Genomic DNA, 71,497 nt, shown 5'->3' with positions numbered 1-71,497 from the left:
TCTTCAACAATCTGGAGAGGACATGTCTACCTGATGTGTTGGAAAGAGTGCGAAAAGGTCAAGGTCTTCAACACTCTGGAGAGGACATACCTATCTGAAGTGTTGGAAAGACTGGTGAAAAGGTCAAGGTCTTCTAAACTCTGTAGAGGACATACCTACCTGATGTGTTGGAAAGAGTGGCTAAAAGGTCAAGGTCTTAGCACTCTGGAGAGGACATACCTATCTGAAGTTTTAGAAAGAGTGGCTAAAAGGTCAAGGTATTCAACACTCTGGAAAGGACATACGTATATGAAGTCTTGGAAAGCGTTGCTAAAAGGTCAAGGACTTCAACAGTCTGGAGAGGACATACCTACCTGAAGTGTTGGAAAGAGTGGCTAAAAGGTCAAGGTCTTTAACAAGCTGGAGAGGACATATCTACCTGAAGTGTTGGAAAGAGTGTGGAAAAGGTCAAGGTCTTCAACACTCTGGAGAGGACATACCTATCCGAAGTGGTCAAAAGACTGGGGAAAAGGTCAAGGTCTAATACACTCTGGAGGGGACATAACTACCTGACATGTTGGAAAGGGTGGCTAAAAGGTCAAGGTCTTCAAAACTCTGGAGAGGATATACCATTCTGAAGTCTTAGAAAGAGTGGCTAAAAGGTCAAGGTCTACAACACTCTGGAGAGGACATACCTATCCGAAGTGGTGAAAAGACTGGGGAAAAGGTCAAGGTCTAATACACTCTGGAGAGGACATACCTACCTGACATGTTGGAAAGGGTGGCTAAAAGGTCAAGGTCTTCAAAACTCTGGAGAGGATATACCATTCTGAAGTCTTAGAAAGAGTGGCTAAAAGGTCAAGGTCTTCAACACTCTGGAGAGGACATATCTTTATGAAGTGTTGGAACGAGTGGCTAAAGGATCAAGGTTTTCAACACTCTGGAGAGGGCATACCTAGCAGAAGTGTTGGAAAGAGTGGCTAAAGGATCAAGGTTTTCAACACTCTGGAGAGGGCATACCTACCTGAAGTGTTGGAAAGAGTGGCTAAAAGGTCAACGTCTTTAACAATGTGGAGAGGACATATCTACCTGAAGTGTTGGAAAGAGTGTGGAAAAGGTCAAGGTCTTCAACACTCTGGAGAGGACATACATATCTGAAGTGTTGGAAAGACTGGGGATAAGGTCAAGGTCTTCTACACTCTAGAGAGGACTTACCTACCTGACGTGTTGGAAAGGGTGGCTAAAAAGTCACGGTTTTCAAAACTCAGGAGAGGATATACCTATCTGAAGTCTTAGAAAGAGTGGCTAAAAGGTCAAGGTCTTCAACACTCTGGAGAGGACATACTTATCCGAAGTCTTAGAAAGAGTGTGGAAAAGGTCAAGGACTCCTACACTCTTTTGTGGACATACCTACCTGACGTGTTGGAAAGGGTAGCTAAAAGGTCAAGGTCTTCAAAACTCTGGAGAGGACATACCTATCTGAAGTCTTAGAAAGAGTGGCTAAAAGTTCACGGTCTTAACACTCTGGAGAGGACATACCTTTCTGAAGTGTTGGAAAGAGTGGCTAAAGGATCAAGGTTTTCAACACTCTGGAGATGACATACCTACCTGAAGTGTTGGAAAGAGTGGCTAAAAGGTCAAGGTCTTCAAAACTCTGGAGATGACATACCTACCTGAAGTGTTGGAAAGAGTGGCTAATAGGTCATGGTCTTCAACAATCTGGAGAGGACATATCTATCTGAAGTGTTGGAAAGAGTGTGGAAAAGGTCAAGGTCTTCTACACTCTGGAGAGGACATACCTACCTGACGTGTTGGAAAGGGTGTCTAAAAGGTCAAGGTCTTCAAAACTCTAGAGAGGATATACCTATCTGAAGTCTTAGAAAGAGTGTGGAAAGGGTCAAGTTCTTCTACACTCTGGAGAGGACATACCTACCTGACGTGTTGGAAAGGGTGGCTAAAAGGTCAAGGTCTTTAAACTCTGGAGAGGATATACCTATCTGAAGTCTTAGAAAGAGTGGCTAATAGGTCAAGATCTTCAACAATCTGAAGGGGACATATCTACCTGACGTGTTGGAAAGAGTGTGGAAAAGGTCAAGGTCTTCTACACTCTGGAGAGGACATACATATCTGTAGTGTTGGAAAGACTGGGGATAAGGTCAAGGTCTTCTACACTCTAGAGAGGACTTACCTACCTGACGTGTTGGAAAGGGTGGCTAAAAAGTCACGGTTTTCAAAACTCAGGAGAGGATATACCTATCTGAAGTCTTAGAAAGAGTGGCTAAAAGGTCAAGGTCTTCAACACTCTGGAGAGGACATACTTATCCGAAGTCTTAGAAAGAGTGTGGAAAAGGTCAAGGACTCCTACACTCTTTTGTGGACATACCTACCTGACGTGTTGGAAAGGGTAGCTAAAAGGTCAAGGTCTTAAAAACTCTGGAGAGGACATACCTATCTGAAGTCTTAGAAAGAGTGGCTAAAAGTTCAAGGTCTTAACACTCTGGAGAGGACATACCTTTCTGAAGTGTTGGAAAGAGTGGCTAAAGGATCAAGGTTTTCAACACTCTGGAGATGACATACCTACCTGAAGTGTTGGAAAGAGTGGCTAAAAGGTCATGGTCTTCAAAACTCTGGAGAGGACATACCTACCTGAGTGTTGGAAAGAGTGGCTAATAGGTCATGGTCTTCAACAATCGGGAGAGGACATATCTATCTGAAGTGTTGGAAAGAGTGTGGAAAAGGTCAAGGTCTTCTACACTCTGGAGAGGACATACCTACCTGACGTGTTGGAAAGGGTGTCTAAAAGGTCAAGGTCTTTAAACTCTGGAGAGGATATACCTATCTGAAGTCTTAGAAAGAGTGGCTAATAGGTCAAGATCTTCAACAATCTGAAGAGGACATATCTATCTGACGTGTTGGAAAGAGTGTGGAAAAGGTCAAGGTCTTCTACACTCTGGAGAGGACATACCTACCTTACGTGTTGGAATGGGTGGCTAAAAGGTCAAGGTCTTCAACACTCTGGATCAATCAATCAATCAATCAGGACATTTGTAAAGCGCACTACCTACCCGTGAGGGTCTCAAGGCACTGAGGGGGGGGGGGGAGAGGGAAGCTGAAACAGCTCGAATAGCGAGGTCTTGAGAAGTCTTCTAAAGGTTAGCAGGCCTGGGTCTGCCGCAGGAGGGTGGGGAGGGTTTTGCAGGTCTTGGCTGCGAGCTGGGAGAACAATCTGCCACCGGAGGTCGCTCTCCAAATGCAGGGGACAGTGGCAAGGGCGAGGACGGCATAGCGAAGCTGGCGGTTGGAGGTGTAGAAGCTTAGTCGTCTGTTGAGGTATGCTAGTCCGGTGTTGTGGAGTGCGCTGTGTGCGTGGGTGAGGAGATTGAAGGAGATCCTTTTGTTGACGGGGAGCCAGTGCAAGTCTCTCAGGTGGGGTGTGATGTGGCTGTGCGAGGGATGTCAAAGATCAGGAGAACAGAGGTGTTTTGAATGTGCTGGAGTCATTTCATGAGTTTGGCCGAGGCTCCTGCGTAGAGGGCGTTTCTGTAGTCCAACCTGCTGCTGACGAGGACATGGGTGACCATTCTTCTAGTTTCTGGTGGGATCCACCTGTAGATCCGGCGGAGCATGTGGAGGGTGTTGAAGCAGGAGGATGAGATGGCGTTGACCTGCTTTGTCATGGAGTGAGTAGAGTTGAGGATGAAGCCTAGGTTGCGTGCGTGGTCGGTAGGTGTTGGGGCTGTTCCCAGTGTGGTCGGCCTCCAGTAGTCATTCCAGGTCGAGAGGGTGGAGCCGAGGATGAGGACATCCGTCTTGTCCGAGGTTAGCTTCAGTCAGCGCTCTTTCATGCACTCAGCGAGTGGATAAAGAGGACATACCTACCTGAAGTGTTTAGAAAGAGTTGGTAAAAGGTCATGGGCTTCAACACTCTGGAGAGGACACACCGCTCTGAAGTGTTGGAAAGAGTGGCTAAAAGGTCAAGGGTTTCAACTCTCTGGAGAGGACATACGTATCTGAAGTCTTGGAAAGCATGACTAAAAGGACAAGGTCTTCAACAGTCTGGAGAGGACATACCTACCTGAAGTGCTGAAAAGAGTGGCTAAAAGGTCAAGGTTTTCAACTCTCTGGAGAGGACATACGTATCTGAAGTCTTGGAAAGCATGACTAAAAGGTCAAGGTCTTCTGGAGAGGACATACCTACCTGACGTATTGGAAAGGGTGGCTAAAAGGTCAAGGTCTTCAAAACTCTGAAGAGGACATACCTATCCGAAGCCTTAGAAAGAGTGGCTAAAAAGTCAAGGTCTTCAACACTCTGGAGAAGACATACCTATCTGAAGTATTGGAAAAAGTGGCTAAAAGGTTAAGTTCTTCTACACTCTGGAGAGGACATACCTATCTGAAGTCTTAGAAAGAGTGGCTAAAATGTCAAGGTCTTCAATACTCTGGAGAGGACATACCTATCTGAAGTTTTAGAAAGATTGTGGAAAAGGTCAAGGTCTCCTACACTCTGGAGAGGATATACCTATCTGAAGTCTTAGAAAAAGTGTGGAAAGGGTCAAGTTCTTCTACACTCTGGAGAGGACATACCTACCTGATGTGTTGGAAAGATTGGCTAAAAGGTCAAGGTCTTCAACACTCTGAAGAGGACATACCTATCTGAAGTCTTAGAAAGAGTGGCTAAAAGTTCAAGGTCTTAGCACTCTGGAGAGGACATACCTACCTGAAGTGTTGGAAAGAGTGGCTAAAAGGTCAAGGTCTTCAACACTCTGGAGAGGACATACCTACCTGAAGTGTTGGAAAGAGTGTGGAAAAGGTCAAGCTCTTCAACACTCTGGAGAGGACATACCTATCTGAAGTGTTGGAAAGACTGGTGAAAAGGTCAAGGTCTTCTACACTCTGGAGAGGACATACCTATCTGAAGTTTTAGAAAGAGTGGCTAAAAGGTCAAGGCATTCAATACTTTGGAAAGGACATACCTATCTGAAGTATTGGAAAGAGTGGTTAAAAGGTCAAGGTTTTCAACTCTCTGGAGAGGACATACGTATCTGAAGTCTTGGCAAGAGTGGCTAAAAGGTCAAGGTCTTTAACAAGCTGGAGAGGACATACCTACCTAAAGTGTTGGAAAGAGTGTGGAAAAGGTCAAGGTCTTCAAAACTCTGGAGAGGACATACCTATCCTAAGTGGTGAAAAGACTGGGAAAAAGGTCAAGGTCTAATACACTCTGGAGAGGACATACCTACCTGACATGTTGGAAAGGGTAGCTAAAAGGTCAAGGTCATTAAAACTCTGGCGAGGATATACCATTATGAAGTCTTAGAAAGAGTGGCTAAAAGGTCAAGGTCTTCAACACTCTGGAGAGGACATATCTTTATGAAGTGTTGGAACAGGTGGCTAAAGGATCAAGGTTTTCAACACTCTGGAGAGGGCATACCTAGCAGAAGTGTTGGAAAGAGTGGATAAAAGGTCAAGGTCTTCAACACTCTGGAGACGACATACCTACCTGAAGTGTTGGAAAGAGTGTGGAAAAGGTCAAGGTCTTCAACACTCTGGAGAGGACATACATATCTGAAGTGTTGGAAAGACTGGGGATAAGGTCAAGGTCTTCTACACTCTAGAGAGGACTTACCTAACTGACGTATTGGAAAGGGTGGCTAAAAAGTCAAGGTTTTCAAAACTCAGGAACGGATATACCTATCTGAAGTCTTAGAAAGAGTGGCCAAAAGGTCAAGGTCTTCAACACTCTGGAGAGGACATACTTATCCGAAGTCTTAGAAAGAGTGTGGAAAAGGTCAAGGACTCCTACACTCTTTTGTGGACATACCTACCTGACGTGTTGGAAAGGGTGGCTAAAAGGTCAAGGTCTTCAATACTCTGGAGAGGACATACCTATCTGAAGTCTTAGAAAGAGTGGCTAAAAGTTCAAGGTCTTAACACGCTAGAGAGGACATACCTTTCTGAAGTGTTGGAAAGAGTGGCTAAAGGATCAACGTTTTCAACACTCTGGAGATGACATACCTACCTGAAGTGTTGGAAAGAGTGGGGAAAAGGCTAAGGTCTTCAACACTCTGGAGAGGACATATCTTTATGAAGTGTTGGAACGAGTGGCTAAAGGATCAAGGTTTTCAACACTCTGGAGAGGACATACCTACCTGAAGTGTTGGAAAGAGTGGCTAATAGGTCAAGCTCTTCAACAATCAGGAGAGGACATATATACCTGAAGTGTTGGAAAGAGTGTGGAAAAGGTAATGGTCTTCAACACTCTGGAGAGGATATACCTATCTAAAGTCTTAGAAAAAGTGTAGAAAGGGGCAAGTTCTTCTACACTCTGGAGAGGACATACCTACCTGACGTGTTGGAAAGGGTGGCTAAAAGGTCAAGGTCTTCAATACTCTGGAGAGGACATACCTATCTGAAGTCTTAGAAAGAGTGGCTAAAAGTTCAAGGTCTTAACACGCTAGAGAGGACATACCTTTATGAAGTGTTGGAAAGAGTGGCTAAAGGATCAAGGTTTTCAACACTCTGGAGATGACATACCTACCTGAAGTGTTGGAAAGAGTGGGGAAAAGGTTAAGGTCTTCAACACTCTGGAGAGGACATATCTTTATGAAGTGTTGGAACGAGTGGCTAAAGGATCAAGGTTTTCAACACTCTGGAGAGGACATACCTACCTGAAGTGTTGGAAAGAGTGGCTAATAGGTCAAGCTCTTCAACAATCAGGAGAGGACATATATACATGAAGTGTTGGAAAGAGTGTGGAAAAGGTCAAGGTCTTCAACACTCTGAAGAGGACATACCTACCTGAAGTGTTGGAAAGAGTGGCTAATAGGTCAAGATCTTCAACAATCTGGAGAGGACATATCTACCTGACGTGTTGGAAAGAGTGCGAAAAGGTCAAGGTCTTCAACACTCTGGAGAGGACATACCTATCTGAAGTGTTGGAAAGACTGGTGAAAAGGTCAAGGTCTTCTAAACTCTGTAGAGGACATACCTACCTGATGTGTTGGAAAGAGTGGCTAAAAGGTCAAGGTCTTAGCACTCTGGAGAGGACATACCTATCTGAAGTTTTAGAAAGAGTGGCTAAAAGGTCAAGGTATTCAACACTCTGGAAAGGACATACGTATATGAAGTCTTGGAAAGCGTTGCTAAAAGGTCAAGGACTTCAACAGTCTGGAGAGGACATACCTACCTGAAGTGTTGGAAAGAGTGGCTAAAAGGTCAAGGTCTTTAACAAGCTGGAGAGGACATATCTACCTGAAGTGTTGGAAAGAGTGTGGAAAAGGTCAAGGTCTTCAACACTCTGGAGAGGACATACCTATCCGAAGTGGTCAAAAGACTGGGGAAAAGGTCAAGGTCTAATACACTCTGGAGGGGACATAACTACCTGACATGTTGGAAAGGGTGGCTAAAAGGTCAAGGTCTTCAAAACTCTGGAGAGGATATACCATTCTGAAGTCTTAGAAAGAGTGGCTAAAAGGTCAAGGTCTACAACACTCTGGAGAGGACATACCTATCCGAAGTGGTGAAAAGACTGGGGAAAAGGTCAAGGTCTAATACACTCTGGAGAGGACATACCTACCTGACATGTTGGAAAGGGTGGCTAAAAGGTCAAGGTCTTCAAAACTCTGGAGAGGATATACCATTCTGAAGTCTTAGAAAGAGTGGCTAAAAGGTCAAGGTCTTCAACACTCTGGAGAGGACATATCTTTATGAAGTGTTGGAACGAGTGGCTAAAGGATCAAGGTTTTCAACACTCTGGAGAGGGCATACCTAGCAGAAGTGTTGGAAAGAGTGGCTAAAGGATCAAGGTTTTCAACACTCTGGAGAGGGCATACCTACCTGAAGTGTTGGAAAGAGTGGCTAAAAGGTCAACGTCTTTAACAATGTGGAGAGGACATATCTACCTGAAGTGTTGGAAAGAGTGTGGAAAAGGTCAAGGTCTTCAACACTCTGGAGAGGACATACATATCTGAAGTGTTGGAAAGACTGGGGATAAGGTCAAGGTCTTCTACACTCTAGAGAGGACTTACCTACCTGACGTGTTGGAAAGGGTGGCTAAAAAGTCACGGTTTTCAAAACTCAGGAGAGGATATACCTATCTGAAGTCTTAGAAAGAGTGGCTAAAAGGTCAAGGTCTTCAACACTTTGGAGAGGACATACTTATCCGAAGTCTTAGAAAGAGTGTGGAAAAGGTCAAGGACTCCTACACTCTTTTGTGGACATACCTACCTGACGTGTTGGAAAGGGTAGCTAAAAGGTCAAGGTCTTCAAAACTCTGGAGAGGACATACCTATCTGAAGTCTTAGAAAGAGTGGCTAAAAGTTCACGGTCTTAACACTCTGGAGAGGACATACCTTTCTGAAGTGTTGGAAAGAGTGGCTAAAGGATCAAGGTTTTCAACACTCTGGAGATGACATACCTACCTGAAGTGTTGGAAAGAGTGGCTAAAAGGTCAAGGTCTTCAAAACTCTGGAGATGACATACCTACCTGAAGTGTTGGAAAGAGTGGCTAATAGGTCATGGTCTTCAACAATCTGGAGAGGACATATCTATCTGAAGTGTTGGAAAGAGTGTGGAAAAGGTCAAGGTCTTCTACACTCTGGAGAGGACATACCTACCTGACGTGTTGGAAAGGGTGTCTAAAAGGTCAAGGTCTTCAAAACTCTAGAGAGGATATACCTATCTGAAGTCTTAGAAAGAGTGTGGAAAGGGTCAAGTTCTTCTACACTCTGGAGAGGACATACCTACCTGACGTGTTGGAAAGGGTGGCTAAAAGGTCAAGGTCTTTAAACTCTGGAGAGGATATACCTATCTGAAGTCTTAGAAAGAGTGGCTAATAGGTCAAGATCTTCAACAATCTGAAGAGGACATATCTACCTGACGTGTTGGAAAGAGTGTGGAAAAGGTCAAGGTCTTCTACACTCTGGAGAGGACATACATATCTGTAGTGTTGGAAAGACTGGGGATAAGGTCAAGGTCTTCTACACTCTAGAGAGGACTTACCTACCTGACGTGTTGGAAAGGGTGGCTAAAAAGTCACGGTTTTCAAAACTCAGGAGAGGATATACCTATCTGAAGTCTTAGAAAGAGTGGCTAAAAGGTCAAGGTCTTCAACACTCTGGAGAGGACATACTTATCCGAAGTCTTAGAAAGAGTGTGGAAAAGGTCAAGGACTCCTACACTCTTTCGTGGACATACCTACCTGACGTGTTGGAAAGGGTAGCTAAAAGGTCAAGGTCTTAAAAACTCTGGAGAGTACATACCTATCTGAAGTCTTAGAAAGAGTGGCTAAAAGTTCAAGGTCTTAACACTCTGGAGAGGACATACCTTTCTGAAGTGTTGGAAAGAGTGGCTAAAGGATCAAGGTTTTCAACACTCTGGAGATGACATCCTACCTGAAGTGTTGGAAAGAGTGGCTAAAAGGTCATGGTCTTCAACACTCTGGAGAGGACATGCCTACCTGAAGTGTTGGAAAGAGTGGCTAAAAGGTCATGGTCTTCAAAACTCTGGAGAGGACATACCTACCTGAGTGTTGGAAAGAGTGGCTAATAGGTCATGGTCTTCAACAATCGGGAGAGGACATATCTATCTGAAGTGTTGGAAAGAGTGTGGAAAAGGTCAAGGTCTTCTACACTCTGGAGAGGACATACCTACCTGACGTGTTGGAAAGGGTGTCTAAAAGGTCAAGGTCTTTAAACTCTGGAGAGGATATACCTATCTGAAGTCTTAGAAAGAGTGGCTAATAGGTCAAGATCTTCAACAATCTGAAGAGGACATATCTACCTGACGTGTTGGAAAGAGTGTGGAAAAGGTCAAGGTCTTCTACACTCTGGAGAGGACATACCTACCTTACGTGTTGGAATGGGTGGCTAAAAGGTCAAGGTCTTCAACACTCTGGATCAATCAAACAATCAATCAGGACATTTGTAAAGCGCACTACCTACCCGTGAGGGTCTCAAGGCACTGAGGGGGGGGGGGAGAGGGAAGCTGAAACAGCTCGAATAGCGAGGTCTTGAGAAGTCTTCTAAAGGTTAGCAGGCCTGGGTCTGCCGCAGGAGGGTGGGGAGGGTTTTGCAGGTCTTGGCTGCGAGCTGGGAGAACAATCTGCCACCGGAGGTCGCTCTCCAAATGCAGGGGACAGTGGCAAGGGCGAGGACGGCATAGCGGAGCTGGCGGTTGGAGGTGTAGAAGCTTAGTCGTCTGTTGAGGTATGCTAGTCCGGTGTTGTGGAGTGCGCTGTGTGCGTGGGTGAGGAGATTGAAGGAGATCCTTTTGTTGACGGGGAGCCAGTGCAAGTCTCTCAGGTGGGGTGTGATGTGGCTGTGCGAGGGATGTCAAAGATCAGGAGAACAGAGGTGTTTTGAATGTGCTGGAGTCATTTCATGAGTTTGGCCGAGGCTCCTGCGTAGAGGGCGTTTCTGTAGTCCAACCTGCTGCTGACGAGGACATGGGTGACCATTCTTCTAGTTTCTGGTGGGAGCCACCTGTAGATCCGGCGGAGCATGTGGAGGGTGTTGAAGCAGGAGGATGAGATGGCGTTGACCTGCTTTGTCATGGAGTGAGTAGAGTTGAGGATGAAGCCTAGGTTGCGTGCGTGGTCGGTAGGTGTTGGGGCTGTTCCCAGTGTGGTCGGCCTCCAGTAGTCATTCCAGGTCGAGAGGGTGGAGCCGAGGATGAGGACATCCGTCTTGTCCGAGGTTAGCTTCAGTCAGCGCTCTTTCATGCACTCAGCGAGTGGATAAAGAGGACATACCTACCTGAAGTGTTTAGAAAGAGTTGGTAAAAGGTCATGGGCTTCAACACTCTGGAGAGGACACACCGCTCTGAAGTGTTGGAAAGAGTGGCTAAAAGGTCAAGGGTTTCAACTCTCTGGAGAGGACATACGTATCTGAAGTCTTGGAAAGCATGACTAAAAGGACAAGGTCTTCAACAGTCTGGAGAGGACATACCTACCTGAAGTGCTGAAAAGAGTGGCTAAAAGGTCAAGGTTTTCAACTCTCTGGAGAGGACATACGTATCTGAAGTCTTGGAAAGCATGACTAAAAGGTCAAGGTCTTCTGGAGAGGACATACCTACCTGACGTATTGGAAAGGGTGGCTAAAAGGTCAAGGTCTTCAAAACTCTGAAGAGGACATACCTATCCGAAGCCTTAGAAAGAGTGGCTAAAAAGTCAAGGTCTTCAACACTCTGGAGAAGACATACCTATCTGAAGTATTGGAAAAAGTGGCTAAAAGGTTAAGTTCTTCTACACTCTGGAGAGGACATACCTATCTGAAGTCTTAGAAAGAGTGGCTAAAATGTCAAGGTCTTCAATACTCTGGAGAGGACATACCTATCTGAAGTTTTAGAAAGATTGTGGAAAAGGTCAAGGTCTCCTACACTCTGGAGAGGATATACCTATCTGAAGTCTTAGAAAAAGTGTGGAAAGGGTCAAGTTCTTCTACACTCTGGAGAGGACATACCTACCTGATGTGTTGGAAAGATTGGCTAAAAGGTCAAGGTCTTCAACACTCTGAAGAGGACATACCTATCTGAAGTCTTAGAAAGAGTGGCTAAAAGTTCAAGGTCTTAGCACTCTGGAGAGGACATACCTACCTGAAGTGTTGGAAAGAGTGGCTAAAAGGTCAAGGTCTTCAACACTCTGGAGAGGACATACCTACCTGAAGTGTTGGAAAGAGTGTGGAAAAGGTCAAGCTCTTCAACACTCTGGAGAGGACATACCTATCTGAAGTGTTGGAAAGACTGGTGAAAAGGTCAAGGTCTTCTACACTCTGGAGAGGACATACCTATCTGAAGTTTTAGAAAGAGTGGCTAAAAGGTCAAGGCATTCAATACTTTGGAAAGGACATACCTATCTGAAGTATTGGAAAGAGTGGTTAAAAGGTCAAGGTTTTCAACTCTCTGGAGAGGACATACGTATCTGAAGTCTTGGCAAGAGTGGCTAAAAGGTCAAGGTCTTTAACAAGCTGGAGAGGACATACCTACCTAAAGTGTTGGAAAGAGTGTGGAAAAGGTCAAGGTCTTCAAAACTCTGGAGAGGACATACCTATCCTAAGTGGTGAAAAGACTGGGAAAAAGGTCAAGGTCTAATACACTCTGGAGAGGACATACCTACCTGACATGTTGGAAAGGGTAGCTAAAAGGTCAAGGTCATTAAAACTCTGGCGAGGATATACCATTATGAAGTCTTAGAAAGAGTGGCTAAAAGGTCAAGGTCTTCAACACTCTGGAGAGGACATACCTTTATGAAGTGTTGGAACGAGTGGCTAAAGGATCAAGGTTTTCAACACTCTGGAGAGGACATACCTAGCAGAAGTGTTGGAAAGAGTGGATAAAAGGTCAAGGTCTTCAACACTCTGGAGACGACATACCTACCTGAAGTGTTGGAAAGAGTGTGGAAAAGGTCAAGGTCTTCAACACTCTGGAGAGGACATACATATCTGAAGTGTTGGAAAGACTGGGGATAAGGTCAAGGTCTTCTACACTCTAGAGAGGACTTACCTAACTGACGTATTGGAAAGGGTGGCTAAAAAGTCAAGGTTTTCAAAACTCAGGAACGGATATACCTATCTGAAGTCTTAGAAAGAGTGGCCAAAAGGTCAAGGTCTTCAACACTCTGGAGAGGACATACTTATCCGAAGTCTTAGAAAGAGTGTGGAAAAGGTCAAGGACTCCTACACTCTTTTGTGGACATACCTACCTGACGTGTTGGAAAGGGTGGCTAAAAGGTCAAGGTCTTCAATACTCTGGAGAGGACATACCTATCTGAAGTCTTAGAAAGAGTGGCTAAAAGTTCAAGGTCTTAACACGCTAGAGAGGACATACCTTTCTGAAGTGTTGGAAAGAGTGGCTAAAGGATCAACGTTTTCAACACTCTGGAGATGACATACCTACCTGAAGTGTTGGAAAGAGTGGGGAAAAGGCTAAGGTCTTCAACACTCTGGAGAGGACATATCTTTATGAAGTGTTGGAACGAGTGGCTAAAGGATCAAGGTTTTCAACACTCTGGAGAGGACATACCTACCTGAAGTGTTGGAAAGAGTGGCTAATAGGTCAAGCTCTTCAACAATCAGGAGAGGACATATATACCTGAAGTGTTGGAAAGAGTGTGGAAAAGGTAATGGTCTTCAACACTCTGGAGAGGATATACCTATCTAAAGTCTTAGAAAAAGTGTAGAAAGGGTCAAGTTCTTCTACACTCTGGAGAGGACATACCTACCTGACGTGTTGGAAAGGGTGGCTAAAAGGTCAAGGTCTTCAACACTCTGAAGAGGACATACCTACCTGAAGTGTTGGAAAAAGTGGCTAAAAGGACAAGATCTTCAACAATCTGGAGAGGACATATCTACCTGACGTGTTGGAAAGAGTGCGGAAAAGGTCAAGGTCTTCAACACTCTGGAGAGGACATACCTATCCGAAGTGGTCAAAAGACTGGGGAAAAGGTCAAGGTCTAATACACTCTGGAGGGGACATACCAACCTGACATGTTGGAAAGGGTGGCTAAAAGGTCAAGGTCTTCAAAACTCTGGAGAGGATATACCATTCTGAAGTCTTAGAAAGAGTGGCTAAAAGGTCAAGGTCTTCAACACTCTGGAGAGGACATATCTTTATGAAGTGTTGGAACGAGTGGCTAAAGGATCAAGGTTTTCAACACTCTGGAGAGGGCATACCTAGCAGAAGTGTTGGAAAGAGTGGCTAAAAGGTCAAGGTCTTCAACACTCTGGAGACGACATACCTACCAGAAGTGTTGGAAAGAGTGGCTAAAAGGTCAACGTCTTTAACAATGTGGAGAGGACATATCTACCTGAAGTGTTGGAAAGAGTGTGGAAAAGGTCAAGGTCTTCAACACTCTGGAGAGGACATACATATCTGAAGTGTTGGAAAGAGTGGCTAAAAAGTCACGGTTTTCAAAACTCAGGAGAGGATATACCTATCTGAAGTCTTAGAAAGAGTGGCTAAAAGGTCAAGGTCTTCAACACTCTGGAGAGGACATACTTATCCGAAGTCTTAGAAAGAGTGTGGAAAAGGTCAAGGACTCCTACACTCTTTTGTGGACATACCTACCTGACGTGTTGGAAAGGGTAGCTAAAAGGTCAAGGTCTTCAAAACTCTGGAGATGACATACCTTTCTGAAGTGTTGGAAAGAGTGGCTAAAGGATCAAGGTTTTCAACACTCTGGAGATGACATACCTACCTGAAGTGTTGGAAAGAGTGGCTAAAAGGTCAAGGTCTTCAAAACTCTGGAGAGGACATACCTACCTGAAGTGTTGGAAAGAGTGGCTAATAGGTCATGGTCTTCAACAATCGGGAGAGGACATATCTATCTGAAGTGTTGGAAAGAGTGTGGAAAAGGTCAAGGTCTTCTACACTCTGGAGAGGACATACCTACCTGACGTGTTGGAAAGGGTGTCTAAAAGGTCAAGGTCTTCAAAACTCTAGAGAGGATATACCTAGCTGAAGTCTTAGAAAGAGTGTGGAAAGGGTCAAGTTCTTCTACACTCTGGAGAGGACATACCTACCTGACGTGTTGGAAAGGGTGGCTAAAAGGTCAAGGTCTTTAAACTCTGGAGAGGATATACCTATCTGAAGTCTTAGAAAGAGTGGCTAATAGGTCAAGATCTTCAACAATCTGAAGAGGACATATCTACCTGACGTGTTGGAAAGAGTGTGGAAAAGGTCAAGGTCTTCTACACTCTGGAGAGGACATACCTATCTTACGTGTTGGAATGGGTGGCTAAAAGGTCAAGGTCTTCAACACTCTGGATCAATCAATCAAGCAATCAGGACATTTGTAAAGCGCACTACCTACCCGTGAGGGTCTCAAGGCACTGGGGGGGGGGGGAGAGGGAAGCTGAAACAGCTCGAATAGCGAGGTCTTGAGAAGTCTTCTAAAGGTTAGCAGGCCTGGGTCTGCCGCAGGAGGGTGGGGAGGGTTTTGCAGGTCTTGGCTGCGAGCTGGGAGAACAATCTGCCACCGGAGGTCGCTCTCCAAATGCAGGGGACAGTGGCAAGGGCGAGGACGGCATAGCGGAGCTGGCGGTTGGAGGTGTAGAAGCTTAGTCGTCTGTTGAGGTATGCTAGTCCGGTGTTGTGGAGTGCGCTGTGTGCCTGGGTGAGGAGATTGAAGGAGATCCTTTTGTTGACGGGGAGCCAGTGCAATTCTCTCAGGTGGGGTGTGATGTGGCTGTGCGTGGGATGTCAAAGATCAGGCGAGCAGAGGTGTTTTGAATGTGCTGGAGTCATTTCATGAGTTTGGCCGAGGCTCCTGCGTAGAGGGCGTTTCTGTAGTCCAACCTGCTGCTGACGAGGACATGGGTGACCATTCTTCTAGTTTCTGGTGGGATCCACCTGTAGATCCGGCGGAGCATGTGGAGGGTGTTGAAGCAGGAAGATGAGATGGCGTTGACCTGCTTTGTCATGGAGTGAGTAGAGTTGAGGATGAAGCCTAGGTTGCGTGCGTGGTCGGTGGGTGTTGGGGCTGTTCCCAGTATGGTCGGCCTCAAGTAGTCATTCCAGGTCGAGAGGGTGGAGCCGAGGATGAGGACATCCGTCTTGTCCGAGGTTAGCTTCAGTCAGCGCTTTTTCATGCACTCAGCGAGTGGATAAAGAGGACATACCTACCTGAAGTGTTTAGAAAGAGTTGGTAAAAGGTCATGAGCTTCAACACTCTGGAGAGGACACACCGCTCTGAAGTGTTGGAAAGAGTGGCTAAAAGGTCAAGGGTTTCAACTCTCTGGAGAGGACATACCTATCTGAAGTCTTGGAAAGCATGACTAAAAGGTCAAGGTCTTCAATAGTCTGGAGAGGACATACCTACCTGAAGTGCTGAAAAGAGTGGCTAAAACGTCAAGGTTTTCAACTCTCTGGAGAGGACATACGTATCTGAAGTCTTGGAAAAAGTGGCTAAAAGGTCAAGGTCTTCTGGAAAGGACATACCTACCTGACGTGTTAGAAAGAGTGGCTAAAAAGTCAAGGTCTTCAACACTCTGGAGAAGACATACCTATCTGAAGTATTGGAAAAAGTGGCTAAAAGGTTAAGTTCTTCTACACTCTGGAGAGGACATACCTATCTGAAGTCTTAGAAAGAGTGGCTAAAATGTCAAGGTCTTCAATACTCTGGAGAGGACATACCTACCTGAAGTGTTGGAAAGAGTGTGGAAAAGGTCAAGCTCTTCAACACTCTGGAGAGGACATACCTATCTGAAGTGTTGGAAAGACTGGTAAAAAGGTCAAGGTCTTCTACACTCTGGAGAGGACATACCTATCTGAAGTTTTAGAAAGAGTGGCTAAAAGGTCAAGGCATTCAATACTTTGGAAAGGACATACCTATCTGAAGTATTGGAAAGAGTGGTTAAAAGGTCAAGGTTTTCAACTCTCTGGAGAGGACATACGTATCTGAAGTCTTGGCAAGAGTGGCTAAAAGGTCAAGGTCTTTAACAAGCTGGAGAGGACATACCTACCTAAAGTGTTGGAAAGAGTGTAGAAAAGGTCACGGTCTTCAACACTCTGGAGAGGACATACCTATCCTAAGTGGTGAAAAGACTGGGAAAAAGGTCAAGGTCTAATACACTCTGGAGAGGACATACCTACCTGACATGTTGGAAAGGGTAGCTAAAAGGTCAAGGTCTTTAAAACTCTGGCGAGGATATACCATTATGAAGTCTTAGAAAGAGTGGCTAAAAGGTCAAGGTCTTCAACACTCTGGAGAGGACATATCTTTATGAAGTGTTGGAACGAGTGGCTAAAGGATCAAGGTTTTCAACACTCTGGAGAGGGCATACCTAGCAGAAGTGTTGGAAAGAGTGGATAAAAGGTCAAGGTCTTCAACACTCTGGAGACGACATACCTACCTGAAATGTTGGAAAGAGTGGCTAAAAGGTCAAGGTCTTTAACAATGTGGAGAGGACATATCTACCTGAAGTGTTGGAAAGAGTGTGGAAAAGGTCAAGGTCTTCAACACTCTGGAGAGGACATACATATCTGAAGTGTTGGAAAGACTGGGGATAATGTCAAGGTCTTCTACACTCTAGAGAGGACTTACCTAACTGACGTATTGGAAAGGGTGGCTAAAAAGTCAAGGTTTTCAAAACTCAGGAACGGATATACCTATCTGAAGTCTTAGAAAGAGTGGCTAAAAGGTCAAGGTTTTCAACACTCTGGAGAGGACATACTTATCCGAAGTCTTAGAAAGAGTGTGGAAAAGGTCAAGGACTTTAACAAGCTGGAGAGGACATACCTACCTAAAGTGTTGGAAAGAGTGTGGAAAAGGTCAAGATCTTCAACACTCTGGAGAGGACATACCTACCTGACATGTTGGAAAGGGTGGCTAAAAGGTCAAGGTCTTTAAAACTCTGGAGAGGATATAACATTATGAAGTCTTTGAAAGAGTGGCTAAAAGGTCAAGGTCTTCAACACTCTGGAGAGGACATATCTTTATGAAGTGTTGGAACGAGTGGCTAAAGGATCAAGGTTTTCAACACTCTGGAGAGGGCATACCTAGCAGAAGTGTTGGAAAGAGTGGATAAAAGGTCAAGGTCTTCAACACTCTGGAGACAACATACCTACCTGAAATGTTGGAAAGAGTGGCTAAAAGGTCAAGGTCTTTAACAATGTGGAGAGGACATATCTACCTGAAGTGTTGGAAAGAGTGAGGAAAAGGTCAAGGTCTTCAACACTCTGGAGAGGACATAAATATCTGAAGTGTTGGAAAGACTGGGGATAAGGTCAAGGTCTTCTACACTCTAGAGAGGACTTACCTACCTGACGTATTGGAAAGGGTGGCTAAAAGGTCAAGGTCTTCAATACTCTGGAGAGGACATACCTATCTGAAGTCTTAGAAAGAGTGGCTAAAAAGTCAAGGTCTTCAACACTCTGGAGAGGATATACTTATCCGAAGTCTTAGAAAGAGTGTGGAAAAGGTCAAGGATTCCTACACTCTTTATACCTACCTGACGTGTTGGAAAGGGTGGCTAAAAGGTCAAGGTCTTCAATACTCTGGAGAGGACATACCTACCTGAAGTGTTGGAAAGAGTGGGGAAAAGGTTAAGGTCTTCAACACTCTGGAGAGGACATATCTTTATGAAGTGTTGGAACGAGTGGCTAAAGGATCAAGGTTTTCAACACTCTGGAGAGGACATATATACCTGAAGTGTTGGAAAGAGTGGCTAAAAGGTCAAGATCTTCAACCATCTGGAGAGGACATATCTACCTGACGTGTTGGAAAGGGTGGCTAAAAGGTCAAGATCTTCAACAATCTGGAGAGGACATATCTACCTGACGTGTTGGAAAGACTGGTGAAAAGGTCAAGGTCTTCTAACCTCTGGAGAGGACATACCTACCTGATGTGTTGGAAAGAGTGGCTAAAAGGTCAAGGTCTTAGCACTCTGGAGAGGACATACCTATCTGAAGTTTTAGAAAGAGTGGCTAAAAGGTCAAGGTATTCAACACTCTGGAAAGGACATATGTATATGAAGTCTTGGAAAGCGTTGCTAAAAGGTTAAGGACTTCAACAGTCTGGAGAGGACATACCTACCTGAAGTGTTGGAAAGAGTGGCTAAAAGGTCAAGGTCTTTAACAAGCTGGAGAGGACATATCTACCTGAAGTGTTGGAAAGAGTGTGGAAAAGGTCAAGGTCTTCAAAACTCTGGAGAGGATATACCATTCTGAAGTCTTAGAAAGAGTGGCTAAAAGGTCAAGGTCTACAACACTCTGGAGAGGACATACCTATCCGAAGTAGTGAAAAGACTGGGGAAAAGGTCAAGGTCTAATACACTCTGGAGAGGACATACCTACCTGACATGTTGGAAAGGGTGGCTAAAAGGTCAAGGTCTTCAAAACTCTGGAGAGGATATACCATTCTGAAGTCTTAGAAAGAGTGGCTAAAAGGTCAAGGTCTTCAACACTCTGGAGAGGACATATCTTTATGAAGTGTTGGAACGAGTGGCTAAAAGGTCAAGGTCTTCAACACTCTGGAGACGACATACCTACCTGAAGTGTTGGAAAGAGTGGCTAAAAGGTCAAAGTCTTCACCACTCTGGAGAGGACATACCTATCTGAAGTGTTGGAAAGAGTGGCTAAAAGGTCAAGGTTTTCAACTCTCTGGGGAGGACATACGTATATGAAGTCTTGGAAAGCGTTGCTAAAAGGTCAAAGACTTCAACAGTCTGGAGAGGACATATCTACCTGAAGTGTTGGAAAGAGTGTGGAAAAGGTTAAGGTCTTCAACACTCTGGAGAGGACATACCTATCCGAAGTGGTCAAAATACTGGGGAAAAGGTCAAGGTCTAATACACTCGGGAGGGGACAAACCTACCTGACATGTTGGAAAGGGTGGCTAAAAGGTCAAGGTCTTCAAAATTCTGGAGAGGATATACCATTCTGAAGTCTTAGAAAGAGTGGCTAAAAGGTCAAGGTCTACAACACTCTGGAGAGGACATACCTATCCGAAGTGGTGAAAAGACTGGGGAAAAGGTCAAGGTCTAATACACTCTGGAGAGGACATTAATACCTGACATGTTGGAAAGGGTGGCTAAAAGGTCAAGATCTTCAAAACTCTGGAGAGGATATACCATTCTGAAGTCTTAGAAAGAGTGGCTAAAAGGTCAAGGTCTTCAACACTCTGGAGAGGACATATCTTTCTGAAGTTTTGGAAAGAGTGGATAAAAGGTCAAGGTCTTCAACACTCTGGAGACGACATACCTACCTGAAATGTTGGAAAGAGTGGCTTAAAGGTCAAGGTCTTTAACAATGTGGAGAGGACATATCTACCTGAAGTGTTGGAAAGAGTGTGGAAAAGGTCAAGGTCTTCAACACTCTGGAGAGGACATACATATCTGAAGTGTTGGAAAGACTGGGGATAAGGTCAAGGTCTTCTACACTCTAGAGAGGACTTACCTACCTGACATATTGGAAAGGGTGGCTAAAAAGTCAAGGTTTTCAAAACTCAGGAACGGATATACCTATCTGAAGTCTTAGAAAGAGTGGCTAAAAGGTCAAGGTCTTCAACACTCTGGAGAGGACATACTTATCCGAAGTCTTAGAAAGAATGTGGAAAAGGTCAAGGACTCCTACACTCTTTTGTGGACATACCTACCTGACGTGTTGGAAAGGGTGGCTAAAAGGTCAAGGTCTTCAATACTCTGGAGAGGACATACCTATCTGAAGTCTTAGAAAGAGTGGCTAAAAGTTCAAGGTCTTAACACGCTAGAGAGGACATACCTTTATGAAGTGTTGGAAAGAGTGGCTAAAGGATCAAGGTTTTCAACACTCTGGAGATGACATACCTACCTGAAGTGTTGGAAAGAGTGGGGAAAAGGTTAAGGTCTTCAACACTCTGGAGAGGACATATCTTTATGAAGTGTTGGAACGAGTGGCTAAAGGATCAAGGTTTTCAACACTCTGGAGAGGACATACCTACCTGAAGTGTTGGAAAGAGTGGCTAATAGGTCAAGCTCTTCAACAATCAGGAGAGGACATATATACCTGAAGTGTTGGAAAGAGTGTGGAAAAGGTCAAGGTCTTCAACACTCTGAAGAGGACATACCTACCTGAAGTGTTGGAAAGAGTGGCTAATAGGTCAAGATCTTCAACAATCTGGAGAGGACATATCTACCTGACGTGTTGGAAAGAGTCCGAAAAGGTCAAGGTCTTCAACACTCTGGAGAGGACATACCTATCTGAAGTGTTGGAAAGACTGGTGAAACGGTCAAGGTCTTCTAAACTCTGTAGAGGACATACCTACCTGATGTGTTGGAAAGAGTGGCTAAAGGATCAAGGTTTTCAACACTCTGGAGAGGACATACCTACCTGAAGTGTTGGAAAGAGTGGCTAAAAGGTCAAGGTCTTCAAAACTCTGGAGAGGACATACCTACCTGAAGTGTTGGAAAGAGTGGCTAATAGGTCATGGTCTTCAACAATCTGGAGAGGACATATCTATATGAAGTGTTGGAAAGAGTGTGGAAAAGGTCAAGGTCTTCTACACTCTGGAGAGGACATACCTACCTGACGTGTTGGAAAGGGTGTCTAAAAGGTCAAGGTCTTCAAAACTCTAGAGAGGATATACCTATCTGAAGTCTTAGAAAGAGTGTGGAAAGGGTCAAGTTCTTCTACACTCTGGAGAGGACATACCTACCTGACGTGTTGGAAAGGGTGGCTAAAAGGTCAAGGTCTTTAAACTCTGGAGAGGATATACCTATCTGAAGTCTTAGAAAGAGTGGCTAATAGGTCAAGATCTTCAACAATCTGAAGAGGACATATCTACCTGACGTGTTGGAAAGAGTGTGGAAAAGGTCAAGGTCTTCTACACTCTGGAGAGGACATACCTACCTTACGTGTTGGAATGGGTGGCTAAAAGGTCAAGGTCTTCAACACTCTGGAGAGGACATACATATCTGTAGTGTTGGAAAGACTGGGGATAAGGTCAAGGTCTTCTACACTCTAGAGAGGACTTACCTACCTGACGTGTTGGAAAGGGTGGCTAAAAAGTCACGGTTTTCAAAACTCAGGAGAGGATATACCTATCTGAAGTCTTAGAAAGAGTGGCTAAAAGGTCAAGGTCTTCAACACTCTGGAGAGGACATACTTATCCGAAGTCTTAGAAAGAGTGTGGAAAAGGTCAAGGACTCCTAAACTCTTTTGTGGACATACCTACCTGACGTGTTGGAAAGGGTAGCTAAAAGGTCAAGGTCTTCAAAACTCTGGAGAGGACATACCTATCTGAAGTCTTAGAAAGAGTGGCTAAAAGTTCAAGGTCTTAACACTCTGGAGAGGAAATACCTTTCTGAAGTGTTGGAAAGAGTGGCTAAAGGATCAAGGTTTTCAACACTCTGGAGATGACATACCTACCTGAAGTGTTGGAAAGAGTGGCTAAAAGGTCAAGGTCTTCAAAACTCTGGAGAGGACATACCTACCTGAGTGTTGGAAAGAGTGGCTAATAGGTCATGGTCTTCAACAATCGGGAGAGGACATATCTATCTGAAGTGTTGGAAAGAGTGTGGAAAAGGTCAAGGTCTTCTACACTCTGGAGAGGACATACCTATCCGAAGTGGTCAAAAGGATGGGGAAAAGGTCAAGGTCTAATACACTCTGGAGGGGACATAACTACCTGACATGTTGGAAAGGGTGGCTAAAAGGTCAAGGTCTTCAAAACTCTGGAGAGGATATACCATTCTGAAGTCTTAGAAAGAGTGGCTAAAAGGTCAAGGTCTACAACACTCTGGAGAGGACATACCTATCCGAAGTGGTGAAAAGACTGGGGAAAAGGTCAAGGTCTAATACACTCTGGAGAGGACATACCTACCTGACATGTTGGAAAGGGTGGCTAAAAGGTCAAGGTCTTCAAAACTCTGGAGAGGATATACCATTCTGAAGTCTTAGAAAGAGTGGCTAAAAGGTAAAGGTCTTCAACACTCTGGAGAGGACATATCTTTATGAAGTGTTGGAACGAGTGGCTAAAGGATCAAGGTTTTCAACACTCTGGAGAGGGCATACCTAGCAGAAGTGTTGGAAAGAGTGGCTAAAGGATCAAGGTTTTCAACACTCTGGAGAGGGCATACCTACCTGAAGTGTTGGAAAGAGTGGCTAAAAGGTCAACGTCTTTAACAATCTGGAGAGGACATATCTACCTGAAGTGTTGGAAAGAGTGTGGAAAAGGTCAAGGTCTTCAACACTCTGGAGAGGACATACATATCTGAAGTGTTGGAAAGACTGGGGATAAAGTCAGGGTCTTCTACACTCTAGAGAGGACTTACCTACCTGACGTGTTGGAAAGGGTGGCTAAAAAGTCACGGTTTTCAAAACTCAGGAGAGGATATACCTATCTGAAGTCTTAGAAAGAGTGGCTAAAAGGTCAAGGTCTTCAACACTCTGGAGAGGACATACTTATCCGAAGTCTTAGAAAGAGTGTGGAAAAGGTCAAGGACTCCTACACTCTTTTGTGGACATACCTACCTGACGTGTTGGAAAGGGTAGCTAAAAGGTCAAGGTCTTCAAAACTCTGGAGAGGACATACCTATCTGAAGTCTTAGAAAGAGTGGCTAAAAGTTCACGGTCTTAACACTCTGGAGAGGACATACCTTTCTGAAGTGTTGGAAAGAGTGGCTAAAGGATCAAGGTTTTCAACACTCTGGAGATGACATACCTACCTGAAGTGTTGGAAAGAGTGGCTAAAAGGTCAAGGTCTTCAAAACTCTGGAGAGGACATACCTACCTGAAGTGTTGGAAAGAGTGGCTAATAGGTCATGGTCTTCAACAATCTGGAGAGGACATATCTATCTGAAGTGTTGGAAAGAGTGTGGAAAAGGTCAAGGTCTTCTACACTCTGGAGAGGACATACCTACCTGACGTGTTGGAAAGGGTGTCTAAAAGGTCAAGGTCTTCAAAACTCTAGGGAGGATATACCTATCTGAAGTCTTAGAAAGAGTGTGGAAAGGGTCAAGTTCTTCTACACTCTGGAGAGGACATACCTACCTGACGTGTTGGAAAGGGTGGCTAAAAGGTCAAGGTCTTTAAACTCTGGAGAGGATATACCTATCTGAAGTCTTAGAAAGAGTGGCTAATAGGTCAAGATCTTCAACAATCTGAAGAGGACATATCTACCTGACGTGTTGGAAAGAGTGTGGAAAAGGTCAAGGTCTTCTACACTCTGGAGAGGACATACCTACCTTACGTGTTGGAATGGGTGGCTAAAAGGTCAAGGTCTTAAACACTCTGGAGAGGACATACATATCTGTAGTGTTGGAAAGACTGGGGATAAGGTCAAGGTCTTCTACACTCTAGAGAGGACTTACCTACCTGACGTGTTGGAAAGGGTGGCTAAAAAGTCACGGTTTTCAAAACTCAGGAGAGGATATACCTATCTGAAGTCTTAGAAAGAGTGGCTAAAAGGTCAAGGTCTTCAACACTCTGGAGAGGACATACTTATCCGAAGTCTTAGAAAGAGTGTGGAAAAGGTCAAGGACTCCTACACTCTTTTGTGGACATACCTACCTGACGTGTTGGAAAGGGTAGCTAAAAGGTCAAGGTCTTCAAAACTCTGGAGAGGACATACCTATCTGAAGTCTTAGAAAGAGTGGCTAAAAGTTCAAGGTCTTAACACTCTGGAGAGGACATACCTTTCTGAAGTGTTGGAAAGAGTGGCTAAAGGATCAAGGTTTTCAACACTCTGGAGATGACATACCTACCTGAAGTGTTGGAAAGAGTGGCTAAAAGGTCAAGGTCTTCAAAACTCTGGAGAGGACATACCTACCTGAGTGTTGGAAAGAGTGGCTAATAGGTCATGGTCTTCAACAATCGGGAGAGGACATATCTATCTGAAGTGTTGGAAAGAGTGTGGAAAAGGTCAAGGTCTTCTACACTCTGGAGAGGACATACCTACCTGACGTGTTGGAAAGGGTGTCTAAAAGGTCAAGGTCTTCAAAACTCTAGAGAGGATATACCTAGCTGAAGTCTTAGAAAGAGTGTGGAAAGGGTCAAGTTCTTCTACACTCTGGAGAGGACATACCTACCTGACGTGTTGGAAAGGGTGGCTAAAAGGTCAAGGTCTTTAAACTCTGGAGAGGATATACCTATCTGAAGTCTTAGAAAGAGTGGCTAATAGGTCAAGATCTTCAACAATCTGAAGAGGACATATCTACCTGACGTGTTGGAAAGAGTGTGGAAAAGGTCAAGGTCTTCTACACTCTGGAGAGGACATACCTACCTTACGTGTTGGAATGGGTGGCTAAAAGGTCAAGGTCTTCAACACTCTGGATCAATCAATCAATCAATCAGGACATTTGTAAAGCGCACTACCTACCCGTGAGGGTCTCAAGGCACTGAGGGGGGGGGGGGAGGGAAGCTGAAACAGCTCGAATAGCGAGGTCTTGAGAAGTCTTCTAAAGGTTAGCAGGCCTGGGTCTGCCGCAGGAGGGTGGGGAGGGTTTTGCAGGTCTTGGCTGCGAGCTGGGAGAACAATCTGCCACCAGAGGTCGCTCTCCAAATGCAGGGGACAGTGGCAAGGGCGAGGACGGCATAGCGGAGCTGGCGGTTGGAGGTGTAGAAGCGTAGTCGTCTGTTGAGGTATGCTAGTCCGGTGTTGTGGAGTGCGCTGTGTGCGTGGGTGAGGAGATTGAAGGAGATCCTTTTGTTGACGGGGAGCCAGTGCAATTCTCTCAGGTGGGGTGTGATGTGGCTGTGCGAGGGATGTCAAAGATCAGGCGAACAGAGGTGTTTTGAATGTGCTGGAGTCATTTCATGAGTTTGGCGGAGGCTCCTGCGTAGAGGGCGTTTCTGTAGTCCAACCTGCTGCTGACGAGGACATGGGTGACCATTCTTCTAGTTTCTGGTGGGATCCACCTGTAGATCCGGCGGAGCATGTGGAGGGTGTTGAAGCAGGAGGATGAGATGACGTTGACCTGCTTTGTCATGGAGTGAGTAGAGTTGAGGATGAAGCCTAGGTTGCGTGCGTGGTCGGTAGGTGTTGGGGCTGTACCCAGTGTGGTCGGCCTCCAGTAGTCATTCCAGGTCGAGAGGGTGGAGCCGAGGATGAGGACATCCGTCTTGTCCGAGGTTAGCTTCAGTCACCGCTTTTTCATGCATTCAGCGAGTGGATAAAGAGGACATACCTACCTGAAGTGTTTAGAAAGAGTTGGTAAAAGGTCATGGGCTTCAACACTCTGGAGAGGACACACCGCTCTGAAGTGTTGGAAAGAGTGGCTAAAAGGTCAAGGGTTTCAACTCTCTGGAGAGGACATACGTATCTGAAGTCTTGGAAAGCATGACTAAAAGGACAAGGTCTTCAACAGTCTGGAGAGGACATACCTACCTGAAGTGCTGAAAAGAGTGGCTAAAAGGTCAAGGTTTTCAACTCTCTGGAGAGGACATACGTATCTGAAGTCTTGGAAAGCATGACTAAAAGGTCAAGGTCTTCTGGAGAGGACATACCTACCTGACGTATTGGAAAGGGTGGCTAAAAGGTCAAGGTCTTCAAAACTCTGAAGAGGACATACCTATCGGAAGCCTTAGAAAGAGTGGCTAAAAAGTCAAGGTCTTCAACACTCTGGAGAAGACATACCTATCTGAAGTATTGGAAAAAGTGGCTAAAAGGTTAAGTTCTTCTACACTCTGGAGAGGACATACCTATCTGAAGTCTTAGAAAGAGTGGCTAAAATGTCAAGGTCTTCAATACTCTGGAGAGGACATACCTATCTGAAGTTTTAGAAAGATTGTGGAAAAGGTCAAGGTCTCCTACACTCTGGAGAGGATATACCTATCTGAAGTCTTAGAAAAAGTGTGGAAAGGGTCAAGTTCTTCTACACTCTGGAGAGGACATACCTACCTGATGTGTTGGAAAGATTGGCTAAAAGGTCAAGGTCTTCAACACTCTGAAGAGGACATACCTATCTGAAGTCTTAGAAAGAGTGGCTAAAAGTTCAAGGTCTTAGCACTCTGGAGAGGACATACCTACCTGAAGTGTTGGAAATAGTGGCTAAAAGGTCAAGGTCTTCAACACCCTGGAGAGGACATACCTACCTGAAGTGTTGGAAAGAGTGTGGAAAAGGTCAAGCTCTTCAACACTCTGGAGAGGACATACCTATCTGAAGTGTTGGAAAGACTGGTGAAAAGGTCAAGGTCTTCTACACTCCGGAGAGGACATACCTATCTGAAGTTTTAGAAAGAGTGGCTAAAAGGTCAAGGCATTCAATACTTTGGAAAGGACATACCTATCTGAAGTATTGGAAAGAGTGGTTAAAAGGTCAAGGTTTTCAACTCTCTGGAGAGGACATACGTATCTGAAGTCTTGGCAAGAGTGGCTAAAAGGTCAAGGTCTTTAACAAGCTGGAGAGGACATACCTACCTAAAGTGTTGGAAAGAGTGTGGAAAAGGTCAAGGTCTTCAAAACTCTGGAGAGGACATACCTATCCTAAGTGGTCAAAAGACTGGGAAAAAGGTCAAGGTCTAATACACTCTGGAGAGGACATACCTACCTGACATGTTGGAAAGGGTAGCTAAAAGGTCAAGGTCATTAAAACTCTGGCGAGGATATACCATTATGAAGTCTTAGAAAGAGTGGCTAAAAGGTCAAGGTCTTCAACACTCTGGAGAGGACATATCTTTATGAAGTGTTGGAACGAGTGGCTAAAGGATCAAGGTTTTCAACACTCTGGAGAGGGCATACCTAGCAGAAGTGTTGGAAAGAGTGGATAAAAGGTCAAGGTCTTCAACACTCTGGAGACGACATACCTACCTGAAGTGTTGGAAAGAGTGTGGAAAAGGTCAAGGTCTTCAACACTCTGGAGAGGACATACATATCTGAAGTGTTGGAAAGACTGGGGATAAGGTCAAGGTCTTTTACACTCTAGAGAGGACTTACCTAACTGACGTATTGGAAAGGGTGGCTAAAAAGTCAAGGTTTTCAAAACTCAGGAACGGATATACCTATCTGAAGTCTTAGAAAGAGTGGCCAAAAGGTCAAGGTCTTCAACACTCTGGAGAGGACATACTTATCCGAAGTCTTAGAAAGAGTGTGGAAAAGGTCAAGGACTCCTACACTCTTTTGTGGACATACCTACCTGACGTGTTGGAAAGGGTGGCTAAAAGGTCAAGGTCTTCAATACTCTGGAGAGGACATACCTATCTGAAGTCTTAGAAAGAGTGGCTAAAAGTTCAAGGTCTTAACACGCTAGAGAGGACATACCTTTCTGAAGTGTTGGAAAGAGTGGCTAAAGGATCAAGGTTTTCAACACTCTGTAGATGACATACCTACCTGAAGTGTTGGAAAGAGTGGGGAAAAGGTTAAGGTCTTCAACACTCTGGAGAGGACATATCTTTATGAAGTGTTGGAACGAGTGGCTAAAGGATCAAGGTTTTCAACACTCTGGAGAGGACATACCTACCTGAAGTGTTGGAAAGAGTGGCTAATAGGTCAAGCTCTTCAACAATCAGGAGAGGACATATATACCTGAAGTGTTGGAAAGAGTGTGGAAAAGGTAATGGTCTTCAACACTCTGGAGAGGATATACCTATCTAAAGTCTTAGAAAAAGTGTAGAAAGGGTCAAGTTCTTCTACACTCTGGAGAGGACATACCTACCTGACGTGTTGGAAAGGGTGGCTAAAAGGTCAAGGTCTTCAACACTCTGGAGAGGACATACCTATCCGAAGTGGTCAAAAGACTGGGGAAAAGGTCAAGGTCTAATACACTCTGGAGGGGACATACCTACCTGACATGTTGGAAAGGGTGGCTAAAAGGTCAAGGTCTTCAAAACTCTGGAGAGGATATACCATTCTGAAGTCTTAGAAAGAGTGGCTAAAAGGTCAAGGTCTACAACACTCTGGAGAGGACATACCTATCCGAAGTGGTGAAAAGACTGGGGAAAAGGTCAAGGTCTAATACTCTCTGGAGAGGACATACCTACCTGACATGTTGGAAAGGGTGGCTAAAAGGTCAAGGCCTTCAAAACTCTGGAGAGTATATACCATTCTGAAGTCTTAGAAAGAGTGGCTAAAAGGTCAAGGTCTTCAACACTCTGGAGAGGACATATCTTTATGAAGTGTTGGAACGAGTGGCTAAAGGATCAAGGTTTTCAACACTCTGGAGAGGGCATACCTAGCAGAAGTGTTGGAAAGAGTGGCTAAAAGGTCAAGGTCTTCAACACTCTGGAGACGACATACCTACCTGAAGTGTTGGAAAGAGTGGCTTAAAGGTCAACGTCTTTAACAATGTGGAGAGGACATATCTACCTGAAGTGTTGGAAAGAGTGTGGAAAAGGTCAAGGTCTTCAACACTCTGGAGAGGACATACATATCTGAAGTGTTGGAAAGACTGGGGATAAGGTCAAGGTCTTCTACACTCTAGAGAGGACTTACCTACCTGACGTGTTGGAAAGGGTGGCTAAAAAGTCACGGTTTTCAAAACTCAGGAGAGGATATACCTATCTGAAGTCTTAGAAAGAGTGGCTAAAAGGTCAAGGTCTTCAACACTCTGGAGAGGACATACTTATCCGAAGTCTTAGAAAGAGTGTGGAAAAGGTCAAGGACTCCTACACTCTTTTGTGGACATACCTACCTGACGTGTTGGAAAGGGTAGCTAAAAGGTCAAGGTCTTCAAAACTCTGGAGAGGACATACCTATCTGAAGTCTTAGAAAGAGTGGCTAAAAGTTCAAGGTCTTAACACTCTGGAGAGGACATACCTTTCTGAAGTGTTGGAAAGAGTGGCTAAAGGATCAAGGTTTTCAACACTCTGGAGATGACATACCTACCTGAAGTGTTGGAAAGAGTGGCTAAAAGGTCAAGGTCTTCAAAACTCTGGAGAGGACATACCTACCTGAAGTGTTGGAAAGAGTGGCTAATAGGTCATGGTCTTCAACAATCGGGAGAGGACATATCTATCTGAAGTGTTGGAAAGAGTGTGGAAAAGGTCAAGGTCTTCTACACTCTGGAGAGGACATACCTACCTGACGTGTTGGAAAGGGTGTCTAAAAGGTCAAGGTCTTCAAAACTCTAGAGAGGATATACCTAGCTGAAGTCTTAGAAAGAGTGTGGAAAGGGTCAAGTTCTTCTACACTCTGGAGTGGACATACCTACCTGACGTGTTGGAAAGGGTGGCTAAAACGTCAAGGTCTTTAAACTCTGGAGAGGATATACCTATCTGAAGTCTTAGAAAGAGTGGCTAATAGGTCAAGATCTTCAACAATCTGAAGAGGACATATCTACCTGACGTGTTGGAAAGAGTGTGGAAAAGGTCAAGGTCTTCTACACTCTGGAGAGGACATACCTACCTTACGTGTTGGAATGGGTGGCTAAAAGGTCAAGGTCTTCAACACTCTGGATCAATCAATCAAGCAATCAGGACATTTGTAAAGCGCACTACCTACCCATGAGGGTCTCAAGGCACTGGGGGGGGGGGAGAGGGAAGCTGAAACAGCTCGAATAGCGAGGTCTTGAGAAGTCTTCTAAAGGTTAGCAGGCCTGGGTCTGCCGCAGGAGGGTGGGGAGGGTTTTGCAGGTCTTGGCTGCGAGCTGGGAGAACAATCTGCCACCGGAGGTCGCTCTCCAAATGCAGGGGACAGTGGCAAGGGCGAGGACGGCATAGCGGAGCTGGCGGTTGGAGGTGTAGAAGCTTAGTCGTCTGTTGAGGTATGCTAGTCCGGTGTTGTGGAGTGCGCTGTGTGCCTGGGTGAGGAGATTGAAGGAGATCCTTTTGTTGACGGGGAGCCAGTGCAATTCTCTCAGGTGGGGTGTGATGTGGCTGTGCGAGGGATGTCAAAGATCAGGCGAGCAGAGGTGTTTTGAATGTGCTGGAGTCATTTCATGAGTTTGGCCGAGGCTCCTGCGTAGAGGGCGTTTCTGTAGTCCAACCTGCTGCTGACGAGGACATGGGTGACCATTCTTCTAGTTACTGGTGGGATCCACCTGTAGATCCGGCGGAGCATGTGGAGGGTGTTGAAGCAGGAGGATGAGATGGCGTTGACCTGCTTTGTCATGGAGTGAGTAGAGTTGAGGATGAAGCCTAGGTTGCGTGCGTGGTCGGTGGGTGTTGGGGCTGTTCCCAGTGTGGTCGGCCTCAAGTAGTCATTCCAGGTCGAGAGGGTGGAGCCGAGGATGAGGACATCCGTCTTGTCCGAGGTTAGCTTCAGTCAGCGCTTTTTCATGCACTCAGCGAGTGGATAAAGAGGACATACCTACCTGAAGTGTTTAGAAAGAGTTGGTAAAAGGTCATGGGCTTCAACACTCTGGAGAGGACACACCGCTCTGAAGTGTTGGAAAGAGTGGCTAAAAGGTCAAGGGTTTCAACTCTCTGGAGAGGACATACCTATCTGAAGTCTTGGAAAGCATGACTAAAAGGTCAAGGTCTTCAACAGTCTGGAGAGGACATACCTACCTGAAGTGCTGAAAAGAGTGGCTAAAAGGTCAAGGTTTTCAACTCTCTGGAGAGGACATACGTATCTGAAGTCTTGGAAAAAGTGGCTAAAAGGTCAAGGTCTTCTGAAGAGGACATACCTACCTGACGTGTTAGAAAGAGTGGCTAAAAAGTCAAGGTCTTCAACACTCTGGAGAAGACATACCTATCTGAAGTATTGGAAAAAGTGGCTAAAAGGTTAAGTTCTTCTACACTCTGGAGAGGACATACCTATCTGAAGTCTTAGAAAGAGTGGCTAAAATGTCAAGGTCTTCAATACTCTGGAGAGGACATACCTACCTGAAGTGTTGGAAAGAGTGTGGAAAAGGTCAAGCTCTTCAACACTCTGAAGAGGACACACCTATCTGAAGTGTTGGAAAGACTGGTGAAAAGGTCAAGGTCTTCTACACTCCGGAGAGGACATACCTATCTGAAGTTTTAGAAAGAGTGGCTAAAAGGTCAAGGCATTCAATACTTTGGAAAGGACATACCTATCTGAAGTATTGGAAAGAGTGGTTAAAAGGTCAAGGTTTTCAACTCTCTGGAGAGGACATACGTATCTGAAGTCTTGGCAAGAGTGGCTAAAAGGTCAAGGTCTTTAACAAGCTGGAGAGGACATACCTACCTAAAGTGTTGGAAAGAGTGTAGAAAAGGTCACGGTCTTCAACACTCTGGAGAGGACATACCTATCCTAAGTGGTGAAAAGACTGGGAAAAAGGTCAAGGTCTAATACACTCTGGAGAGGACATACCTACCTGACATGTTGGAAAGGGTAGCTAAAAGGTCAAGGTCTTTAAAACTCTGGCGAGGATATACCATTATGAAGTCTTAGAAAGAGTGGCTAAAAGGTCAAGGTCTTCAACACTCTGGAGAGGACATATCTTTATGAAGTGTTGGAACGAGTGGCTAAAGGATCAAGGTTTTCAACACTCTGGAGAGGGCATACCTAGCAGAAGTGTTGGAAAGAGTGGATAAAAGGTCAAGGTCTTCAACACTCTGGAGACGACATACCTACCTGAAATGTTGGAAAGAGTGGCTAAAAGGTCAAGGTCTTTAACAATGTGGAGAGGACATATCTACCTGAAGTGTTGGAAAGAGTGTGGAAAAGGTCAAGGTCTTCAACACTCTGGAGAGGACATACATATCTGAAGTGTTGGAAAGACTGGGGATAAGGTCAAGGTCTTCTACACTCTAGAGAGGACTTACCTAACTGACGTATTGGAAAGGGTGGCTAAAAAGTCAAGGTTTTCAAAACTCAGGAACGGATATACCTATCTGAAGTCTTAGAAAGAGTGGCTAAAAGGTCAAGGTTTTCAACACTCTGGAGAGGACATACTTAGCAGAAGTCTTAGAAAGAGTGTGGAAAAGGTCAAGGACTTTAACAAGCTGGAGAGGACATACCTACCTAAAGTGTTGGAAAGAGTGTGGAAAAGGTCAAGATCTTCAACACTCTGGAGAGGACATACCTACCTGACATGTTGGAAAGGGTGGCTAAAAGGTCAAGGTCTTTAAAACTCTGGAGAGGATATAACATTATGACATCTTTGAAAGAGTGGCTAAAAGGTCAAGGTCTTCAACACTCTGGAGAGGACATATCTTTATGAAGTGTTGGAACGAGTGGCTAAAGGATCAAGGTTTTCAACACTCTGGAGAGGGCATACCTAGCAGAAGTGTTGGAAAGAGTGGATAAAAGGTCAAGGTCTTCAACACTCTGGAGACGACATACCTACCTGAAATGTTGGAAAGAGTGGCTAAAAGGTCAAGGTCTTTAACAATGTGGAGAGGACATATCTACCTGAAGTGTTGGAAAGAGTGAGGAAAAGGTCAAGGTCTTCAACACTCTGGAGAGGACATACATATCTGAAGTGTTGGAAAGACTGGGGATAAGGTCAAGGTCTTCTACACTCTAGAGAGGACTTACCTACCTGACGTATTGGAAAGGGTGGCTAAAAGGTCAAGGTCTTCAATACTCTGGAGAGGACATACCTATCTGAAGTCTTAGAAAGAGTGGCTAAAAAGTCAAGGTCTTCAACAGTCTGGAGAGGATATACTTATCCGAAGTCTTAGAAAGAGTGTGGAAAAGGTCAAGGATTCCTACACTCTTTTGTGGACATACCTACCTGACGTGTTGGAAAGGGTGGCTAAAAGGTCAAGGTCTTCAATACTCTGGAGAGGACATACCTATCTGAAGTCTTAGAAAGAGTGGCTAAAAGTTCAAGGTCTTAACACGCTAGAGAGGACATACCTTTCTGAAGTGTTGGAAAGAGTGGCTAAAGGATCAAGGTTTTTAACACTATGGAGATGACATACCTACCTGAAGTGTTGGAAAGAGTGGGGAAAAGGTTAAGGTCTTCAACACTCTGGAGAGGACATATCTTTATGAAGTGTTGGAACGAGTGGCTAAAGGATCAAGGTTTTCAACACTCTGGAGAGGACATATATACCTGAAGTGTTGGAAAGAGTGGCTAAAAGGTCAAGATCTTCAACCATCTGGAGAGGACATATCTACCTGACGTGTTGGAAAGGGTGGCTAAAAGGTCAAGGTCTTCAACAATCTGGAGAGGACATATCTACCTGACGTGTTGGAAAGAGTGCGGAAAAGGTCAAGGTCTTCAACACTCTGGAGAGGACATACCTATCTGAGGTGTTGGAAAGACTGGTGAAAAGGTCAAGGTCTTCTAACCTCTGGAGAGGACATACCTACCTGATGTGTTGGAAAGAGTGGCTAAAAGGTCAAGGTCTTAGCACTCTGGAGAGGACATACCTATCTGAAGTTTTAGAAAGAGTGGCTAAAAGGTCAAGGTATTCAACACTCTGGAAAGGACATACGTATATGAAGTCTTGGAAAGCGTTGCTAAAAGGTTAAGGACTTCAACAGTCTGGAGAGGACATACCTACCTGAAGTGTTGGAAAGAGTGGCTAAAAGGTCAAGGTCTTTAACAAGCTGGAGAGGACATATCTACCTGAAGTGTTGGAAAGAGTGTGGAAAAGGTCAAGGTCTTCAACACTCTGGAGAGGACATACCTATCCGAAGTGGTCAAAAGACTGGGGAAAAGGTCAAGGTCTAATACATTCTGGAGGGGACATACCTACCTGACATGTTGGAAAGGGTGGCTAAAAGGTCAAGGTCTTCAAAACTCTGGAGAGGATATACCATTCTGAAGTCTTAGAAAGAGTGGCTAAAAGGTCAAGGTCTACAACACTCTGGAGAGGACATACCTATCCGAAGTGGTGAAAAGACTGGGGAAAAGGTCAAGGTCTAATACATTCTGGAGGGGACATACCTACCTGACATGTTGGAAAGGGTGGCTAAAAGGTCAAGGTCTTCAAAACTCTGGAGAGGATATACCATTCTGAAGTCTTAGAAAGAGTGGCTAAAATGTCAAGGTCTTCAACACTCTGGAGAGGACATATCTTTATGAAGTGTTGGAACGAGTGGCTAAAGGATCAAGGTTTTCCACACTCTGGAGAGGGCATACCTAGCAGAAGTGTTGGAAAGAGTGGCTAAAAGGTCAAGGTCTTCAACACTCTGGAGACGACATACCTACCTGAAGTGTTGGAAAGAGTGGCTAAAAGGTCAAAGTCTTCACCACTCTGGAGAGGACATACCTATCTGAAGTGTTGGAAAGAGTGGCTAAAAGGTCAAGGTTTTCAACTCTCTGGAGAGGACATACGTATATGAAGTCTTGGAAAGCGTTGCTAAAAGGTCAAAGACTTCAACAGTCTGGAGAGGACATATCTACCTGAAGTGTTGGAAAGAGTGTGGAAAAGGTCAAGGTCTTCAACACTCTGGAGAGGACATACCTATCCGAAGTGGTCAAAATACTGGGGAAAAGGTCAAGGTCTAATACACTCTGGAGAGGACATACCTACCTGACATGTTGGAAAGGGTGGCTAAAAGGTCAAGATCTTCAAAACTCTGGAGAGGATATACCATTCTGAAGTCTTAGAAAGAGTGGCTAAAAGGTCAAGGTCTTCAACACTCTGGAGAGGACATATCTTTATGAAGTGTTGGAACGAGTGGCTAAAGGATCAAGGTTTTCAACACTCTGGAGAGGGCATACCTAGCATAAGTGTTGGAAAGAGTGGCTAAAAGGTCAAGGTCTTCAACACTCTGGAGACGACATACCTACCTGAAGTGTTGGAAAGAGTGGCTAAAAGGTCAAGGTCTTTAACAATGTGGAGAGGACATATCTACCTGAAGTGTTGGAAAGAGTGTGGAAAAGGTCAAGGTCTTCAACACTCTGGAGAGGACATACATATCTGAAGTGTTGGAAAGACTGGGGATAAGTTCATGGTCTACTACACTCTAGAGAGGACTCACCTACTTGACGTGTTGGAAAGGGTGGCTAAAAAGTCACGGTTTTCAAAACTCAGGAGAGGATATACCTATCTGAAGTCTTAGAAAGAGTGGCTAAAAGGTCAAGGTCTTCAACACTCTGGAGAGGACATACTTATCCGAAATCTTAGAAAGAGTGTGGAAAAGGTCAAGGACTCCTACACTCTTTTGTGGACATACCTACCTGACGTGTTGGAAAGTGTAGCTAAAAGGTCAAGGTCTTCAAAACTCTGGAGAGGACATACCTATCTGAAGTCTTAGAAAGAGTGGCTAAAAGTTCAAGGTCTTCACACTCTGGAGAGGACATACCTTTCTGAAGTGTTGGAAAGAGTGGCTAAAGGATCAAGGTTTTCAACACTCTGGAGATGACATACCTACCTGAAGTGTTGGAAAGAGTGGCTAAAAGGTCAAGGTCTACAAAACTCTGAAGAGGACATACCTACCTGAAGTGTTGGAAAGAGTGGCTAATAGGTCATGATCTTCAACAATCTGGAGAGGACATATCTATCTGAAGTGTTGGAAAGAGTGTGGAAAAGGTCAAGGTCTTCTACACTCTGGAGAGGACATACCTACCTGACGTGTTGGAAAGGGTGTCTAAAAGGTCAAGGTCTTCAAAACTCTAGAGAGGATATACCTATCTGAAGTCTTAGAAAGAGTGTGGAAAGGGTCAAGTTTTTCTACACTCTGGAGAGGACATACCTACCTGATGTGTTGGAAAGGGTGGCTAAAAGGTCAAGGTCTTCAAAATTCTGGAGAGGATATACCATTCTGAAGTCTTAGAAAGAGTGGCTAAAAGGTCAAGGTCTACAACACTCTGGAGAGGACATACCTATCCGAAGTGGTGAAAAGACTGGGGAAAAGGTCAAGGTCTAATACACTCTGGAGAGGACATACCTACCTGACATGTTGGAAAGGGTGGCTAAAAGGTCAAGATCTTCAAAACTCTGGAGAGGATATACCATTCTGAAGTCTTAGAAAGAGTGGCTAAAAGGTCAAGGTCTTCAACACTCTGGAGAGGACATATCTTTATGAAGTGTTGGAACGAGTGGCTAAAGGATCAAGGTTTTCAACACTCTGGAGATGACATACCTACCTGAAGTGTTGGAAAGAGTGGCTAAAAGGTCAAGGTCTACAAAACTCTGGAGAGGACATACCTACCTGAAGTGTTGGAAAGAGTGGCTAATAGGTCATGATCTTCAACAATCTGGAGAGGACATATCTATCTGAAGTGTTGGAAAGAGTGTGGAAAAGGTCAAGGTCTTCAACACTCTGGAGAGGACGTACCTACCTGACGTGTTGGAAAGGGTGTCTAAAAGGTCAAGGTCTTCAAAACTCTAGAGAGGATATACCTATCTGAAGTCTTAGAAAGAGTGTGGAAAGGGTCAAGTTTTTCTACACTCTGGAGAGGACATACCTACCTGACGTGTTGGAAAGGGTGGCTAAAAGGTCAAGGTCTTCAAAATTCTGGAGAGGATATACCATTCTGAAGTCTTAGAAAGAGTGGCTAAAAGGTCAAGGTCTACAACACTCTGGAGAGGACATACCTATCCGAAGTGGTGAAAAGACTGGGGAAAAGGTCAAGGTCTAATACGCTCTGGAGAGGACTTACCTACCTGACATGTTGGAAAGGGTGGCTAAAAGGTCAAGATCTTCAAAACTCTGGAGAGGATATACCATTCTGAAGTCTTAGAAAGAGTGGCTAAAAGGTCAAGGTCTTCAACACTCTGGAGAGGACATATCTTTATGAAGTGTTGGAACGAGTGGCTAAAGGATCAAGGTTTTCAACACTCTGGAGAGGGCATACCTAGCAGAAGTGTTGGAAAGAGTGGCTGAAAGGTCAAGGTCTTCAACACTCTGGAGACAACATACCTACCTGAAGTGTTGGAAAGAGTGGCTAAAAGGTCAAAGTCTTCACCACTCTGGAGAGGACATACCTATCTGAAGTGTTGGAAAGAGTGGCTAAAAGGTCAAGGTCTTTAACAAGCTGGAGAGGACATATCTACCTGAAGTGTTGGAAAGAGTGTGGAAAAGGTCAAGGTCTTCAACACTCTGGAGAGGACATACCTATCCGAAGTGGTCAAAAGACTGGGGAAAAGGTCAAGGTCTAATACACTCTGGAGGAAACATGCCTACCTGACATGTTGGAAAGGGTGGCTAAAAGGTCAAGGTCTTCAAAACTCTGGAGAGGATATACCATTCTGAAGTCTTAGAAAGAGTGGCTAAAAGGTCAAGGTCTACAACACTCTGGAGAGGACATACCTATCCGAAGTGGTGAAAATACTGGGGAAAATGTCAAGGTCTAATACACTCTGGAGAGGACATACCTACCTGACATGTTGGAAAGGGTGGCTAAAAGGTCAAGGTCTTCAAAACTCTGGAGAGGATATACCATTCTGAAGTCTTAGAAAGAGTGGCTAAAAGGTCAAGGTCTTCAACACTCTGGAGAGGACATATCTTTATGTAAATGTAATGTAAATGTAAATGTACAGGAATTTATATAGCGCAAATCACCAAGCGGTTTCTAAGCGCTTGCTTGGGGAACCCGTCCTGGTATTCCCCTGTGAGATAACCCCGGCAGGGTATCCGCAAGGTGAAAGCCAGGCATCCCGCCACGAGGGGCCGTTGTGGAGATTAAGCAAGCTATTGCCCAGAGTTGCAGAGTGTGAACCCGTGAATCGAGTAGGCACCGGAGCAAGAATTGTCGAGTCCATGGACATTTTAGGACTCAAGACCCCGCTGAGCCGGGAATTGAACCCTGGTCCCGGGCTGACCTCTGCTTCCAGGTCTGCCTCCTCTAACCAGTGAGCTACACTTCTCTTCTCCTCTTCTCTTCTTTATGAAGTGTTGGAACGAGTGGCTAAAGGATCAAGGTCTTCAACACTCTGCAGACGACATACCTACCTGAAGTGTTGGAAAGAGTGGCTAAAAGGTCAAGGTCTTTAACAATGTGGAGAGGACATATCTAGCTAAAGTGTTGGAAAGAGTGTGGATAAGGTCAAGGTCTTCAACACTCTGGAGAGGACATACATATCTGAAGTGTTGGAAAGACTGGGGATAAGTTCATGGTCTTCTACACTCTAGAGAGGACTTACCTACCTGACGTGTTGGAAAGGGTGGCTAAAAAGTCACGGTTTTCAAAACTCAGGAGAGGATATACCTATCTGAAGTCTTAGAAAGAGTGGCTAAAAGGTCAAGGTCTTCAACACTCTGGAGAGGACATACTTATCCGAAGTCTTAGAAAGAGTGTGGAAAAGGTCAAGGACTCCTACACTCTTTTGTGGACATACCTACCTGACGTGTTGGAAAGTGTAGCTAAAAGGTCAAGGTCTTCAAAACTCTGGAGAGGACATACCTATCTGAAGTCTTAGAAAGAGTGGCTAAAAGTTCAAGGTCTTAACACTCTGGAGAGGACATACCTTTCTGAAGTGTTGGAAAGAGTGGCTAAAGGATCAAGGTTTTCAACACTCTGGAGATGACATACCTACCTGAAGTGTTGGAAAGAGTGGCTAAGAGGTCAAGGTCTACAAAACTCTGGAGAGGACATACCTACCTGAAGTGTTGGAAAGAGTGGCTAATAGGTCATGATCTTCAACAATCTGGAGAGGACATATCTATCTGAAGTGTTGGAAAGAGTGTGGAAAAGGTCAAGGTCTTCTACACTCTGGAGAGGACATACCTACCTGACGTGTTGGAAAGGGTGGCTAAAAGGTCAAGGTCTTTAAACTCTGGAGAGGATATACCTATCTGAAGTCTTAGAAAGAGTGGCTAATAGGTCAAGATCTTCAACAATCTGAAGAGGACATATCTACCTGACGTGTTGGAAAGAGTGTGAAAAAGGTCAAGGTATTAGCACTCTGGAGAGGACATACCTATCTGAAGTTTTAGAAAGAGTGGCTAAAAGGTCAAGGTCTTTAACACTCTGGAAAGGACATACCTACCTGAAGTGTTGGGAAGAGTGGCTAAAAGGTTAAGGTCTTCAACACTCTGGAGAGGACATACCTATCTGAATTGTTGGAAAGAGTGGCTAAAAGTTCAAGGTCTTTAACACTCTGGAAAGGACATACCTACCTGAAGTGTTGGGAAGAGTGGCTAAAAGGTTAAGGTCTTCAACACTCTGGGGAGGACATACGTATCTGAAGTGTTGGAAAGAGTGGCTAAACGTTCAAGGTCTTCAACACTTCAGAGAGGACATACCTATCTGAATTGTTGGTAAGAGTGGCTAAAAGTTCAAGGTCTTCAACACTCTGGGGAGGACATACGTATCTGAAGTGTTGGAAAGAGTGGCTAAACGTTCAAGGTCTTCAACACTTCGGAGAGGACATACCTATCTGAATTGTTGGAAAGAGGGGCTAAAAGTTCAAGGTCTTCAACACTCTGGAGAGGACATACGTATCTGAATTTTTGGAAAGAGTGGCTAAAAGGTCAAGGTCTTTAAACTCTGGAGAGGATATACCTATCTGAAGTGTTGGAAAGAGTTGCTAAAAGGTGAAGGTCTTCAAAACTCTGGATCAATCAATCAATTAGGATATTTGTAAAGCACACTACTTACCCGTGAGGGTCTCAAGGCGCTGGGGGGGGGGGGGGGAAGCTGCTACAGCTAGAATAGCGAGGTCTTGAGAAGTCTTCTAAAGGTTATCAGGCCTGGGCCTGCCGCATGAGGGTGGGGAGGGTTTTGCAGGTCTTGGCGGCGAGCTGGGAGAACAATCTGCCACCGGAGGTTGCTCTCCAAATGCAGGGGACAGTGGCAAGGGTGAGGACGGCAGAGCGGAGCTGGCGGTTGGGGGTGTAGAAGCTTAGTCGTCTCTTAAGGTATGCTGGTCCGGTGTTGTAGAGTGCGCTGTGTGTATGGGTGAGGAGATTGAAGGAGATCCTTTTGTTGACGGGGAGCCAGTGCAAGTCTCTCAGGTGGGGTGTGATGTGGCTGCATGAGGGATGTCAAGGATCAGGCGAGCAGGGGCGTTTTGAATGTGCTGGAGTCATTTCAGGAGTTTGGCCGAGGCTCCTGCGTAGAGGGCGTTTCTGTAGTCCAACCTGGTGCTGACGAGGACATGGGTGACTGTTCTTCTTGTTTCTGGTGGGATCCACCTGTAGATCTGGCGGAGCATGTGGAGAGTGTTGAAGCAGGAGGATGAGATGGCGTTGACCTGCTTTGTCATGGAGTGAGTAGAGTTGAGGATAAAACCTAGCTTCCGTGCGTGGTCGGTGGGTGTTGGGACAGTTCCCAGTGTGGTCGGCCTCCGGTAGTCATTCCAGGTCGAGAGGGTGGAGCCGAGGATGAGGACTTCCGTCTTGTCCGAGTTTAGCTTCAGTCAGAGGTTTTTCATCCACTCAGCGAGTGGATAAAGAGGACATACCTACCTGAAGTATTTAGAAAGAGTTGGTAAAAGATCATGGTCTTCAACACTCTGGAGAGGACACACCTATCTGAAGTGTTGGAAAGAGTGGCTAAAAGGTCAAGGTTTTCAACACTAAGGAGAGGACACATCTATCTAAAGTGTTGGAAAGACGGGGGAAAAGGTCAAGGTCTTCTACACTCTGGAGTGTTTGAAAGAGCGGCTAAAAGGTCAAGGTATTCAACACTCTGGAGAGGACATACCTACCTGAAATTTTGGAAAGAGTGACTAAAAGGTCATGGTCTTCAACACTAAGGAGAGGACACATCTATCTAAAGTGTTGGAAAGACGGGGGAAAAGGTCAAGGTCTTCTACACTCTGGAGAGGACATACCTACCTGAAGTGTTGGAAAGAGTGGGGAAAAGGTCAAGGTCTTCAACACTCTGGAGAGGACATGCCTACCTGACGTGTTGGAAAAGGGTGGCTAAAGGGTCATGGTCTTCAAAACACTGGAGAGGACATACCTATCTGAAGCCTTAGAAAGAGTGGGTAAAAAGTCAAGGTCTTCAACACTCTGGAGAAGACATACCTATCTGAAGTGTTGGAAAGAGTGGCTAAAAAGTCAAGGTTTTCAAAACTCTGAAGAGGATATACCTATCTGAAGTCTTAGAAAGAGTGGCTAAAAGGTCAAGGTCTTCAACACTCTGGAGAGGACATACCTATCTAAAGTCTTAGAAAGAGTGTGGAAAAGGTCAAGGTCTCCTACACTCTATTGAGGACATACCTACCTGACGTGTTGGAAAGAGTGGCTAAAAAGTCAAGGTTTTCAAAACTCTGGAGAGGACATACCTATCTGAAGTCTTAGAAAGAGTGGCTAAAAGGTCAAGGTCTTCAAAACTCCGGAAAGGATATACCTATCTGAAGTCTTAGAAAGAGTGTGGAAAGGGTCGAGTTCTTCGACACTTTGGAGAGGACATACCTACCTGACGTGTTGGAACGGGTGGCTAAAAGGTCAAGGTCTTCAAAACTCTGGAGAGGACATACCTATCTGAAGTCTTAGAAAGAGTGGCTAAAAGTTCAAGGTTTTCAACAATCTGGAGAGGACAAACCTTTCTGAAGTGTTGGAAAGAGTGTGGAAAAGGTCAAGGTCTTCAACACTCTGGAGAGGACATACCTATCTGAAGTTTTAGAAAGAGTGGCTAAAAGGTCAAGGCATTCAATACTTTGGAAAGGACATACCTATCTGAAGTATTGGAAAGAGTGGTTAAAAGGTCAAGGTTTTCAACTCTCTGGAGAGGACATACGTATCTGAAGTCTTGGCAAGAGTGGCTAAAAGGTCAAGGTCTTTAACAAGCTGGAGAGGACATACCTACCTAAAGTGTTGGAAAGAGTGTAGAAAAGGTCACGGTCTTCAACACTCTGGAGAGGACATACCTACCTGACGTGTTGGAAAGGGTGGCTAAAAGGTCAAAGTCTTCAACACTCTGGAGAGGACATACCTATCTGAAGTGTTGGAAAGAGTAGCTAATAGGTCAAGATCTACAACAATCTGGAGAGGACATACCTATCTGAAGTCTTAGAAAGAGTGTGGAAAGGGTCAAGTTCTTCTACACTATGGAGAGGACATACCTACCTGACGTGTTGGAAAGTGTGGCTAATAGGTCAAGGTCTCCAACAATCTAGAGAGGACATATATACCTGAAATGTTGGAAAGAGTGTGGAAAAGGTCAAGGTCTTCTACACTCTCGAGAGGGCATACCTACCTGAAGTGTTGGAAAGAGTGGGTAAAAGGTCAAGGTCTTCAACACTCTGGAGAGGACATGCCTACCTGACGTGTTGGAAAGGGTGGCTAAAAGGTCAAGGTCTTCAAAACTCTTGAGAGGACATACCTATCTGAAGTCTTAGAAAGAGTGGCTAAAAGTTCAAGGTCTTAGCACTCTGGAGAGGATATACCTTTCTGAAGTGTAGGAAAGAGTGGCTAAAGGATCAATGTTTTTAACACTCTGGAGATGACATACCTACCTGAAGTGTAGGAAAGAGTGGATAATGGGTAAAGATCTTCAACAATATGGAGATGACATATCTACCTGACTTGTTGGAAAGAGTGGGGAAAAGGTCAAGGTCTTCAACACTATGGAGAGGACATACCTATCTGATGTGTTGGAAAGACTGGGGAGAAGGTCAAGGTCTTCTACACTCTGGAGAGGACATACCTACCTGAAGTGTTGGAAAGAGTGGATAATAGCTCAAGATCTTCAACACTCTGGAGAGGACATATCTACCTGACTTGTTGGAAAGCGTGGGGAAAAGGTCAAGGTCTTCAACACTCTGGAGAGGACATATCTACCTGAAGTGTTGGAAAGAGTGGCTAATAGGTCAAGATCTTCAAAAATCTGGAGAGGACATATCTACCTGACGTGTTGGAAAGAGAGCGGAAAAGGTCAAGATCTTCAACACTCTGGAGAGGACATACCTATCTGAAGTGTTGGAAAGACTGGGGAAAAGGTCAAGGTCTTCTACACTCTGGAGAGGACATACCTACCTGATGTGTTGGAAAGAGTGGCTAAAAGGCCAAGGTCCTAGCACTCTGGAGAGGACATACCTATCGAAAGTTTTAGAAAGAGTGGCTAAAAGGTCAAGTTCTTCAACACTCTGGAAAGGACATACCTACCTGAAGTGTTGGGAAGAGTGGCTAAAGGGTCAAGGTCTTCAACGCTTTGGAGAGGACATACCTACCTGAAGTGTTGGAAAGAGTGGGGAAAAGGTTAAGGTGTTCAACACTCTGAAGAGTACATACCTATCTGAAGTTTTGGAAAGAGTGGCTAAAGGGTCAGGGTCTTCAACACTCTGGAGAGGACATACCTATCTGAATTGTTGGAAAGAGTGGCTCATAGGTCAAGGTCTCCAACAATCTGGAGAGGACATATCTACCTGAAGTATTGGAAAGAGTGTGGAAAAGGTCAAGGTCTTCTACACTCTGGAGAGGACATACCTATCTGAAGTCTTAGAAAGAGTGTGGAAAGGGTCGAGTTCTTCGACACTTTGGAGAGGACATACCTACCTGACATGTTGGAAAGGGTGGCTAAAAGGTCAAGGTCTTTAAACTCTGGAGAGGATATACCAATCTGAAGTCTTAGAAAGAGTGGCTAAAAGGTCAAGGTCTTCAACACTCTGGAGAGGACATACCTATCTGAAGTGTTGGAAAGACTGGGGAAAAGGTCAAGGTCTTCTACACTCTGGAGAGGACATACCTACCTGATGTGTTGGAAAGAGTGGCTAAAAGGCCAAGGTCCTAGCACTCTGGAGAGGACATACCTATCGGAAGTTTTAGAAAGAGTGGCTAAAAGGTCAAGTTCTTCAACACTCTGGAAAGGACATACCTACCTGAAGTGTTGGGAAGAGTGGCTAAAAGGTCAAGGTCTTCAACGCTTTGGAGAGGACATACCTACCTGAAGTGTTGGAAAGAGTGGGGAAAAGGTTAAGGTGTTCAACACTCTGAAGAGTACATACCTATCTGAAGTTTTGGAAAGAGTGGCTAAAGGGTCAGGGTCTTCAACACTCTGGAGAGGACATACCTATCTGAATTGTTGGAAAGAGTGGCTCATAGGTCAAGGTCTCCAACAATCTGGAGAGGACATATCTACCTGAAGTATTGGAAAGAGTGTGGAAAAGGTCAAGGTCTTCTACACTCTGGAGAGGACATACCTATCTGAAGTCTTAGAAAGAGTGTGGAAAGGGTCGAGTTCTTCGACACTTTGGAGAGGACATACCTACCTGACATGTTGGAAAGGGTGGCTAAAAGGTCAAGGTCTTTAAACTCTGGAGAGGATATACCAATCTGAAGTCTTAGAAAGAGTGGCTAAAAGGTCAAGGTCTTCAACACTCTGGAGAGGACATATCTACCTGAAGTGTTGGAAAGAGTGGCTAATAGGTCAAGATCTTCAACAATCTGGAGAGGACATATCTACCTGAGGTGCTGGAAAGAGAGGGGAAAAGGTCAAGGTCTTCAACACTCTGGAGAGGGCATACCTCTCTGAAGTGTTGGAAAGACTGGGGAAAAGGTCAAGGTCTTCAACACTCTAGAGAGGACATACCTACCTGATGTGTGGGAAAGAGTGGCTAAAAGGTCAAGGTCTTAGCACTCTGGAGAGGACATACCTATCTGAAGTTTTAGAAAGAGTGGCTAAAAGGTCAAGGTCATCAACACTCTGGAAAGGACATACCTACCTGAAGTGTTGGGAAGAGTGGCTAAAAGGTCAAGGTCTTCAACGCTTTGGAGAGGACATACCTATCTGAAGTGTTGGAAAGAGTGACTAAAAGGTCAAGGTCTTCAACACTCTGGAGAGGACATACCTATCTGAATTGTTGGAAAGGGTGGCTAAAAGGTCAAGGTCTTCAACACTCCGGAGAGGACATACCTATCTGAAGTGTTGAAAAGAGTGGCTAAAAGGTCAAGGTCTTCAACACTCTGGAGAGGACATACCTACCTGAAATCTTGGTTAGAGTGACTAAAAGGTCAAGGTCTTTAACACTCTAGAGAGGACATACCTATCTGAAGTCTTGGAAGGAGTGGCTAAAATGTCATGGTCTTCAACACTAAGGAGAGGACATATCTACCTGAAGTGTTGGAAAGAGTGGCTAATAGGTCAAGATCTTCAACAATCTGGAGAGGACATATCTACCTGAGGTGCTGGAAAGAGTGGCTAATAGGTCAAGATCTTCAACAATCTGGAGAGGACATATCTACCTGAGGTGCTGGAAAGAGAGGGGAAAAGGTCAAGGTCTTCAACACTCTGGAGAGGGCATACCTCTCTGAAGTGTTGGAAAGACTGGGGAAAAGGTCAAGGTCTTCAACACTCTGGAGAGGACATACCTACCTGATGTGTGGGAAAGAGTGGCTAAAAGGTCAAGGTCTTAGCACTCTGGAGAGGACATACCTATCTGAAGTTTTAGAAAGAGTGGCTAAAAGGTCAAGGTCATCAACACTCTGGAAAGGACATACCTACCTGAAGTGTTGGGAAGAGTGGCTAAAAGGTCAAGGTCTTCAACGCTTTGGAGAGGACATACCTACCTGAAATCTTGGAAAGAGTGACGAAAAGGTCAAGGTCTTTAACACTCTAGAGAGGACATACCTATTTGAAGTCTTGGAAGGAGTGGCTAAAATGTCATGGTCTTCAACACTAAGGAGAGGACATATCTATCTAAAGTGTTGGAAAGAGTGGCTAAAAGGTCAAGGTCTTCTACACTCTGGAGAGGACATACCTATCTGAAGTCTTAGAAAGAGTGGCTAAAAGTTCAAGATCCTAGCACTCTGGAGAGGACATACCTTTCTGAAGTGTTGGAAAGAGTGGCTAAAGGATCAAGGTTTTCAACACTCTGGAGATGACATACCGACCTGAAGTGTTGGAAAGAGTGGCTAAAAGGTCAAGGTCTTCAACAAGCTGGAGAGGACATACCTACCTGAAGTGTTGGAAAGAGTGGGGAAAAGATTAAGGTCTTCAACACTTTGGAGAGGACATACCTATCCGAAGTGGTGGAAAGACTGGGGAAAAGGTCAAGGTCTAATACACTCTGGAGAGGACATACCTACCTGACGTGTTGGAAAGGGTGGCTAAAAGGTCAAGGTCTTCAAAACTCTGGAGAGGATATACCATTCTGAAGTCTTAGAAAGAGTGGCTAAAAGGTCAAGGTCTTCAACACTCTGGAGAGGACATACCTTTATGAAGTGTTGGAACGAGTGGCTAAAGGATCAAGGTTTTCAACACTCTGGAGAGGACATACCTAGCAGAAGTGTTGGAAAGAGTGGCTAAAAGGTCAAGGTCTTCAACACTCTGGAGAGGACACACCTACCTGAAGTGTTGGAAAGAGTGGCTAAAGGGTCAAGGTCTTCAACAATGTGGAGAGGATATATCTACCTGAAGTGTTGGAAAGACTGGGGAAAAGTTCAAGGTCTTCTCCACTCTAGAGAGGACTTATCTACCTGACGTATTGGACACGGTGGCTAAAAAGTAAAGGTTTTCAAAACTCTGGAGAGGATATACCTATCTGAAGTCTTAGAAAGAGTGGCTAAAAGGTCAAGGTTTTCAACACTCTGGAGAGGACATACCTATCTGAAGTCTTAGAAAGCGTGTGGAAAAGGTCAATGTCTCCTACACTCTTTTGAGGACATACCTACCTGACGTGTTGGAAAGGGTGGCTAAAAGGTCAAGGTCTTCAAAACTCTGGAGAGGACATACCTATCTGAAGTCTTAGAAAGAGTGGCTAAAAGTTCAAGGTCTTAGCACTCTGGAGAGGACATACCTTTCTTAAGTGTTGGAAAGAGTGGCTAAAGGATCAAGGTTTTCAACACTCTGGAGATGACATACCTACCTGAAATGTTGGAAAGAGTGGCTAAAAGGTCAAGGTCTTCAACAATCTGGAGAGGACATACCTACCTGAAGTGTTGGAAAGAGTGGCTAATAGGTCAAGGTCTTCAACTATCTGGATAGGACATATCTACCTGAAGTGTTGGAAAGAGTGTGGAAAAGGTCAAGGTCTTCTACACTCTGGAGAGTACATACCTATCTGAAGTTTTGGAAAGAGTGGCTAAAGGGTCAGGGTCTTCAACACTCTGGAGAGGACATACCTACCTGAATTGTTGGAAAGAGTGGCTAATAGGTCAAGGTCTCCAACAATCTGGAGAGGACATATATACCGGAAATGTTGGAAAGAGTGTGGAAAAGGTCAAGGTCTTCTACACTCTCGAGAGGGCATACCTACCTGACGTGTTGGAAAGGGTGGCTAAAAGGTCAAGGTCTTTAAACTCTGGAGAGGATATAACTATCTGAAGTCTTAGAAAGAGTGTGGAAAGGGTCGAGTTCTTCGACACTTTGGGGAGGACATACCTACCTGACGTGTTGGAAAGGGTGGCTAAAAGGTCAAGGTCTTTTAACTCTGGAGAGGATATACCTATCTGAAGTCTTAGAAAGAGTGGCTAAAAGGTCAATGTCTTAACACTCTGGAGATGACATACCTACCTGAAGTGTTGGAAAGAGTGGCTAACAGGGCAGGATCTTCAACACTCTGGAGAGGACATACCTACCTGAAGTGTCGGAAAGAGTGGCTAATAGGTCAAGGTCTCCAACAATCTGGAGAGGACATATATACCTGAAGTGTTGGAAAGACTGGGGAAGAGGTCAAGGTCTTCTACACTCTGGAGAGGACATACCTACCTGATGTGTTGGAAAGAGTGGCTAAAAGTTCAAGGTCTTAGCACACTGGAGAGGACATACCTATCTGAAGTTTTAGAAAGAGTGGCCAAAAGGTCAAGGTCTTCAACACTCTGGAAAGGACATACCTACCTGAAGTGTTGGGAAGAGTGGCTAATAGGTCAAGGTCTTCAACGCTTTGGAGAGGACATACCTATCTGAAGTGTTGGAAAGACTGGGGAAAAGGTCAAGGTCTTCTACACTCTGGAGAGGACATACCTACCTGATGTGTTGGAAAGAGTGGCTAAAAGTTCAAGGTCTTAGCACACTGGAGAGGACATATCTACCTGAAGTATTGGAAAGAGTGACTTAAAGGTCAAGGTCTTCAACACTCTGGAGAGGACATACCTATCTGAATTGTTGGAAAGAGTGCCTAAAAGGTCTCGGTCTTTAACACTCTGGAGAGGACATACCTATCTGAAGTGTTGGAAAGAGTGGCTAATAGGTCAAGGTCTTCAACACTCTGGATCAATCAATCAATCAGGACATTTGTAAAGCACACTACTTACCCGTGAGGGTCTCAAGGCGCTGGGGGGGGGGAGGGAAGCTGCTACAGCTCAAATTGCGAGGTCTTGAGAAGTCTTCTAAAGGTTAGCAGTCCTGGGTCTGCCGCATGAGGGTGCAGAGGGTTTCGCAGGTCTTGGCGGCGAGCTGGGAGATCAATCTGCCACCGGAGGTCGCTCTCCAAATGCAGGGGACAGTGGCAAGGGCGAGGACGGCAGACCGGAGCTGGCGGTTGGGGGCGTAGAAGCTTAGTCGTCTGTTGAGGTATACTGGTCCGGTGTTGGGGAGTGCGCTGTGGGTGAGGAGATTGAAGGAGATCCTTTTGTTGATGGGGAGCCAGTGCAAGTCTCTCAGGTGGGGTGTGATGTGGCTGCGCGAGGGATGTCAAAGATCAGGCGAGCAGAGGCGTTTTGAATGTGGTGGAGTCATTTCAGGAGTTTGGCCGAGGCTCCTACATAGAGGGCATTTCTGTAGTCCAACCTGGTGCTGACGAGGACATGGGTGACCGTTCTTCTTGTTTCTGGTGGGATCCACCTGTAGATCCGGCGGAGCATGTGGAGGGTGTTGAAGCAGGAGGATGAGATGGCGTTGACCTGCTTTGTCATGGAGTGAGTAGAGTTGAGGATAAAACCTAGCTTCCGTGCGTGGTTGGTGGGTGTTGGGGCTGTTCCCAGTGTGGTCGGCCTCCAGTAGTCATTCCATGTCGAGAGGGTGGAGCCGAGGATGAGGACTTCCGTCTAATCCGAGTTTAGCTTCAGTCGAAGGTTTTTCATCCACTCAGCAAGTGGATAAAGAGGACATACCTACCTGAAGTATTTAGAAAGAGTTGGTAAAAGATCATGGTCTTCAACACTCTGGAGAGGACACACCTATCTGAAGTGTTGGAAAGAGTGGCTAAAATGTCAAAGTCTTTCACACTCTGGAGTGTTTGAAAGAGCGGCTAAAAGGTCAAGGTCTTCAACACTCTGGAGAGGACATACCTACCTGAAATCTTGGTAAGAGTGACTAAAAGGTCAAGGTCTTCAACACTCTAGAGAGGACATACCTATCTGAAGTCTTGGAAAGAGTGGCTAAAATGTCATGGTCTTCAACACTAAGGAGAAGACATATCTATCTAAAGTGTTGGAAAGAATGTCTAAAAGGTCAAGTTCTTCTACACTGTGGAGAGGACATACCTATCTGAAGTCTTAGAAAGAGTGGCTAAAAGGTCAAGGTCTTCAACACTCTCGAGAGGACATATCTATCTGAAGCCTTAGAAAGAGTGTGGAAAAGGTCAAGGTCTCCTATACTCTTTTGAGGACATACCTACCTGAAGTGTTGGAAAGAGTGGCTAATAGGTCAAGGTCTTCAACTATCTGGAGAGGACATATCTACCTGAAGTGTTGGAAAGAGTGTGGAAAAGGTCAAGGTCTTCTACACTCTCTAGAGAAGATATACCTACCTGACGTGTTGGAAAGGGTGGCTGAAAGGTCAAGGTCTTTAAACTCTGGAGAGGATATAACTATCTGAAGTCTTAGAAAGAGTGGCTAAAAGGTCAAGGTCTTCAACACTCTGGAGAGGACATATCTACCTGACGTGTTGGAAAGAGTGCGGAAAAGGTCAAGGTCTTCTACACTCTGGAGGGGACATACCTACCTGATGTGTTGGAAAGAGTGGCTAAAAGGTCAAGGTCTTAGCACTCTGGAGAGGACATACCTATCTCAAGTTTTAGAAAGAGTGGCTAAAAGGTCAAGGTATTCAACACTCTGGAAAGGACATACCTACTTGAAGTGTTGGAAAGAGAGGCTAAAATATTAAGGTCTTCAACACTCTGGAAAGGACATACTTATCTGCAGTGTTGGAAAGAGTGGCTAAAAGGTCAAGGTTTTCAACTCTCTGGAGAGGACATACGTATCTGAAGTCTTGTAAAGCGTTGCTAAAAGGTCACGACTTCAACAGTCTGGAGAGGTCTTACCTATCCGAAGTGGTGGAAAGACTGGGGAAAAGGTCAAGGTCTAATACACTCTGGAGAGGACATACCTACCTGACGTGTTGGAAAGGGTGGCTAAAAGGTCATGGTCTTCAAAACTCTGGAGAGGATATACCATTCTGAAGTCTTAGAAAGAGTGGCTAAAAGGTCAAGGTCTTCAACACTCTGGAGAGGACATACCTTTATGAAGTGTTGGAACGAGTGGCTAAAGGATCAAGGTTTTCAACACTCTGGAGAGGACATACCTAGCAGAAGTGTTGGAAAGAGTGGCTAAAAGGTCAAGGTCTGCAACACTCTGGAGAGGACATACCTACCTGAAGTGTTGGAAAGAGTGGCTAAAGGGTCAAGGTCTTCAACAATGTGGAGAGGACATATCTACCTGAAGTGTTGGAAAGAGTATGGAAAAGGTCAAGGTCTTCAACACTCTGGAGAGGACATACATATCTGAAGTCTTAGAAAAAGTGGCTAAAAGGTCAAGGTTTTCAACACTCTGGAGAGGACATACCTATCTGAAGTCTTAGAAAGAGTGTGGAAAAGGTCAATGTCTCCTACACTCTTTTGAGGACATACCTACCTGACGTGTTGGAAAGGGTGGCTAAAAGGTCAAGGTCTTCAAAACTCTGGAGAGGACATACCTATCTGAAGTGTTGGAAAGAGTGGCTAAAGGATCAAGGTTTTCAACACTCTGGAGATGACATACCTACCTGAAGTGTTGGAAAGAGTGGCTAAAAGGTCAAGGTCTTTAAACTCTGGAGAGGATATAACTATCTGAAGTCTTAGAAAGAGTGGCTGAAAGGTCAAGGTCTTCAACACTCTGGAGAGGACATATCTACCTGAAGTGTTGGAAAGACTGGTGAAAAGGTCAAGGTCTTCTACACTCTGGAGAGGACATACCTACCTGAAGTGTTGGATAGGACATATCTACCTGAAGTGTTGGAAAGAGTGTGGAAAAGGTCAAGGTCTTCTACACTCTGGAGAGGACATACCTACCTGACGTGTTGGAAAGGGTGGCTAAAAGGTCAAGGTCTTTAAACTCTGGAGAGGATATACCAATCTGAAGTCTTAGAAAGAGTGGCTAAAAGGTCAAGGTCTTCAACACTCTGGAGAGGACATATCTACCTGATGTGTTAGAAAGAGTGAGGAAAAGGTCAAGGTCTTCAACACTCTGGAGAGTGCATACATATCTGAAGTTTTAGAAAGAGTGGCTAAAAGGTCAAGGTATTCAACACTCTGGAAAGGACATACCTACTTGAAGTGTTGGAAAGAGAGGCTAAAATATTAAGGTCTTCAACACTCTGGAGAGGACATACCTATCTGAAGTGTTGGAAAGAGTGGCTAAAAGGTCAAGGTTTTCAACTCTCTGGAGAGGACATACGTATCTGAAGTCTTGGAAAGCGTTGCTAAAAGGTCAAGGACTTCAACAGTCTGGAGAGGACATACCTACCTGAAGTGTTGGAAAGAGTGGCTAAAAGGTCAAGGTCTTCAACACTCTGGAGAGGACATACTTATCTGAAGTCTTAGAAAGAGTGTGGAAAAGGTCAAGGACTCCTACACTCTTTTGAGGACATACCTACCTGACGTGTTGGAAAGGGTGGTTAAAAGGTCAAGGTCTTCAAAACTCTGGAGAGGACATACCTATCTGAAGTCTTAGAAAGAGTGGCTAAAAGTTCAAGGTCTTAGCACTCTGGAGAGGACATACCTTTCTGAAGTGTTGGAAAGAGTGGCTAAAGGATCAAGGTTCTCAAAACTCTGGAGATGGCATACCTACCTGAAGTGTCGGAAAGAGTGGCTAATAGGTCATGATCTTCAACAATCTGGAGAGGACATATCTATCTGAAGTGTTGGAAAGAGTGTGGAAAAGGTCAAGGTCTTCTACACTCTGGAGAGGACATTCCTACCTGACGTGTTGGAAAGGGTGTCTAAAAGGTCAAGGTCTTCAAAACTCTAGAGAGGATATACCTATCTGAAGTCTTAGAAAGAGTGTGGAAAGGGTCAAGTTCTTCTACACTCTGGAGAGGACATACCTACCTGACGTGTTGGAAAGGGTGGCTAAAAGGTCAAGGTCTTTAAAATCTGGAGAGGATATACCTATCTGAAGTCTTAGAAAGAGTGGCTAATAGGTCAAGATCTTCAACAATCTGAAGAGGACATATCTACCTGACGTGTTGGAAAGAGTGCGAAAAAGGTCAAGGTCTTCTACACTCTGGAGAGGATATACCTACCTGATGTGCTGGAAAGAGTGGGTCAAAGGTCAAGGTCTTAGCACTCTGGAGAGGACATACCTATCTGAAGTTTTAGAAAGAGTGGCTAAAAGGTCAAGGTCTTTAACACTCTGGAAAGGACATACCTACCTGAAGTGTTGGGAAGAGTGGCTAAAAGGTTAAGGTCTTCAACACTCTGGAGAGGACATACCTATCTGAATTGTTGGAAAGAGTGGCTAAAAATTCAAGGTCTTCAACACTCTGGAGAGGACATACCTACCTGAAGTGTTGGGAAGAGTGGCTAAAAGGTTAAGGTCTTCAACACTCTGGGAGAGGACATACCTATCTGAATTGTTGGAAAGAGTGGCTAAAAGTTCCAGGTCTTCAACACTCTGGAGAGGACATACCTATCTGAAGTTTTAGAAAGAGTGGCTAAAAGGTCAAGGTCTTTAACACTCTGGAAAGGACATACCTACCTGAAGTGTTGGGAAGAGTGGCTAAAAGGTTAAGGTCTTCAACACTCTGGGAGAGGACATACCTATCTGAATTGTTGGAAAGAGTGGCTAAAAGTTCAAGGTCTTCAACACTCTGGAGAGGAGATACCTATCTGAAGTTTTAGAAAGAGTGGCTAAAAGGTCAAGGTCTTTAACACTCTGGAAAGGACATACCTACCTGAAGTGTTGGGAAGAGTGGCTAAAAGGTTAAGGTCTTCAACACTCTGGGGAGGACATACGTATCTGAAGTGTTGGAAAGAGTGGCTAAACGTTCAAGGTCTTCAACACTTCGGAGAGGACATACCTATCTGAATTGTTGGAAAGAGTGGCTAAAAGTTCAAGGTCTTCAACACTCTGGGGAGGACATACGTATCTGAAGTGTTGGAAAGAGTGGCTTAACGTTTAAGGTCTTCAACACTTCGGAGAGGACATACCTATCTGAATTGTTGGAAAGAGTGGCTAAATTTTAAGGTCTTCAACACTCTGGGGAGGACATACGTATCTGAAGTGTTGGAAAGAGTGGCTAAACGTTCAAGGACTTCAACACTTCGGAGAGGACATACCTATCTGAATTGTTGGAAAGAGTGGCTAAAAGTTCAAGGTCTTCAACACTCTGGGGAGGACATACGTATCTGAAGTGTTGGAAAGAGTGGCTAAAAGTTCAAGGTCTTAGCACTCTGGAGAGGACATACCTTTCTGAAGTGTTGGAAAGAGTGGCTAAAGGATCAAGGTTTTCAAAACTCTGGAGAGGACATACCTATCTGAAGTTTTAGAAAGAGTGGCTAAAAGGTCAAGGTCTTTAACACTCTGGAAAGGACATACTTACCTGAAGTGTTGGGAAGAGTGGCTAAAAGGTTAAGGTCTTCAACACTCTGGGAGAGGACATACCTATCTGAATTGTTGGAAAGAGTGGCTAAAAGTTCAAGGTCTTCAACACTCTGGAGAGGAGATACCTATCTGAAGTTTTAGAAAGAGTGGCTAAAAGGTCAAGGTCTTTAACACTCTGGAAAGGACATACCTACCTGAAGTGTTGGGAAGAGTGGCTAAAAGGTTAAGGTCTTCAACACTCTGGGGAGGACATACGTATCTGAAGTGTTGGAAAGAGTGGCTAAACGTTCAAGGTCTTCAACACTTCGGAGAGGACATACCTATCTGAATTGTTGGAAAGAGTGGCTAAAAGTTCAAGGTCTTCAACACTCTGGGGAGGACATACGTATCTGAAGTGTTGGAAAGAGTGGCTAAACGTTCAAGGTCTTCAACACTTCGGAGAGGACATACCTATCTGAATTGTTGGAAAGAGTGGCTAAAAGTTCAAGGTCTTCAACACTCTGGAGAGGACATACGTATCTGAATTTTTGGAAAGAGTGGCTAAAAGGTCAAGGTCTTTAAACTCTGGAGAGGATATACCTATCTGAAGTGTTGGAAAGAGTTGCTAAAAGGTCAAGGTCTTCAAAACTCTGGATCAATCAATCAATTAGGATATTTGTAAAGCGCACTACTTACCTGTGAGGGTCTCAAGGCGCTGGGGGGGAGGGAACGAAGCTGCTACAGCTAGAATAGCGAGGTCTTGAGAAGTCTTCTAAAGGTTAGCAGGCCTGGGTCTGCCGCATGAGGGTGGGGAGGGTTTTGCAGGTCTTGGCGGAGAGCTGGGAGAACAATCTGCCACCGGAGGTTGCTCTCCAAATGCAGGGGACAGTGGCAAGGGCGAGGACGGCAGAGCGGAGCTGGCGGTTGGGGGTGTAGAAGCTTAGTCGTCTGTTAAGGTATGCTGGTCCGGTGTTGTGGAGTGCGCTGTGTGCATGGGTGAGGAGATTGAAGGAGATCCTTTTGTTGACGGGGAGCCAGTGCAAGTCTCTCAGGTGGGGTGTGATGTGGCTGCGTGAGGGATGTCAAGGATCAGGCGAGCAGGGGCGTTTTGAATGTGCTGGAGTCATTTCAGGAGTTTGGCCAGGCTCCTGCGTAGAGGGCGTTTCTGTAGTCCAACCTGGTGCTGACGAGGACATGGGTGACTGTTCTTCTTGTTTCTGGTGGGATCCACCTGTAGATCTGGCGGAGCATGTGGAGAGTGTTGAAGCAGGAGGATGAGATGGCGTTGACCTGCTTTGTCATGGAGTGAGTAGAGTTGAGGATAAAACCTAGCTTCCGTGCGTGGTCGGTGGGTGTTGGGGCAGTTCCCAGTGTGGTCGGCCTCCGGTAGTCATTCCAGGTCGAGAGGGTGGAGCCGAGGATGAGGACTTCCGTCTTGTCCGAGTTTAGCTTCAGTCAGAGGTTTTTCATCCACTCAGCGAGTGGATAAAGAGGACATACCTATCTGAAGTATTTAGAAAGAGTTGGTAAAAGATCATGGTCTTCAACACTCTGGAGAGGACACACCTATCTGAAGTGTTGGAAAGAGTGGCTAAAAGGTCAAGGTTTTCAACACTAAGGAGAGGACACATCTATCTAAAGTGTTGGAAAGACGGGGGGAAAAGGTCAAGGTCTTCTACACTCTGGAGTGTTTGAAAGAGCGGCTAAAAGGTCAAGGTATTCAACACTCTGGAGAGGACATACCTACCTGAAATTTTGGAAAGAGTGACTTAAAGGTCATGGTCTTCAACACTAAGGAGAGGACACATCTATCTAAAGTGTTGGAAAGACGGGGGAAAAGGTCAAGGTCTTCTACACTCTGGAGAGGACATACCTACCTGAAGTGTTGGAAAGAGTGGGGAAAAGGTCAAGGTCTTCAACACTCTGGAGAGGACATGCCTACCTGACGTGTTGGAAAGGGTGGCTAAAGGGTCATGGTCTTCAAAACACTGGAGAGGACATACCTATCTGAAGCCTTAGAAAGAGTGGGTAAAAAGTCAAGGTCTTCAACACTCTGGAGAAGACATACCTATCTGAAGTGTTGGAAAGAGTGGCTAAAAAGTCAAGGTTCTCAAAACTCTGAAGAGGATATACCTATCTGAAGTCTTAGAAAGAGTGGCTAAAAGGTCAAGGTCTTCAACACTCTGGAGAGGACATACCTATCTGAAGTCTTAGAAAGAGTGTGGAAAAGGTCAAGGTCTCCTACACTCTATTGAGGACATACCTACCTGACGTGTTGGAAAGAGTGGCTAAAAAGTCAAGGTTTTCAAAACTCTGGAGAGGACATACCTATCTGAAGTCTTAGAAAGAGTGGCTAAAAGGTCAAGGTCTTCAAAACTCCGGAAAGGATATACCTATCTGAAGTCTTAGAAAGAGTGTGGAAAGGGTCGAGTTCTTCGACACTTTGGAGAGGACATACCTACCTGACGTGTTGGAACGGGTGACTAAAAGGTCAAGGTCTTCAAAACTCTGGAGAGGACATACCTATCTGAAGTCTTAGAAAGAGTGGCTAAAAGTTCAAGGTCTTTAAAAATCTGGAGAGGACAAACCTTTCTGAAGTGTTGGAAAGAGTGTGGAAAAGGTCAAGGTCTTCAACACTCTGGAGAGGATATACCTATCTGAAGTCTTAGAAAGAGTGTGGAAAGGGTCAAGTTCTTCTACACTATGGAGAGGACATACCTACCTGACGTGTTGGAAAGGGTGGCTAAAAGGTCAAGGTCTTCAACACTCTGGAGAGGACATACCTATCTGAAGTGTTGGAAAGAGTGGGTAAAAGGTCAAGGTCTTCAACACTCTGGAGAGGACATGCCTACCTGACGTGTTGGAAAGGGTGGCTAAAAGGTCAAGGTCTTCAAAACTCTTGAGAGGACATACCTATCTGAAGTCTTAGAAAGAGTGCGAAAAAGGTCAAGGTCTTCTACACTCTGGAGAGGATATACCTACCTGATGTGTTGGAAAGAGTGGGTCAAAGGTCAAGGTCTTAGCACTCTGGAGAGGACATACCTATCTGAAGTTTTAGAAAGAGTGGCTAAAAGGTCAAGGTCTTTAACACTCTGGAAAGGACATACCTACCTGAAGTGTTGGGAAGAGTGGCTAAAAGGTTAAGGTCTTCAACACTCTGGAGAGGACATACCTATCTGAATTGTTGGAAAGAGTGGCTAAAAGTTCAAGGTCTTCAACACTCTGGAGAGGACATACCTACCTGAAGTGTTGGGAAGAGTGGCTAAAAGGTTAAGGTCTTCAACACTCTGGGAGAGGACATACCTATCTGAATTGTTGGAAAGAGTGGCTAAAAGTTCAAGGTCTTCAACACTCTGGAGAGGACATACCTATCTGAAGTTTTAGAAAGAGTGGCTAAAAGGTCAAGGTCTTTAACACTCTGGAAAGGACATACCTACCTGAAGTGTTGGGAAGAGTGGCTAAAAGGTTAAGGTCTTCAACACTCTGGGAGAGGACATACCTATCTGAATTGTTGGAAAGAGTGGCTAAAAGTTCAAGGTCTTCAACACTCTGGAGAGGAGATACCTATCTGAAGTTTTAGAAAGAGTGGCTAAAAGGTCAAGGTCTTTAACACTCTGGAAAGGACCTACCTACCTGAAGTGTTGGGAAGAGTGGCTAAAAGGTTAAGGTCTTCAACACTCTGGGGAGGACATACGTATCTGAAGTGTTGGAAAGAGTGGCTAAACGTTCAAGGTCTTCAACACTTCGGAGAGGACATACCTATCTGAATTGTTGGAAAGAGTGGCTAAAAGTTCAAGGTCTTCAACACTCTGGGGAGGACATACGTATCTGAAGTGTTGGAAAGAGTGGCTAAACGTTCAAGGTCTTCAACACTCTGGAGAGGACATACCTATCTGAATTGTTGGAAAGAGTGGCTAAAAGTTCAAGGTCTTCAACACTCTGGAGAGGACATACATATCTGAATTTTTAGAAAGAGTGGCTAAAAGTTCAAGGTCTTCAACACTCTGGAGAGGACATACATATCTGAATTTTTGGAAAGAGTGGCTAAAAGGTCAAGGTCTTTAAACTCTGGAGAGGATATACCTATCTGAAGTGTTGGAAAGAGTTGCTAAAAGGTCAAGGTCTTCAAAACTCTGGATCAATCAATCAATTAGGATATTTGTAAAGCGCACTACTTACCCGTGAGGGTCTCAAGGCGCTGGGGGGGAGGGAACGAAGCTGCTACAGCTAGAATAGCGAGGTCTTGAGAAGTCTTCTAAAGGTTAGCAGGCCTGGGTCTGCCGCATGAGGGTGGGGAGGGTTTTGCAGGTCTTGGCGGCGAGCTGGGAGAACAATCTGCCACCGGAGGTTGCTCTCCAAATGCAGGGGACAGTGTCAAGGGCGAGGACGGCAGAGCGGAGCTGGCGGTTGGGGGTGTAGAAGCTTAGTCGTCTGTTAAGGTATGCTGGTCCGGTGTTGTGGAGTGCGCTGTGTGCATGGGTGAGGAGATTGAAGGAGATCCTTTTGTTGACGGGGAGCCAGTGCAAGTCTCTCAGGTGGGGTGTGATGTGGCTGCGTGAGGGATGTCAAGGATCAGGCGAGCAGGGGCGTTTTGAATGTGCTGGAGTCATTTCAGGAGTTTGGCCGAGGCTCCTGCGTAGAGGGCGTTTCTGTAGTCCAACCTGGTGCTGACGAGGACATGGGTGACTGTTCTTCTTGTTTCTGGTGGGATCCACCTGTAGATCTGGCGGAGCATGTGGAGAGTGTTGAAGCAGGAGGATGAGATGGCGTTGACCTGCTTTGTCATGGAGTGAGTAGAGTTGAGGATAAAACCTAGCTTCCGTGCGTGGTCGGTGGGTGTTGGGGCAGTTCCCAGTGTGGTCGGCCTCCGGTAGTCATTCCAGGTCGAGAGGGTGGAGCCGAGGATGAGGACTTCCGTCTTGTCCGAGTTTAGCTTCAGTCAGAGGTTTTTCATCCACTCAGCGAGTGGATAAAGAGGACATACCTACCTGAAGTATTTAGAAAGAGTTGGTAAAAGATCATGGTCTTCAACACTCTGGAGAGGACACACCTATTTGAAGTGTTGGAAAGAGTGGCTAAAAGGTCAAGGTTTTCAACACTAAGGAGAGGACACATCTATCTAAAGTGTTGGAAAGACGGGGGAAAAGGTCAAGGTCTTCTACACTCTGGAGTGTTTGAAAGAGCGGCTAAAAGGTCAAGGTATTCAACACTCTGGAGAGGACATACCTACCTGAAATTTTGGAAAGAGTGACTAAAAGGTCATGGTCTTCAACACTAAGGAGAGGACACATCTATCTAAAGTGTTGGAAAGACGGGGGAAAAGGTCAAGGTCTTCTACACTCTGGAGAGGACATACCTACCTGAAGTGTTGGAAAGAGTGGGGAAAAGGTCAAGGTCTTCAACACTCTGGAGAGGACATGCCTACCTGACGTGTTGGAAAGGGTGGCTAAAGGGTCATGGTCTTCAAAACACTGGAGAGGACATACCTAACTGAAGCCTTAGAAAGAGTGGGTAAAAAGTCAAGGTCTTCAACACTCTGGAGAAGACATACCTTTCTGAAGTGTTGGAAAGAGTGGCTAAAAAGTCAAGGTTCTCAAAACTCTGAAGAGGATATACCTATCTGAAGTCTTAGAAAGAGTGGCTAAAAGGTCAAGGTCTTCAACACTCTGGAGAGGACATACCTATCTGAAGTCTTAGAAAGAGTGTGGAAAAGGTCAAGGTCTCCTACACTCTATTGAGGACATACCTACCTGACGTGTTGGAAAGAGTGGCTAAAAAGTCAAGGTTTTCAAAACTCTGGAGAGGACATACCTATCTGAAGTCTTAGAAAGAGTGGCTAAAAGGTCAAGGTCTTCAAAACTCCGGAAAGGATATACCTATCTGAAGTCTTAGAAAGAGTGTGGAAAGGGTCGAGTTCTTCGACACTTTGGAGAGGACATACCTACCTGACGTGTTGGAACGGGTGACTAAAAGGTCAAGGTCTTCAAAACTCTGGAGAGGACATACCTATCTGAAGTCTTAGAAAGAGTGGCTAAAAGTTCAAGGTCTTTAACAATCTGGAGAGGACAAACCTTTCTGAAGTGTTGGCAAGAGTGTGGAAAAGGTCAAGGTCTTCAACACTCTGGAGAGGATATACCTATCTGAAGTCTTAGAAAGAGTGTGGAAAGGGTCAAGTTCTTCTACACTATGGAGAGGACATACCTACCTGACGTATTGGAAAGGGTGGCTAAAAGGTCAAGGTCTTCAACACTCTGGAGAGGACATACCTATCTGAAGTGTTGGAAAGAGTGGCTAATAGGTCAAGATCTTCAACAATCTGGAGAGGACATACCTATCTGAAGTCTTAGAAAGAGTGTGGAAAGGGTCAAGTTCTTCTACACTATGGAGAGGACATACCTACCTGACGTGTTGGAAAGTGTGGCTAATAGGTCAAGGTCTCCAACAATCTGGAGAGGACATATATACCTGAAATGTTGGAAAGAGTGTGGAAAAGGTCAAGGTCTTCTACACTCTCGAGAGGGCATACCTACCTGAAGTGTTGGAAAGAGTGGGTAAAAGGTCAAGGTCTTCAACACTCTGGAGAGGACATGCCTACCTGACGTGTTGGAAAGGGTGGCTAAAAGGTCACGGTCTTCAAAACTCTTGAGAGGACATACCTATCTGAAGTCTTAGAAAGAGTGGCTAAAAGTTCAAGGTCTTAGCACTCTGTAGAGGATATACCTTTCTGAAGTGTTGGAAAGAGTGGCTAAAGGATCAAGGTTTTTAACACTCTGGAGATGACATACCTACCTGAAGTGTAGGAAAGAGTGGCTAAAAGGTCAAGGTCTTCAACACTCTGGAGAGGACATACCTACCTGAAGTGTTGGAAAGAGTGGGGAAAAGGTCAAGGTCTTCAACACTCTGGAGAGGACTTACCTATCTGATGTGTTGGAAAGACTGGGGAGTAGGTCAAGGTCTTCTACACTCTGGAGAGGACATACCTACCTGAAGTGTTGGAAAGAGTGGATAATAGGTCAAGATCTTCAACACTCTGGAGAGGACATATCTACCTGACTTGTTGGAAAGAGTGGGGAAAAGGTCAAGGTCTTCAACACTCTGGAGAGGACATATCTACCTGAAGTGTTGGAAAGAGTGGCTAATAGGTCAAGATCTTCAAAAATCTGGAGAGGACATATCTACCTGACGTGTTGGAAAGAGAGCGGAAAAGGTCAAGGTCTTCAACACTCTGGAGAGGACATACCTATCTGAAGTCTTGGAAAGACTGGGGAAAAGGTCAAGGTCTTCTACACTCTGGAGAGGACATACCTACCTGATGTGTTGGAAAGAGTGGCTAAAAGGCCAAGGTCCTAGCACTCTGGAGAGGACATACCTAACGGAAGTTTTAGAAAGAGTGGCTAAAAGGTCAAGTTCTTCAACACTCTGGAAAGGACATACCTACCTGAAGTGTTGGGAAGAGTGGCTAAAAGGTCAAGGTCTTCAACGCTTTTTAGAGGACATACCTACCTGAAGTGTTGGAAAGAGTGGGGAAAAGGTTAAGGTGTTCAACACTCTGAAGAGTACATACCTATCTGAAGTTTTGGAAAGAGTGGCTAAAGGGTCAGGGTCTTCAACAATCTGGAGAGGACATACCTATCTGAATTGTTGGAAAGAGTGGCTCATAGGTCAAGGTCTCCAACAATCTGGAGAGGACATATCTAACTGAAGTATTGGAAAGAGTGTGGAAAAGGTCAAGGTCTTTTACACTCTGGAGAGGACATACCTATCTGAAGTCTTAGAAAGAGTGTGGAAAGGGTCGAGTTCTTCGACACTTTGGAGAGGACATACCTACCTGACATGTTGGAAAGGGTGGCTAAAAGGTCAAGGTCTTTAAACTCTGGAGAGGATATACCAATCTGAAGTCTTAGAAAGAGTGGCTAAAAGGTCAAGGTCTTCAACACTCTGGAGAGGACATATCTACCTGAAGTGTTGGAAAGAGTGGCTAATAGGTCAAGATCTTCAACAATCTGGAGAGGACATATCTACCTGAGGTGCTGGAAAGAGAGCGGAAAAGGTCAAGGTCTTCAACACTCTGGAGAGGGCATACCTCTCTGAAGTGTTGGAAAGACTGGGGAAAAGGTCAAGGTCTTCAACACTCTGGAGAGGACATACCTACCTGATGTGTTGGAAAGAGTGGCTAAAAGGTCAAGGTCTTAGCACTCTGGAGAGGACATACCTACCTGATGTGTTGGAAAGAGTGGCTAAAAGGTCAAGGTCATCAACACTCTGGAAAGGACATACCTACCTGAAGTGTTGGGAAGAGTGGCTAAAAGGTCAAGGTCTTCAACGCTTTGGAGAGGACATACCTATCTGAATGTTGGAAAGAGTGACTAAAAGGTCAAGGTCTTCAACACTCTGGAGAGGACATACCTATATGAATTGTTGGAAAGGGTGGCTAAAAGGTCAAGGTCTTCAACACTCCGGAGAGGAAATACCTATCTGAAGTGTTGAAAAGAGTGGCTAAAAGGTCAAGGTGTTCAACACTCTGGAGAGGACATACCTACCTGAAATCTTGGTAAGAGTGACTAAAAGGTCAAGGTCTTTATCACTCTAGAGAGGACATACCTATCTGAAGTCTTGGAAGGAGTGGCTAAAATGTCATGGTCTTCAACACTAAGGAGAGGACATATCTATCTAAAGTGTTGGAAAGAGTGGCTAAAAGGTCAAGGTCTTCTACACTCTGGAGAGGACATACCTATCTGAAGTCTTAGAAAGAGTGGCTAAAAGGTCAAGGTCTTCAACACTCTGGAGAGGACATATCTATCTGAAGTCTTAGAAAGAGTGTGGAAAAGGTCAAGGTCTCCAACACTCTTTTGAGGACATGCCTACCTGACGTGTTGGAAAGTGTGGCTAAAAGGTCAAGGTCTTCAAAACTCTGGAGAGGACATACCTATCTGAAGTCTTAGAAAGAGTGGCTAAAAGTTCAAGATCCTAGCACTCTGGAGAGGACATACCTTTCTGAAGTGTTGGAAAGAGTGGCTAAAGGATCAAGGTTTTCAACACTCTGGAGATGACATACCGACCTGAAGTGTTGGAAAGAGTGGCTAAAAGGTCAAGGTCTTCAACAAGCTGGAGAGGACATACCTACCTGAAGTGTTGGATAGAGTGGGGAAAAGATCAAGGTCTTCAACACTTTGGAGAGGACATACCTATCCGAAGTGGTGGAAAGACTGGGGAAAAGGTCAAGGTCTAATACACTCTGGAGAGGACATACCTACCTGACGTGTTGGAAAGGGTGGCTAAAAGGTCAAGGTCTTCAAAACTCTGGAGAGGATATACCATTCTGAAGTCTTAGAAAGAGTGGCTAAAAGGTCAAGTTCTTCAACACTCTGGAGAGGACATACCTTTATGAAGTGTTGGAACGAGTGGCTAAAGGATCAAGGTTTTCAACACTCTGGAGAGGACATACCTAGCAGAAGTGTTGGAAAGAGTGGCTAAAAGGTCAAGGTCTTCCACACTCTGGAGTGTTTGAAAGAGCGACTAAAAGGTCAAGGTCTTCAACACTCTGGAGAGGACATACCTACCTGAAATCTTGGTAAGTGTACAGAAAAGGTCAAGGTCTTCAACACTGTGGAGAGGGTATACCTATCTGAAGTCTTAGAAAGAGTGTGGAAAGGGTCAAGTTCTTCTACATTCTGGAGAGGGCATACCTCCCTGACGTGTTGGAAAGGGTGGCTAAAAAGTCAAGGTCTTTTAACTCTGGAGAGGATATACCTATCTGAAGTCTTAGAAAGAGTGGCTAAAAGGTCAAGGTCTTGCACTCTGGAGAGGACATACCTTTCTGAAGTGTTGGAAAGAGTGGCTAAAGGATCAAGGTTTTCAACACTCTGGAGATGACATCCTACCTGAAGTTTTGGAAAGAGTGGTTAAAAGGTCAAGATCTTCAACAGACTGGAGAGGACATACCTACCTGAAGTGTTGGAAAGAGTGGCTAATAGGTCAAGGTCTCCAACAATCTGGAGAGGACATATCTACCTGAAGTGTTGGAAAGAGTTTGGAAAAGGTCAAGGTCTTCAACACTCTGGAGAGGACATACCTTCCTGAATTGTTGGAAAGAATGGCTAATAGGTCAAGGTCTCTAACAATCTGGAGAGGACATATCTACCTGAAGTGTTGGAAAGAGTGTGGAAAAGGTCAAGGTCTTCTACACTCTGGAGAGGACATACCTACCTGACTTGTTGGAAATGGTGGCTAAAAGGTCAAAGTCTTCAAAACTCTGGAGAGGATATACCTATCTGAAGACTTAGAGAGTGGAAAGGGTCGAGTTCTTCGACACTTTGGAGAGGACATACCTACCTGACGTGTTGGAAAGGGTGGCTAAAAGGTCAAGGTCTTTAAACTCTGGAGAGGATATACCAATCTGAAGTCTTAGAAAGAGTGGCTAAAAGGTCAAGGTCTTCAACTTTCTGGAGAGGACATATCTACGTGAAGTGTTGGAAAGAATGGCTAATAGGTGAAGATCTTCAACAATCTAGAGAGGACATATCTACCTGAGGTGTTGGAAAGAGAGCGGAAAAGGTCAAGGTCTTCTACACTCTGGACAGGATATACCTATCTGAAATGTTGGAAAGAGTGGCTAATAGGTCAAGGTCTTCAACAATCTGGAGAGGACATATCTACCTGAAGTGTTGGAAAGAGTGTAGAAAAGGTCAAGGTCTTCAACACTGTGGAGAGGATATACCTATCTGAAGTCTTAGAAAGAGTGTGGAAAGGGTCAAGTTCTTCTACACTCTGGAGAGGACATACCTACCTGACGTGTTGGAAAGGGTGGCTAAAAGGTCAAGGTCTTTTAACTTTGGAGAGGATATACCTATCTGAAGTCTTAGAAAGAGTGGCTAAAAGGTCAAGGTCTTGCACTCTGGAGAGGACATACCTTTCTGAAGTGTTGGAAAGAGTGGCTAAAAGATCAAGGTTTTCAACACTCTGGAGATGACATACCTACCTGAAGTGTTGGAAAGAGTGGCTAATAGGTCAAGGTCTCCAACAATCTGGAGAGGACATATCTACCTGAAGTGTTGGAAAGAGTGTGGAAAAGGTCAAGGTCTTCTACACTCTGGAGAGGACATACCTACCTGACGTGTTGGAAAGGGTGGCTAAAAGGTCAAGGTCTTCAAAGCTCTGGAGAGGATATACCTATCTGACGTTTTAGAAAGAGTGTGGAAAGGGTCGAGTTCTTCAACACTTTGGAGAGGACATACCTACCTGACGTGTTGGAAAGGGTGGGTAAAAGGTCACGGTCTTTAAACTCTGGAGAGGTTATACCAATCTGAAGTCTTAGAAAGAGTGGCTAAAAGGTCAAGGTCTTCAAAACTCTGGAGAGGACATATCTACCTGAAGTGTTCGGCAGAGTGGCTAAAAGGTCAAGGTCTTCAACGCTTTGGAGAGGACATACCTACCTGAAGTGTTGGAAAGAGTGGGGAAAAGGTTAAAGTCTTCAACACTCTGGAGAGTACATACCTATCTGAAGTTTTGGAAAGAGTGGCTAAAGGGTCAAGGTCTTCAACGCTTTGGAGAGGACATACCTACCTGAAGTGTTGGAAAGAGTGGGGAAAAGGTGAAGGTCTTCAACACTCTGGAGAGGACATACCTTCCTGAATTGTTGGAAAGAGTGGTTAATAGGTCAAGGTCTCCAACAATCTGGAGAGGACATATCTACCTGAAGTGTTGGAAAGAGTGTGGAAAAGGTCAAGGTCTTCTACACTCTGGAGAGGACATACCTACCTGACGTGTTGAAAAGGGTGGCTAAAAGGTCAAGGTCTTCAAAACTCTGGAGAGGATATACCTATCTGAAGTCTTAGAAAGAGAGTGGAAAGGGTCGAGTTCTTCCACACTTTGGAGAGGACATACCTACCTGACGTGTTGGAAAGGGTGGCTAAAAGTTCAAGGTCTTTAAACTCTGGAGAGGATATACCAATCTGAAGTCTTAGAAAGAGTGGCTAAAAGGTCAAGGTCTTCAACACTCTGGAGAGGACATATCTACCTGATGAGTTAGAAAGAGTGAGGAAAAGGTCAAGGTCTTCAACACTCTGGAGAGGACATACCTATCTGAAGTGTTGGAAAGACTGGTGAAAAGGTCAAGGTCTTCTAAACTCTGGAGAGGACATACCTACCTGATGTGTTGGAAAAAGGGGCTAAAAGGTCAAGTGCTTAGCACTCTGGAGAGTGCATACATATCTGAAGTTTTAGAAAGAGTGGCTAAAAGGTCAAGGTATTCAACACTCTGGAAAGGACATACCTACTTGAAGTGTTGGAAAGAGAGGCTAAAATATTAAGGTCTTCAACACTCTGGAGAGGACATACCTATCTGAAGTGTTGGAAAGAGTGGCTAAAAGGTCAAGGTTTTCAACTCTCTGGAGAGGACATACGTATCTGAAGTCTTGGAAAGCGTTGCTAAAAGGTCAAGGACTTCAACAGTCTGGAGAGGACATACCCACCTGAAGTGTTGGAAAGAGTGGCTAAAAGGTCAAGGTCTTCAACACTCTGGAGAGGACATACTTATCTGAAGTCTTAGAAAGAGTGTGGAAAAGGTCAAGGACTCCTACACTCTTTTGAGGACATACCTACCTGACGTGTTGGAAAGGGTGGTTAAAAGGTCAAGGTCTTCAAAACTCTGGAGAGGACATACCTATCTGAAGTCTTAGAAAGAGTGGCTAAAAGTTCAAGGTCTTAGCACTCTGGAGAGGACATACCTTTCTGAAGTGTTGGAAAGAGTGGCTAAAGGATCAAGGTTTTCAAACCTCTGGAGATGGCATACCTACCTGAAGTGTCGGAAAGAGTGGCTAATAGGTCATGATCTTCAACAATCTGGAAAGGACATATCTATCTGAAGTGTTGGAAAGAGTGTGGAAAAGGTCAAGGTCTTCTACACTCTGGAGAGGACATACCTACCTGACGTGTTGGAAAGGGTGTCTAAAAGGTCAAGGTCTTCAAAACTCTAGAGAGGATATACCTATCTGAAGTCTTAGAAAGAGTGTGGAAAGGGTCAAGTTCTTCTACACTCTGGAGAGGACATACCTACCTGACGTGTTGGAAAGGGTGGCTAAAAGGTCAAGGTCTTTAAAATCTGGAGAGGATATACCCATCTGAAGTCTTAGAAAGAGTGGCTAATAGGTCAAGATCTTCAACAATCTGAAGAGGACATATCTACCTGACGTGTTGGAAAGAGTGCGAAAAAGGTCAAGGTCTTCTACACTCTGGAGAGGATATACCTACCTGATGTGTTGGAAAGAGTGGGTCAAAGGTCAAGGTCTTAGCACTCTGGAGAGGACATACCTATCTGAAGTTTTAGAAAGAGTGGCTAAAAGGTCAAGGTCTTTAACACTCTGGAAAGGACATACCTACCTGAAGTGTTGGGAAGAGTGGCTAAAAGGTTAAGGTCTTCAACACTCTGGAGAGGACATACCTATCTGAATTGTTGGAAAGAATGGCTAAAAGTTCAAGGTCTTCAACACTCTGGAGAGGACATACCTACCTGAAGTGTTGGGAAGAGTGGCTAAAAGGTTAAGGTCTTCAACACTCTGGGAGAGGACATACCTATCTGAATTGTTGGAAAGAGTGGCTAAAAGTTCAAGGTCTTCAACACTCTGGAGAGGACATACCTATCTGAAGTTTTAGAAAGAGTGGCTAAAAGGTCAAGGTCTTTAACACTCTGGAAAGGACATACCTACCTGAAGTGTTGGGAAGAGTGGCTAAAAGGTTAAGGTCTTCAACACTCTGGGAGAGGACATACCTATCTGAATTGTTGGAAAGAGTGGCTAAAAGTTCAAGGTCTTCAACACTCTGGAGAGGAGATACCTATCTGAAGTTTTAGAAAGAGTGGCTAAAAGGTCAAGGTCTTTAACACTCTGGAAAGGACATACCTAACTGAAGTGTTAGGAAGAGTGGCTAAAAGGTTAAGGTCTTCAACACTCTGGGGAGGACATACGTATCTGAAGTGTTGGAAAGAGTGGCTAAACGTTCAAGGTCTTCAACACTTCGGAGAGGACATACCTATCTGAATTGTTGGAAAGAGTGGCTAAAAGTTCAAGGTCTTCAACACTCTGGGGAGGACATACGTATCTGAAGTGTTGGAAAGAGTGGCTAAACGTTCAAGGTCTTCAACACTTCGGAGAGGACATACCTATCTGAATTGTTGGAAAGAGTGGCTAAAGTTCAAGGTCTTCAACACTCTGGGGAGGACATACGCATCTGAAGTGTTGGAAAGAGTGGCTAAACGTTCAAGGTCTTCAACACTTCGGAGAGGACATACCTATCTGAATTGTTGGAAAGAGTAGCTAAAAGTTCAAGGTCTTCAACACTCTGGGGAGGACATACGTATCTGAAGTGTTGGAAAGAGTGGCTAAACGTTCAAGGTCTTCAACACTTCGGAGAGGACATACCTATCTGAAGTTTTAGAAAGAGTGGCTAAAAGGTCAAGGTCTTTAACACTCTGGAAAGGACATACCTACCTGAAGTGTTGGGAAGAGTGGCTAAAAGGTTAAGGTCTTCAACACTCTGGGGAGGACATACGTATCTGAAGTGTTGGAAAGAGTGGCTAAACGTTCAAGGTCTTCAACACTTCGGAGAGGACATACCTATCTGAATTGTTGGAAAGAGTGGCTAAAAGTTCAAGGTCTTCAACACTCTGGGGAAGACATACGTATCTGAAGTGTTGGAAAGAGTGGCTAAACGTTCAAGGTCTTCAACACTTCGGAGAGGACATACCTATCTGAATTGTTGGAAAGAGTGGCTAAAAGTTCAAGGTCTTCAACACTCTGGAGAGGACATACGTATCTGAATTTTTGGAAAGAGTGGCTAAAAGGTCAAGGTCTTTAAACTCTGGAGAGGATATACCTATCTGAAGTGTTGGAAAGAGTTGCTAAAAGGTCAAGGTCTTCAAAACTCTGGATCAATCAATCAATTAGGATATTTGTAAAGCGCACTACTTACCTGTGAGGGTCTCAAGGCGCTGGGGGGGGAGGGAACGAAGCTGCTACAGCTAGAATAGCGAGGTCTTGAGAAGTCTTCTAAAGGTTAGCAGGCCTGGGTCTGCCGCATGAGGGTGGGGAGGGTTTTGCAGGTCTTGGTGGAGAGCTGGGAGAACAATCTGCCACCGGAGGTTGCTCTCCAAATGCAGGGGACAGTGGCAAGGGCTAGGACGGCAGAGCGGAGCTGGCGGTTGGGGGTGTAGAAGCTTAGTCGTCTGTTAAGGTATGCTGGTCCGGTGTTGTGGAGTGCGCTGTGTGCATGGGTGAGGAGATTGAAGGAGATCCTTTTGTTGACGGGGAGCCAGTGCAAGTCTCTCAGGTGGGGTGTGATGTGGCTGCGTGAGGGATGTCAAGGATCAGGCGAGCAGGGGCGTTTTGAATGTGCTGGAGTCATTTCAGGAGTTTGGCCAGGCTCCTGCATAGAGGGCGTTTCTGTAGTCCAACCTGGTGCTGACGAGGACATGGGTGACTGTTCTTCTTGTTTCTGGTGGGATCCACCTGTAGATCTGGCGGAGCATGTGGAGAGTGTTGAAGCAGGAGGATGAGATGGCGTTGACCTGCTTTGTCATGGAGTGAGTAGAGTTGAGGATAAAACCTAGCTTCCGTGCTTGGTCGGTGGGTGTTGGGGCAGTTCCCAGTGTGGTCGTCCTCCGGTAGTCATTCCAGGTCGAGAGGGTGGAGCCGAGGATGAGGACTTCCGTCTTGTCCGAGTTTAGCTTCAGTCAGAGGTTTTTCATCCACTCAGCGAGTGGATAAAGAGGACATACCTACCTGAAGTATTTAGAAAGAGTTGGTAAAAGATCATGGTCTTCAACACTCTGGAGAGGACACACCTATCTGAAGTGTTGGAAAGAGTGGCTAAAAGGTCAAGGTTTTCAACACTAAGGAGAGGACACATCTATCTAAAGTGTTGGAAAGACGGGGGGAAAAGGTCAAGGTCTTCTACACTCTGGAGTGTTTGAAAGAGCGGCTAAAAGGTCAAGGTATTCAACACTCTGGAGAGGACATACCTACCTGAAATTTTGGAAAGAGTGACTTAAAGGTCATGGTCTTCAACACTAAGGAGAGGACACATCTATCTAAAGTGTTGGAAAGACGGGGGAAAAGGTCAAGGTCTTCTACACTCTGGAGAGGACATACCTACCTGAAGTGTTGGAAAGAGTGGGGAAAAGGTCAAGGTCTTCAACACTCTGGAGAGGACATGCCTACCTGACGTGTTGGAAAGGGTGGCTAAAGGGTCATGGTCTTCAAAACACTGGAGAGGACATACCTATCTGAAGCCTTAGAAAGAGTGGGTAAAAAGTCAAGGTCTTCAACACTCTGGAGAAGACATACCTATCTGAAGTGTTGGAAAGAGTGGCTAAAAAGTCAAGGTTCTCAAAACTCTGAAGAGGATATACCTATCTGAAGTCTTAGAAAGAGTGGCTAAAAGGTCAAGGTCTTCAACACTCTGGAGAGGACATACCTATCTGAAGTCTTAGAAAGAGTGTGGAAAAGGTCAAGGTCTCCTACACTCTATTGAGGACATACCTACCTGACGTGTTGGAAAGAGTGGCTAAAAAGTCAAGGTTTTCAAAACTCTGGAGAGGACATACCTATCTGAAGTCTTAGAAAGAGTGGCTAAAAGGTCAAGGTCTTCAAAACTCCGGAAAGGATATACCTATCTGAAGTCTTAGAAAGAGTGTGGAAAGGGTCGAGTTCTTCGACACTTTGGAGAGGACATACCTACCTGACGTGTTGGAACGGGTGACTAAAAGGTCAAGGTCTTCAAAACTCTGGAGAGGACATACCTATCTGAAGTCTTAGAAAGAGTGGCTAAAAGTTCAAGGTCTTTAAAAATCTGGAGAGGACAAACCTTTCTGAAGTGTTGGAAAGAGTGTGGAAAAGGTCAAGGTCTTCAACACTCTGGAGAGGATATACCTATCTGAAGTCTTAGAAAGAGTGTGGAAAGGGTCAAGTTCTTCTACACTATGGAGAGGACATACCTACCTGACGTGTTGGAAAGGGTGGCTAAAAGGTCAAGGTCTTCAACACTCTGGAGAGGACATACCTATCTGAAGTGTTGGAAAGGGTGGCTAAAAGGTCAAGGTCTTCAAAACTCTTGAGAGGACATACCTATCTGAAGTCTTAGAAAGAGTGCGAAAAAGGTCAAGGTCTTCTACACTCTGGAGAGGATATACCTACCTGATGTGTTGGAAAGAGTGGGTCAAAGGTCAAGGTCTTAGCACTCTGGAGAGGACATACCTATCTGAAGTTTTAGAAAGAGTGGCTAAAAGGTCATGATCTTTAACACTCTGGAAAGGACATACCTACCTGAAGTGTTGGGAAGAGTGGCTAAAAGGTTAAGGTCTTCAACACTCTGGAGAGGACATACCTATCTGAATTGTTGGAAAGAGTGGCTAAAAGTTCAAGGTCTTCAACACTCTGGAGAGGACATACCTACCTGAAGTGTTGGGAAGAGTGGCTAAAAGGTTAAGGTCTTCAACACTCTGGGAGAGGACAAACCTATCTGAATTGTTGGAATGAGTGGCTAAAAGTTCAAGGTCTTCAACACTCTGGAGAGGACATACCTATCTGAAGTTTTAGAAAGAGTGGCTAAAAGGTCAAGGTCTTTAACACTCTGGAAAGGACATACCTACCTGAAGTGTTGGGAAGAGTGGCTAAAAGGTTAAGGTCTTCAACACTCTGGGAGAGGACATACCTATCTGAATTGTTGGAAAGAGTGGCTAAAAGTTCAAGGTCTTCAACACTC

This window comes from Lissotriton helveticus, chromosome 3_2, assembly GCF_964261635.1.
Source record: "Lissotriton helveticus chromosome 3_2, aLisHel1.1, whole genome shotgun sequence".
NCBI classification, from domain to species: Eukaryota; Metazoa; Chordata; class Amphibia; order Caudata; family Salamandridae; genus Lissotriton; species Lissotriton helveticus.
The sequence above is the reverse complement of the archived record's forward strand: the minus strand, read 5'-3'. Positions refer to the sequence as shown.